This window comes from Emydura macquarii, unplaced genomic scaffold (genome assembly GCF_026122565.2).
Source record: "Emydura macquarii macquarii isolate MOO-44397 ecotype Brisbane River unplaced genomic scaffold, CSIRO-AGI_Emac_v2 contig_3128, whole genome shotgun sequence".
Classification (NCBI taxonomy): Eukaryota; Metazoa; Chordata; order Testudines; family Chelidae; genus Emydura; species Emydura macquarii.
Genome location: NW_027133265.1, coordinates 5,421,296 through 5,493,384, shown reverse-complemented (window position 1 = coordinate 5,493,384; position 72,089 = coordinate 5,421,296). Strand labels below are relative to the sequence as shown.

The 72,089-nt window shown below is 40.9% G+C and overlaps 1 protein-coding gene and 2 long non-coding RNA genes across 4 annotated transcripts; 2 read left to right on the top strand and 1 right to left on the bottom strand.

Moving 5' to 3' along the window:
• The first annotated feature begins 42,587 nt into the window (after positions 1-42,587).
• LOC137142062 (uncharacterized) lies at positions 42,588-48,230 on the top strand. Its single transcript, XR_010916844.1, has 3 exons — positions 42,588-42,717; positions 47,315-47,357; positions 48,198-48,230. It is a non-coding gene; the product is annotated as an uncharacterized lncRNA (long non-coding RNA).
• An 8,453-nt stretch (positions 48,231-56,683) lies between these two features.
• On the bottom strand, positions 56,684-57,451 carry LOC137142061 (uncharacterized). Its single transcript, XR_010916843.1, has 2 exons — positions 57,177-57,451; positions 56,684-57,037 (listed from the first exon to the last, which is right to left on the bottom strand). It is a non-coding gene; the product is annotated as an uncharacterized lncRNA (long non-coding RNA).
• A 1,132-nt stretch (positions 57,452-58,583) lies between these two features.
• Positions 58,584-71,677, top strand: TMEM33 (transmembrane protein 33). Of its 2 annotated transcripts, none has more exons than XM_067531282.1 (8): positions 58,584-58,601; positions 60,653-60,735; positions 62,146-62,240; positions 62,735-62,922; positions 65,117-65,184; positions 66,494-66,627; positions 68,677-68,760; positions 69,770-71,677. In XM_067531282.1, exons 2-8 carry the CDS (start codon positions 60,676-60,678, stop codon positions 69,897-69,899), a joined length of 759 nt encoding a protein of 252 aa, XP_067387383.1. In that variant the 5' UTR covers positions 58,584-58,601; positions 60,653-60,675; the 3' UTR covers positions 69,900-71,677. The 2 variants fall into 2 exon arrangements, with proteins under 2 accessions (XP_067387383.1, XP_067387382.1); XM_067531281.1 differs by lacking the exon at positions 58,584-58,601 and adding an exon at positions 60,328-60,484.
• Positions 71,678-72,089: the final 412 nt, after the last annotated feature.

The window sequence follows — 72,089 nt, the reverse complement described above, 5'->3', positions numbered from 1 at the left end:
TTTCAATGAAATTGTCTAGTTTGTCATCATGCTTAAATGCCACATGTTCAGATGCAATGATTTTCAGGGGTTTGTTAACTCTATGACCTTGTCTCGTGGTCATCCTGGGCCTTGTCTTAGATTTCCATACTGTTAAAATCAACATGTTGCCATGGAGACTCTATAAGCCATTATAAGGAGTCAAGTTATCCAGTAGCTCATGTACAGCTGTTTGTTTTGTATTTACATAAATAGCATAAAGATGTGAAAGTACACAGGGCCACGTTTTGCCATCCTTATTCCCACTGAATAGTAGTCCCACTTTCTTCAGTGCGAGCACTCATAGAATATATTACTATTCAACATGAAGGAAGGCAGACTCTGAATGAGAATTCCTGACATGATTATAGAGCTATCAGGCCAGAATATCTGGTGTAGTTCAACCAGTCTGCCCTCCACAGCTGCCAGAATCTGTCCCTAAAGCAGACTTAGCCATCCTCAGAAGACTCAGCCCAATGTAAGGTTGCTCTACCCCGGCATGGAGTCACTTCTATCACGCACCAGAGGGCCTGGCCTTGTACAGAGCTACAGCAGTGGAGGGGAGTGCAAAGGTCCACACACACAGACCTATGCTCTCTGTAGTTCAGCTGCTCTCAGAATATGTGTACAATTGTGTACAAGATTGTTATAATAATTCTGCTGAAACTTTTTGATAAAAATAGATGCTGAAAGTCCAGTATCTCAGCTCATTTTGAATGTATTTATTACATTGTGTGTGCACTTGTGAACTTAATGCTGTCAGCCCTGGATGCTGAAGTTCTCTATTTGCTGCTATGGCCTACTGCTAATTAACTGACACACACACTTGCTCGAATAACGGTTCACCTTTATTCAAACCGCACACAAGAGGATGAGTGGTGGGCAGCTCTCATCAATCAGTGTGTTTCCCAGCTACCGCAAGGCCCTCTGGCCCTGTTACAGGGAACCGCATTTCCTCAGAGCATCCAGGTCCTAGCTCATCAGGGTGGGCTCTTGCGTAATGGAAGAGCAGTGATGCTGCACCCCAAAAGCTGCTTGGGGTTGCTTGCAGTGGTGATGTCCAGTCATGGCCTGGCATTGCCTGTATGAGTATCTGAATTCAGCCAGGGTGCCAGCTGAGCCTTACCCCCAGATTTAACATTCTGCAGCCACCCAAATGCTGGTGCAGTTTTGGCAGTAGCTAGCATAAAATATTAGATGTTTCAAATGAAGTGTTCTTGGCAAGCCTCATCTGCTCACCTCTGGAGTTGCAAGAGCGTGTGATCATTTCTTTTAAAATGGCATATTGACCACTGTTGACTTCAGGTATGCAAACTGTACTTCTATACAACATAGGACAGTAAAATAAAGAAACACATACTCTATACCAGTGTTTCTCAACTGGTGTTCCGCGGAACCCTGTTAGGGTTCTGTGAGCAGCTGTTCGCCGCGCCGCCGAGAGCAGCTGTTCGCCGCGCTGCCAAAAAAGGGAAGATATCTCGGATTTTCCGGCGGAGGGTATCCAGTGTAAGTGTAATTTAAGTGAGAAATGCTGACCTTTGCTTATTTCGACATTTGAAGACTGCTAAGAGTTTGGGGCGTTCCGCAATTATTTGTGGAGTTCAAAAGGGTTCCGTGGCCAAATTTAATTGAGAAACGCTGCTCTATACACACACATACAAATAAGAGCATGGAGCACTTTGAGTTATATTGCTACCTCAGTGTACTTCAACCCAGTCTTGGGGAGTTATTCTCTAAGGCTGAGAAGTAATTTAGCTCCCATTCCCATCACTTCTTGGCCTCTGAGACGACCAACAACTGTTCAAATTGTGATGGGGGATGGGTGATATCATATGAATATATGTCCATTAGGAGCTAGGATGAGTTCATGGAAGAATTTTACAAAGGTCTTGTAACAGTCATAGGAACTTTTTGTCACTATGGACCTGAATTAGAATTGGCAGCCAAGAGTGAAAGGATGCCTATCCTGTTACCAATCCTCTGAGCCATCCAATCCCCCTGAAGGATATTTTTTATATTAACTGCAGTTATTTGACATTATAGTCTAGCTGCTCTACCTGCAAAAATTTAAATATAAAATGTAAATATAATTTTTAAAAATACATCAAAAGTAATGAATACATTTGAACTCTCAGCATCTGGTAGTTGACTGAGACATGTCAATCTGATTGAATATGTTGACACTATGTAAACTGTGTCCTTCCAAGCTGAAAGTCTGTCTACAAAATTTCTGTACTAATGAGAACTGCCATTGTAGCTCTGCTGTCTTTCTCCAGTAAATTCAATAGAGATACTGGTATAAAGAGTCACTTCATTTTAAGGCTCTTTTTAGTTTATATAGTATTTAGCTGATATCAAATATATTTAGCATTTGGCTTTATTTGAATTGATTTTTCTCTGTCTTGCTTTTTTCAAGAGACGGGAAATTCATGTTGCCATTAAAGTCAGTGGGACTACTGGCATGAGTAAGCACTACTCAGGTGAGTAAGGGCTGTAAGATTGGTACCTTGCTATATAGGAGATAAACATGCCACATATTTAGAATAAGGAGTGATGGAGCATAGTAGAGAACTCATTTGCATGTTCCTGCCTCCTCCAATATGGCTCTTCTTGCAACTTCTGTGATGGAGATTCTTTCATCTTCCATTCCATGCCATTCTGACCTCTCCTTTGAATAGGATTGCCTGCCAGTATCCAGGGCCTGAGAGAATTTGCACAGGCTCAGAAATTACTAAGCACTTTTTGTTGAATTTAGGTCTCCAAGTATTTCTTTAAAATTCAATATTTTAATCAAACATATACAATATCTATGTGGTGTGTGTAAATGTACCCTTCATGATATATGTGCATTAATGCAATTGTGTGTGTATATGAATTTAACATAAAAGAAAGTACATTAAAAGAACATTAAGCTTGCAAAAAGTGAGCACTCAAAAATCAGGAAATGCCAGAATTAAGGTTGCCTGTGCAACCTTAATTTGCCCCTGTGCACATACATCAAGATAGCCTTTAATTACTTATCACATACTATTTTTTCCCAAGGACCCCGTCTTCATTCAGTAAATGGGTAGTTACTTGATATTTCTTTTTATCCTATAGGTAAAGCTGGTAGCACCACCTACAGTTAAGGTTATCCAGCACTTTCCATGATAAAATCTCTGTGTCCAGTTGCTTATGACTTTAACTTGAACTGTTTGGGCTGGGGGTGGATTAGGGTTAGGGGTGAAATGGGACAGAGACAAGCAGGGGCACAGGGTCAGAACAGGCTATAACTTCTAGAGAATACTGCCCTTCAAAACCTAGTATCCTGAGCCTCTAGATCCTAGTATCCTGAGCCTCTAGATTCCTGTGCTATCAGCAAGTAGCTGTGACACCACTGGCAAAATGTGTTTCTCATGATAGTGGCTGGTCCACATAGAAGATAAGTCTCCTACTGCTACCAGTTGCTCCATTAGCTCATGTGTTAGAGGTCTATGCTGTAGTTCTAAAAGTCCAAATTGTTGGCCACTATGTGTGTTTTCCTTGTTTGATGGGTACTGTGAGACATCTGGGGACAGATTTGCAGAAGGGCTGAGTGCTAACAACTACAACTAAAGTCAATTGGAATTGTGCCGTAAGCAAGTGAAGTGTTATCAAAATGCTAAGTACTCTGAAAAATCAGGTCTGATGTGTCACAAGTTGGGCACTCAAAATTAGTTGACACTTTTTACAATGTTGGCTTTAATCTCTTTGTGTCTCAGTTCTCCAGCTGTAAAAGGAGATAATACCACCCCTTCACCACAGAGGGTTTTGTGAAGAGAAATTCATTAATGTTTGTGAAGCATTCAGATACTATGGTGAAAGCACAGTGCGGGTTTGGATACTATGTGGTAAATAAGGTTTGCAGCCATACCCTGGAAGGGAAGGTTAAAAAGAAATATTGAATAACTGTGATCTCTTTTACTGAAGGAGGCAGGGATCCTGCAGAGAAATAGTTGTGATCATGTAATTAAAGACTGTATCAAAATTCATATGCAGAAAGAGGGCACAAAAAGGTTGCACAAGCAAGCTTAATTCTGGTATTTTTGAACTTTTGTATGTTTGACTTTGTAACCTTAACATTCTTTTAATGGAGGGTTTTTTTTTTAAATGTAACATATCTGCTACTTCCCTATTATTTATTTAAGAAATCATTTGGATTGCTTTAGATGCCTTATGAGGTTAATTAAATTAAAATTAAGGCTAATTAAGTGTCGTAAAACATGGTATAAACTTGTTAATGTCAAAGGAGATATTTAAAAACAACTCTCAGGGTGTGTAAATTTGACATGTCAATGTTTTTTTCCTAAGTTTATGTAGTAAATAACTATTTTTTTAAATCCAAGCTTCTGTCAATGTGATCCAGGTTTTCCTCAAATTTGAAGTCTGATTATAGTAAATCTGTTTATTTTTAAGCTAAACAATATCTTCTAATCACTTAAGTGCAAATTTTCTAGTTAAGTATGATTTCATATTAACATCTTTTAAAATGTAAATGTTTGGGTTGTAAATGCAATTAAAATACATACTTGAAACTGTATTTTCCTGCAATTTTAAAAAACTTGATTACATTTTACATCTTCCCTGCTATTGTTACAGCCGTTTCACTACAAGTTGCTGTATACCAGCCTGTTGTCTATGTCTCTGCACGTTGACCTTTGTTGTAAGATCTGCTATAGACATCACAAACTCTCACATCAATTTACTACAATTGGATGTGGCATCTTCCAGCTAATTTGATTTAGGAAGAAATGCACCTGGCTCTGTTTTTCCCTATAGAATGTTGAGGGAGTTCTGAGCTCTCCCAGATGCCATCTATCTGAGTAGTCTATGTGTTTTTCAAGGTCTAAGCAGTTTGTCTTCATCTCCCAAAATATAACCCATTACAAAAGGAGAGTAACTGAATTATTTAATGTTAAAGATAAATTTGATTGTAGGTGCAAAAAAAAAAATTCATAAGATTCAGACAAATTTTAATGCTTTCATTTCCCCCCCTTCAGACTTAAAAATAAAATCTTTCATTATGTTGTTTAAATGAGGCAATATGGGGAGACCTTTTGTGGGGTGGTCTTCATGATGTTTTTCAGATTGTTAGGAACCAGCTATTCTGGTGGTAAGAAAATGGACAGGATGATCTAACAGTTTTTTCTATACTGTTATAGTTCCCGTTGTTAACATATGATTTTAAGTATATACATTTTTAAAAAGTCACTATTCTGAATCATACTTAAGTTTAGAGAAATTAAACAAATGAAATCACTGAGTACAAAACTAATGTCATTTTTAAAAAAAGCCACGTTATCTACCAGTGAAGTCTGGTTGACATCTATAGAGCAAATTCACCAGCAGAAAATTTGGCCCATGACATTATCACTCTAATATAGGTTTTTTAGTTGGTGGTGGTTAGTTTTTGTTTAAAGATAAATGCAGCTACAGACTACTTAAGTCAATAAACATGTGGACATAAAGTGTTTAACATAAAATGAAATAAGGTAAACATATTGTGAATGGATAACCTAGCTCTTATTGAGAGAGAGAATTTTGTGACTACCATTTATCTAATCTCTGTTTGGCTCAATGTTATAATTGTTGTGTTTACTTTTCAGTTGGTTGATGGTACTTAGAGGAGCAATCCAACTCTACAGAACTGAAAGGTCTGATTCGCCATTCTCCAAGCACCCAAAACTCTTGCTGACGTCAATGGGGGTCCAATTCTTATCCTGTAGGATACAAATAATTCTTGAGTCAATTGGAGTTACTCATAGTCTGCAAAGGAGGTGAGTGGGTGTCTGTTGGTGTTGACTCAGATGATATGGAATCATACTGGATTGTATCACTTCAAGAATAATAATGTTATTTTAAAAATATAAATGAGTCAGTGTCTAATAAAGATTTTTACACATATAATTAATTGCTAAGGTGACTGTGATAGTGGTATTTTGAGAGTCTTAAAATAACTTAAACCAGATTAATTTTACAAATGGATATGTTGCGGTACTTCATCATTAAAACTACTAAATCTTTTTATATACATGTAAAAAGAAATTCTGCATTAGAGATGGAATTGGAACATCTGAAATCCTTTGAATAATCTAGCCGATCCTTCTGTCCACATCTACAAATTCATGTACACAGAATATATTTCTTGATAATTATTTAGCATTTTTTTAAACATTTCTAATTCTGATCTAAAATGTTAGACCACATTCTCTACCCATTATGGAATCTTCTTCACTTTTACATCCACAACAAAATGCCTACATAATTTCTGGAAATATTTAGAATACTTTTGTTTTCATATCACTCAGAAGCCAGAGAAGTAAAAAATTCTGCTTTGTTTAGGAAAACAAATACTTTACTGCAAACTCTTAGGTATGGATAATGCACTGTTTCAGAACAATCTACAGTGGTCATCATTTTCTTTACAAATGTCTATACTTTTTTCTCATAGAATAATCTTCAATGGTAATGGTTTCTTTTTTAAAACCATTTGTCTATAATTTCCATTTATTGTAGTGACACCTAATGGTGGGAGAAGAAGAATTGATCTCCTGCAGCCTTGTTTGCTGCTGAACAAAGAGGTTTCTGCATTTTAAACTAATGGGGAATGTACGGATTGTTTCCCTTTTCCTCTAAGAGTAAACACTGACTCTGCTGTGATTTGGAAACCACCATTCAGCTGCAGGAACAAAGCACCTAATCCAGAGGTCTAAAACCAGGGTCTTTAAATCTATGTCTTTTGATTTCTATTTTTTTATAAGCTTGTAAGTGCCAAAGATCTGTTAGAAGTACAGAGGGACATAATCATCTATTGTAGATTATTAAAATTATTAATAATGTAAGTAACATAGTAACTGTTCACAGCAGATGGTCATAGAATCTGCATCTGGAAATCTTATGCTCTAGGGGCTAACATTTGTGATGGATATTTTTTAAATTAATCTGTTTCTAAAAGCTGCCAAAAAGTTAGATGTTCAGGTCAAGAATAAGTTGGCAAGTTATATGCCAAAGCTATTCAGAATTTATTTCTATATAACAGGCTTATAAAAGGCCTTTTTATGCAGCTAAGACCAGCTGGGTGAAAGTTAATCAGACAAATGCAATTATAGGAGGTGTAAGTCTTATTAATGTATTAGGAATTCTCAGGGTACCACTGGACCTTTCCAGATGTGCTGCTGCATAATGAGAACAGGATAACCTTGATCAGGAAGCCAATCTGCTTGATTTTTCCCTTTTTTCCCTCCTGGTAATCTATGTAATATTTACTTGATGTGGACCAAAAGAAGTAATAGATTTAGTAGGTTCCTGTTCAAATTCAGACAATACGGAGTTGATCTTATATTTTGTAATAGATGCAGCCCAGCCTAAGCTGAAATTACAAATTTCCAGTCAACTTTATTGGGAGCCTGACATATCTTTAGACACATAGAAAGCCCAAGTCAGGCCCTATTTGATTTTCAGGTATACTTTAGTGATGCAAAAGCTACTTGTATTCTGGGCCAGCCATGGCCCGCCCACCATCTTCTGTGCAGATTGTCTACTACCCACTGTAAGCATAATGTGTGAGACATAAGGTAGCCAGTTCAGAAAATGTATGTGTTTAGGCACATTGATTCTTGGACTCCAGGCCGCATCCTACACTGCCATCTCTGCAGATGGACTGAAAAAAATTGCACTGTGAACTCCATAGGGAAAATCCTAGCCCTCTGTGAGGCAATGTGAGTTTCTCATTAACTTCAGTGGATCCAAGATTTCACCCTGTGGGTTGAGGGAGCCTGTGGCAGGTCATGAGCTGTGCCCCACTCGGCCACCTCTTCTGCCAAATACATATTTGCATGGAGGGAGCCCTGAATTTGATCAGTCTACTTTTTAGTGCATACAGAAATGACTTTACATGATGTTTTAACCTCTTCTTTATTAAACTACTCTGGTTATAGGTGAGCTTTCTTTGCTGCAAGTGTGTTATTGATTCAGCAGCCATGGGATCAGACCTTACCCTCAGCGTTCCACTATGGATCAGTGATGTCTGAAATGATTTTCCATTAGAAGGGCTCCTGGTAGCCTCCATGTTAAACTGTTGCACTGTCAGAATCCCATTCTTTTATAACAAAATCATCCCCATTTGTAATGACACATTCCCCAAAAGAGGCATGGTTTGACTAAGGGGGCCTATTATCCTATTTTGCACATACACTCAGCTCCCATTAATCTAATTAATGAGAACTACATGCCCAAACTGGAAAATATTCCAGTCAGTACAGAAACAGTGATGCAATTTCTCTCCTCTTCCACCTGGAGATCCAAATGTCAAACCTAATGCTTGATGCCAACATGCAAATATCTGGTGATTCTTAGAAAAAGTGGCATATTTAAAATGACTGCATCACTCTTCACTGTGCATGCAGCGTTTTCATCTCTGATGGATAAAACCTATGTAATAGTCAACATTTTCATATTTTATTATAATCTTCAGGTAACAGCAAATCCAAATCTAAAGATCCTGATATGAATTTAAAATAGTCTTCATTCTACTTAACTCCTTCAGAACAAGATCTGTGAGTTACCTCCACTGAAAGGCAATTGCTTTTACTGGAAATAATGCAATACGTGCCGGTTAAGTACGTCATGTTTCATGTGCAGGTGAGTCAAATTGTGCCTGTGGGTTGCACAAATGGAGGTCAAGGTGGGAGGAGCTTTTCCTCTCCTGGGGCCCCCATGCAGAGGCATGTATTCCATAGCCTGGCCCTAATGCCTTCCCTTGCTCACTTAGCCTAGGAACATGGAGCATGATGCACCTTCCTAAGGATATTGTAGCTGGTGCATATCCCCTTGGAGCTACGAGAGATGCAATCTGGTCCTATGTTTGTGTCTTATAGACACACAGATGGAATATGTATGATGATTGCTCCTATGACTAACTATCTAAACTGTTTGAAATTTATAATTTCAGAAACAGAGTGGTCCTAATCCTGCCATCTATAGTCTCCCAAATAATTCTTGGAGCCAGTAGAGCTACTTGCTTACCAAAAAGGTTAAGCATCAGTGTTGTGCTGAGCTGTGTTATGTCCTATAAATGAGACCAACATTTTTAATCTTTGTGGCCTAACATTAGGGACCTATATTTGTATCTCAGAATAAATGTAGCTGCCTATTGTTAAGCACCCAGATTTTAAAATTTTGGTCTAGATCACAGGAAAGCCAATCTAGAATGGCGGCCTGTCAGAAACAGTGAGGGGATGGGTCAGGTCTAGTGGTTGGAGACATGGCAGTCAGGCCTAGTGGTCAAAGCCAGGCTCAGGAGTCCAGAGCAGGGTTGGCACATGGCTGATGCAAGAGCAAGCTAAGGTTTGTGGAGTTTGTTACCACTGTCAGGCAGGGGAGAGCTCCAGGCCATGAAGTGACACTGAACAGACTGAGGTGCTGTTTTCCTGTAAGTCTTCTGAATGTTTCCTGAGAGTCACCAGACCAACTCCTGACTTGTGGATTGGCAGGAACCTAGTACAAGAATGACTCATCAACACATGTGGCTTAATGAGGCTCTAGTTCAGGGATGACTCATCACCTTACACCCCCCAGAAAGAGTGACAGAAAAGCCATCCTCGAACAGCGAGAAGGGGGCACATAGACCCTGATTCAGGCCCTAAGTCCCAAGCACATGCTTAGCGTTAAGCACACACTTACGTGCTTTGCTGAATTTGGGCCACACAATGCTGAGGTTTAGACCCCTATGTGGATTGACGAGAGGAAGATGTAAAATATTGTTTTTGTAGAAAAACAAAGTCTCCACTAGTTTCTCCTCTTTGACTTTGCTCAGCGCCCTCCCCTCAAGGAGGAAATGTTACATTCTAAGCATTTGATCACCGTTCTAAGATGGTGGGCGACTCAGAGCTGCTTGGGCTTACAGAAACCAGAAGCTGCCAAAGAATGGAAGAGAGACTTGTACACACACAGTGCACTTTGTAGAGAAAATACAATTTACAAAATTGTACAACAGCCACAACATAATGAAATGTACACAATCACATCTACTGTACTCCTGTGCAAGAGGGTGTTTGACATGCTGCCATTTGTGCTTGCCTCCTGTTGATTGGTTGCTTGTAGATTACATATAGAAGAAGCTATCACTCCCATCTTTTGGCTGCTGCTTTCTGAGCCTCCCACCCCAGCCAATCTCTCTCACATCACCATGGGCAACTGTTTATTTCCCTACTGTACTGATATTGAATCTAAAACATATATATCATTCCTGTGATAGATTCATGGGGCTAGTCACAGTGGCTTGTTTATGACTTTTGCAGGAAGGTTGGGCCAGGAGACAATATTGTTCAGGCATGTGTGATTAGGGCGTCTGGTTTTTTTATTAATTTAATTTTGGGTGGCTTAATATTAGCAATTTTTGTGTTTAATGTAGATGTCCAAAAATTGATTTTCCATAGATTTCTCTTTGTATATACTGTAATGAGTAGTGTATATTACATATATTACTCATTATAGTTGTATATACTATAATGAGTAATCTCTTTGTAATGTTCCCTAGTGCACTTTAATATAGTACTGTTTCAAACAGAACGGGGGAACCTTAAGTGCACAGCAGTAGGGTCTACATACACTAATTAACACGCACTACGCTAGTGCACTTTAAAAAGAACACACCCTTAGTCCTCATTACTGATGAGCCCTGAGACACAAGTAACCATTTCTCATGTTTATTGGCTAAACACTGACTTCATTGTTTTATTTTATTTTGTATGAAGGTGTTGTATGGGTGTTTATCGATTAAAACTAAAAATCAAAAGACCTGTGTACAATAAACTGGATCAAATTCAGAGTGCTGCAGAAATCTTGTAGGAGTTATGCTTGACAACTTTGTTGAAGTGTATGTCTTAAGGAGGCATTTGAAGCATGAACTCCATAAAAGGAAGTAAAAGAACAAAATACAGTAAAATTCTGGGAGAGCTTCAACTAGGCAAATCTGCTAGGCTGCTGCCTGCTCTTTGTGGCTCTCCTGTGCACATATCCCATTAAAATCAATGGCCCATTAAAGTATTCTGCCCAGGCAGCTGTTATTGACTCACACTGGATCCTTCTTCATTGCTCACACCAAAAGCATCTAAAAGACCAAAAAAGGGGGAGGAGGGGATTAACATAAGATACCACTTAGAATTAGTTGAAATGAATGAGCCACTAATGTTCCCATTGAAAATAGTGATGAATGAACCTCAAAAGTTCAGAGAGAGTTTAGAGCACCAGTGGTTGACTAGGACTAAACCCAGGTCTCCAAAAATCGTACCAATGAGCCAATTAATAAAGGAAAGGAAGATTAAAATCTTTCCCCTTATTTCTAATATACAAGTTTTTTTTATCATTTAATCAAAGAACAGCACATTAATTTAAAAGCAATTTAGGAAACTATGAAACACCAGCCACTCTGTACTTTTTATGCAGCTGGAAGCTTGCTGTGGCACTGCAGGCCTCAGCAAAAGTCCAGGTGTTGCCTAGCAGCAAACAATGTGATAGCTTCAATATGGCTACCATTGGTCACATGAATGGATTCATAGGAACATCTTCCTTGGGTTGTGGCCAGGTTGGATGTGATATCCAAGAGATCACAAAAAGAGAGCCACTAGAATAGTGCAATGCTCAGTGTGTTAGGGCTGGGTTGGATGTATCATAGTCACTTTACTCTGAAACTAGAGTTCACTGTTAACACAACCAAGTTAACAGAAGAAAAATCAAGGAAGAAACCCATGTAGTTTTAAATCAAACCACTGAGTAAAAATGTGTGTAAAGTAAAGTATTTTCATCTTTTAAGAAAGAGTGTGGTGGGATGGGGAGGGGAGGGCCAGGCCTGGGCAGTACTGAGAAGTTTTGATGCATATCTGAACAGTCAGAGTCTCTTGAGTCTACAAAATTTAGCTGGAAATCTCATTACTAAATATTTTCTTATGAGTTGTCCTTACCTCGAGTTTCCAGCAGGATAACTTTGAAATGAGCCTTTCTTGTTGCATTTTGCCTCTGTCACTTGCAGGTTGACTGATAGCACTAGGAAGTGCAAATCTGAGAAATGTCATTGTTATCCAGATATTTCAGAACTTTCCAAAAGGTTCAGTTTGACTTTAGTTTGGGAAACGAGCAAAGGTTTGGAGGGGTTCCCGTCTTAACCAGTTCAAAAACATTGAACTGAGTCTACTCTAAGTAGCCGAAGCAGATTCTAATGGTGACTCTTTGATTTTGTTATCTGGAGCCATCCAGTTTCAAAGAGAGTGGAAATAGTCAGCTGCAAAGCAGCCACTGCTCCTGACTGGTGTGCCGCTGTAGCAGCAATAATAATAACTTATTCAAATTGAGGATAGTGTATTAGTGCAAAATAATTAATGTAAGGCTCAAATTCTTTCCTGAACCAAAATCGACTTGGCTTAGAAGGCAGGGGGACTCAAGAATGGCTCCCTAATTCTCAAGCTGCTCAATGGTCAAGATAAATTAGAGCAGTTTAGGGGCTGCTTTAATTTACACTGGCTTGCTGTGGTCCCCAAGGCATCACATGCCAGTTGAGAACTAGTGGAGCACAGGTGTTTTCAGTTAGGCTTCCTTAGGCATCCTGTCCCAGGACGGAGAGGGCAGTTGGTGTGGAATCCTTTTACACCATGTGAGAGCAGCCCCATGTGGGGGAAATCTCAGCTAGCCTCTTGGAACCAGTTACTGGCTACTTTGCACCACCTGGGCAGCACAAAGCAACTGGCTCTGGAGGAGGAAATGTAGCCTGAATCTTTGCACTCTTGTCCAGTGTTAAGGCAATTAGTTGAAACTGCAGGGGCTGAGATGGGAGCATTTTCAATACTTTCCACAAAACCATGTTTAAACAGACAAGGGCTTCCAGATGATTCCCATGACTCTCTCTATGTCTTGGAAAAATTCTAAAGAGTTTTTTTAATCTTTTGCATTTATAAGCAATGTTATTTGTTCTCAAAGCTCTAACTTTTTCATGTGAAATGATTTATGTGATCCAAATATAATGGGAACATTTTGGGAGAAACTGGGGGGGGGACCCTGTTTATTTTTAAATTCCAGTTTCTTCCCATTAAGGAAATTACTTATTCACTTTGCTCATGATATTGATACTCCAAAGAGCAAAACAGCCAAAATAAAAAGATCTTTTTTTGAAATTCCTATCAATACCAAAAATCCCTAAGAGCATTCACTCTTAGGCTGTATTTAAAAAGAATATGTGTAGCCTCTCTTTTCCCCTTAACTTTCTGAAAGTAAATGTAATGGTACAGGTCTGCTGGATACACAAAGTCACAGGAAAACTCCAGGAAAATGGCAAACTTGTTTAGGGAATGCTTTAGCACATTTTTTACTCTGCATTCTTCAAGACTCAAACAGTCAGTGCCGTATTTGTATTAGCTCTTCTTATTAGCAATTTGAGACCAAGCAGCTGCAAACATTTTCTTTTTTGGTGCGTGAGCTAAGAAGTTAGAGACAACTTCAAAAGATTATGCAAATGGTTAGAGATTTCTTATGACAAAGAAGAAATGAATGTTTCCTCTACTCTGAAAAAAAAGGAAAGATAAACCTGTAGTCTTCTTTTTGTTATCAAGCAAAAATACAGAGCAACTAGGGCCTGATCCAAAGCCCGTTGAAGTCAGTGGCTGATATTGTGCACAATATAAAAAATGTAAATACTCAAATCTCTAATGCTAACAAGTACAAATTCTATTATATTTCATAGAACATGAATATGAATACTCTTTTTCATTAACCACACTTAAATGTGTTATGCTTCTGTGTTATAAAAACTATTTAGCTAGTCAGTTTTGTGTGCTTTTAAATAATAATATATTTTCCCACCAGGATTCCCAATTAGGTATTTATTATGCTGTAAATATTTTTTTTTAATTATCACATATTTAAGGCTTTGTCGTTAATTTTATTTTAATTACATATATTATGTAGTGGAATAACAATTCCTGAAATCTCTTCACTGACCATTATTTCCAGTAAAACATATTTGTTTCTATTTCCTGCAATGTAATAGAGGCCTTTTTAGCTCACATGGCTTATAATTAGAAAACGTAAATAACAAAATGACATTCTCAAATTTGGACAAAGAAGGACTGATCCAAAGCCCTTTAAAGTTAATGGGTGTCTTGCTCTTGACTCCAGCTGGCTTTGGATCAGCCCCTGAGTCTTTAAAGCTTAGTTACACATTGGATATGTAATGAAGGATAGCAAAAAAATTAAGTTGTGTGTGTGCAAGGAGAGAGTAATTTGATTTTACTAGAAAAAAAGAGAAAATATCTATGTAAGATGGGCTGCATTTCTGAATTATTATTATCATTATTTATTTTACAAAAACATAGACATAAAAGATATCAGAAAAAATCCTGTCTTATGCTGTTCTGGAGAAACTCCAATAAATTACACAACACAAATACAATTGGAAAAAAATATGCAACATTTGTTATGCCCATCACATATGTTACATAGGACCTGATCCTGCAGACCTGTGTGACTGGTCAACTGCATTCAATGGGCTATTTGAGTGCAAATAGACTATTTCAGGTTTGCAGGATCAGGCCCATAGACAATGAGAACATTTCATAGTTAAATAGAGCTCATATTCCTATCCCCTTACCTAGGGCACTACAGACCTGATAATGCTTTGCATTGAACTTTGTTCTGTAGCTCACCACCAGTTTGCTTTCCTCAATTTCTCTTTATTGTGCATTTTTTTTTCTGAAAATCACGTAATCAGAATTATATATTGTAATTTTTTTTCAGAAAGATGCTTTGTGTTGGTCATCTGTGTTAATGAAAGAGAAATCTTCAAATGGGTAAATAATGACCCTTCAAAGTAATATGCATGTTAGCAAAAGATCATGTTTGATAATTTTCTTGAATTTTAGCAAACAACGGTTAGTCCTCTGATTTCAAGCCCTGTATCTGTATTAAAAATAACACAATTTCATGAAATTCCTTCTGTATTTTCTTCTAGCACAAGGGAAAAAACACAATCCCTAATATATTTTATGGGTACACTCTCTTTGTAATATTTTCTTTGCAAAGGTCCTGTTCATATTTGTATCTTATTACTTTTCTTATACTGGATTTATTGATGGTTTCTAACAAAAATATGATTTCAGTATATTTACTGAACAAAACTCGATATAACAGCCCCCAATTCAATTTTTTTCATCAAAATGGAGAACAATAAAGAACTTAAAGTCCTCGGTTCAGACACACAGCATCAAAAAACCCTATATTGTTAAACGAAATAACTCAATAACAGGGAAGTGATAGATATTACTTAAAGAACAACATTAGCTTTGTTTACTTTATCTGTGTTTCTAATAATCTAGACTATAACTTTGAGAATTACAAATATTCTGCTACTGAAACATGTATAAATACAATCATAGTCTGTAAATGGGTAAAAATAATGATCATACACTAAGAAATACTTATTGTCTGTTGTTACCATTAATTGTCATGCTATATATTCACAATGTGATTCCACTGGAAAAGAAATCTTATTACAATGGTTTTCAATAATACTTTGTTATTGTGCCAGTCTTTTTTGTAAGTTAATCTATTTGTGCTTTTGGATTTTTGCTAAGAGTTTATATTCTGGATTTGTAATGGCTTACTTTTGAAGAACTATTACAGAGGGATTTTGTTTGTTTGTTTCTTCCATTACCCGTTAGGTAAAGGGTTGATTAAATAACTTTGGTTAACAGTAGATTTTTAGTTTAATAGATGGATGTATTCATTATTTACCTGTTTTCATTCTCTCGTGTATTGCCTAGTGATGATTATAGTTGTTTTAAAGATGATCCTTATTTATGGCATATTGCATCATCCAAAGATATAGTAATGATTTTAGATTTTCCACCTAAATTACAGGGCACTTTCCACTGAAAATGGTAAACAATATTACAAACTAAAAAAAAAAACCGTAATCTGATTTCTGGGAAGAGGGAACCCAGTGAAAGATGTGTGCTTTTATAAGGATGGACAATGGAAAGCAAAATAATAACTCCTAACTTTGATTGTTCAAATATATTCTGCAATACAGAGAGCTGCATGCAAGCTGGAGCAGGCATGGGGCAGGAAGGTTAAGTAGAAGAGAAGGCACAATACTTCAGATTGGCAGTAGACTGCAGCAAGAATAATCTAATCAAAACTAAATTAAATTATCTAGTCCCAGGGCAGGCTCCTGGGACTGCTGCATTGAATGCTAGCAGAGCTCCTCCTAGACGTTTTTCCCCAGTCAAACTCATATGATGAATGCAGATGAAATTTGAAATATGAAAATCTGAAATAATTTATGGAAGTTGTCAGAAATTTGGCCTGCTTGTGGTGTAATTTCCTCTGAGACGAGGCAGGCTCGCTCATTGCTTCTAGTCTCAGAGCAGTTGCTGGTCTTCCAGTGGATGGATCAACCCTTTAAAATGCTCTTCCAGACAAATTACAGCTCATTACAGACAGCCTTGCACCATGCCATTATGTCAGAGGAAATCTTTTTTCATTTGCACAAATTTGCTTGGAATTCTCATATTTATTTGAGCATCCATTATCGAATCTGAACATTGAATTATCCACAATTATTATCTGGGTAGGCGGATGTTTGTGTATATGGAATAGATAGTGGCTGTTTAGTTATAAAAATATTACAGTGTTGCTGAAAATCCTACATATTTTAAACAACTACATTTATGTAAAGAATTGTTATATAAAAACAGGTTATTTCCTGTAGATATTCATTTATAAGATGTATTTACTTTCTGAGAATAATCTTATGGAAAACAATTCACTTTTCAGTGACTGATTCTCTGTTCTTTGTATTTATCACAATTAGAACTTCTGTCTGTGCATATGTAATTCGTGTATAGTCTGGCCCTGTATGAGACATCTCTGATTGTTATTTACTTTAAATTACATTTGGTAATGAACATGCTGTCTCCATTACTACAGCACTCACATCTTGTGCAGCCCTCATCTTTTCTTTGCTACACTTATATTAATGTATCTATTTTAAAAAGTAAACTCTAATATATGGGGGAAATGAGGGGGACGGGGAGAGGATGGACGACTAGCAATTGGCCTGATCCTGCAGTCCTTAGTTGATTTCAATAAGGAAGTATTTTAAAACTAACATATAATTGTCTCTATTGATTATACTTCCAGTAGTCTTGGCAAATATTTATGACTTACTTAACTACAGTATAATACTGTATTAATTTGTTTGCTGTTGAAGGGCCTGATTCTGAAGTACTTGCATACATGAATATCTTTGCTCATATGACTAGTCACATTGAAGTTAATGTGGATACTCACATGAGTAACACTGCTTGCGTGTCTGTAGGATTTAGGTCTTAGATTCAAAGATTAAAAATAAGGCTGTAGGCATGGTCCATAATGGATCAGACTAGTTCACCACCTACTCTACCCTTTCTGACAGTGGCTAGTACCAGACACTTCAGAGAAAAGTGTAACAAACTCCATAGCAGACAATTAAGAAATAATTTGCCCATAACTAGCCCGTGTCACTTAGTTGGCTTCGACTTGAAATATGAAGGTTTTATCCCTTCTTTAAAATAATTTTGTTTAAGCCTGTCTAACTCATTATCCATATAAATTTCTGACCCATTAAAGAACCCACAAAGCTCTTGGACTCAGTTATATCATGTGGCAATGAGTTCCACAAGCTAATGATGTGTTGCATTAAAAAAAATCCTTTCTATCAATTTTCCATGTATCAATTTTAAAAATACTTTCATAAATTTTATCTGCCTTTCATATTGGTTGCATGTCTCCTTGTTTTTGTATTAAGGGAAAGGGTAAACAGGAGCACCCAATTTACCTTCTCGTTACTATTCATTTTTTAATCTACTTCTATCATCTCCCAGTCCTTTCTGTGTCTCTTCATATGGAAATCTTTCAATATCTCTAATTGTTTTTAGAACCCCTTTTATTTTTGCTGTATCCTTGTTCAGATAAAGTAACCAGAACTGAACACAGCATTCAAAGTGAGGGCACAGCATTTATTTATACAATGGCATGATAATATTTTCAGTATTATTTCTTATTCCATTCCTTATGCATCCTAACATTTTTAATACTGCTGCTTAAGCATATTGAGCAAATGTTTTCACTGAGCTGTTCACAATCATGCCCACTTCTTTTCCTTCAGGTTATTTAGAATCCAGCTTTGTATCTGAGGAGTTCAAATTATTCCTTCCAATGTGCATTTCTTTACATCAGCACTGAACGTCACCCGCCGTTATACTGCTTGTTCACCAACTTTTGTTAGGTCCTTCTGAAGTTCCTCATAGTCTTCTCTTGTCTTGATTGAGCTAAATAATGTGGTGTCATCTGTAAATGTTGACAGCACATTGTTTGTCTCCTCCTTCAGATAATTGATAAATACTTTAAAGAATACCAATCCTAGTACAGAACCTTAGAAACTCCACTTTTGCCAGGAGGAGAATTGACCATTTAGTCCTACTTTTGACTTCTATCCTTTAGCCAGTTTCTAATCCATTGGCAGTACTTTAACAGTCTTCCCATGATTATTAATTTCCTATGAGCTTCTTATAAGAGTCCTTGTCAAAGCCTATATAAAAATCCAGATAAATTATCTGAGCTGGCTCTCCTTTATCCACTGTTTTATAGACATGTTCAAAGAATTCTAATAGATTAGAAAGGCAGGATTTTTCTTTGCAGAAGCCCTGTCATATCATGTGGATCCAGGTATTTTATATTTCTCTCTCTAATTATTCAACTGGTTTACCTGAAACAAAAGTAAGGCTCACTTCTCTGCAGTTCTCTGGATCATCCCTAGTGGCTTTTTTAAGGCCATGTGCAACATTTGCTACCTCTCAGACTTCCCTCACTCTGATTACTCCTTAAAATAACCTTTTTTTTCATGAAAGAGAATAGATTTGAAATACCAGTGCAGTGAATTCAATGATGCTGAGAACAGCAATACCTGTTGTTTTATTGTAATACCTTAAATTGAATTGTGAACCAAGAAGAAATCATTTTGCTGCAACCAGAGCTTTTTATGTTAAAGATACATAATGCTATTAGTTCTTCAAACCCTAGAAACACAAAATCACTGAACTGAGAAAGCTCTGAGCTATTTTATATATGTCCTATGTTTACATTTTACTCATCATAAATATAAATTGAAACAACTCCCTTTTTAAAAAAGGAAGTAATTCCTCAGTAGGAAAAGTAATGATATGAGAATCATGAAGTGATGTCTATTAGCCGCTCTACATCTTTTTGTGTTATAAGTTAAGAACTAATAGCAAAGTCACTTTTTTCTTTCATATCATTTACTAGGGTCATCATGATGGAAAACCAATGGCAAGAAAAACCGGTGATTTATTTAAATAGTCACATTGTTTCTTTCTTCTAGGCAGGCATTGCAGGGCTAGAGTAGGTTGTAGCCTCCTAGCTTCCCTTTGCTGCTGGAAATTTTGTAATAGCACTTAAATAAAGAAAGAAACTGGGTAGGAGATTATTGCTTTCATTGTGCTATTGAATATATGTATTATATAGTCATCCTATAGATTGACACAATTAGTTGAATGTGGGACAAGACAAATGTTGTATATGACAGTGGGGTAGTATTGAAAGATGACCCCATATCTAGAAGGCTAAGAGTTATGGATCCATTGATAGCTGCTACTAGCATTTTGAAGCGTGGTTGTTAAATTTTGCCTGCTGGCTTCTGGCTGCTGGCCTGCCTGCCCGGGCAACAGAGCATTTGAATGGAACTGCAGGCAGCTTTGGAACTTTGTTCTTCTTTTATAATAACTGACCACTGACAGGAGGAGTCTCTGAAACAAGCCCCACGGAACACTTCCCAGCTAATCTTTGTTGCTTATTTCATTGACTGCGCTTTTGTTATTAAAGCTATCTGACTAACTGAGAACCATTCAAACTACTGTGTATTATGACCCAGCTGGAGAAAAGTGTCTCTGTGCAATGAAAATATTGTAAACAAAACTGGGAGTTCTAGTAAAACATTCAGCACTCTCTATGGAGATAATACACTAAGATCAAAACTTGGGTGCCTTAAATTAGGCACCTTAATCCACATTTAGACATCTAACAGTGGCTGCTCTGCACCTCTGAAAATCAGGTCATTTTTATTTAGGTACTAAATTTGGATCTGGGTGACTAACTTTAGTACTGTGTCTGGAAGATGTTGGCATAGGTTTCCATTTCCTTTATGTTGCATCTGATTTTATATATATAATGGGTGTAGAGTAGCATTAAGTTTTATTGTCATTAATCTGGGATGACTACTTTATTCACACATTGCAAAGCCAACAGTGAGTTATGCCCATCATCACAGAGAAATTCCACATTTGGGGGATAGTAGGAAGTATTTTTTTAACTATAGGCTTTTTTTTTTTTTTTTTTTTTGAAGCTATCCTGTTTTGGAATATTAGCTGTTGTCCTGGTAGGGATGGATTGGTGGGCAGAGTGCGGGTTAAACAGTCAAGTGAATGATAAATGGAGTTTATCACATGGCTCTGCAGTTTATTACAGTGATATTGGCTCCACACACACGTGTTGGCATAGACAGTTATCTATATGATTTGAAAGAGACCTTGAACACTTATGGGGTCCTATACATAAACATTCTCCTTATCAATAGTTATTATAAATAATGGGTCCATTTGTTCCCTTATTCTAGAAAAATCCATGATGAAGAGAGGAAGCTTGTGTATTCCTCTGTGCAATTGCCACCATATTACTCTGTCAAGAAGGGATTGGCTTTCCAAAATGTGCATTTCCCCCCGCCAGAATCACATGGAACTGGCAGGTAATTCAGCCACTTTTTTGTGGCTCCTCTGAGATCCAGGCAGATAACAGAGATATCTGTGGAGTCCCTGTGCCCCTGCAGTTCCTTGTGCCCTTGGCCTCTGTGGCAATACCTTTCGCATGGAAGTTAAGCATGCATAAACTCCTCTGCCAGTCACGGGCCATAATTCCCTGAGTTATCCCTCACCCTTCCCTTCCCTTCCCCTCTTGCACATATGAAGGAGACAAACATTCAGCACAGAAAGCTGGCAAATAAGACAATGCAGTTAATTAAGTTCCTGAGTGATTCCACACAGGACCGGGGTTATAATACTGAAGAAAGCAGCCAAGCTCTTTGTATCACACCACCCACCCCCACTATTCACCCATTTCCTATTTGTGGAGCATCAGTGGAGGTTTTTCTGTGGGTGGGAGGGGAGACATGCTATGGAGCTGGCATTTCCCCCACCTATTTCCATGCCTTTTCCAGCAGGATCCACTAAATATGGGTCTTCACTGATTGCAGGAGGTGGGGGAGGAGGATGATCTGGTGCAATAGTTTTAACAGTAACAGGAGGAAACAATGTTAGAGCATTGGACTAGGAGATTTAGGTTCTGATCCCTGCTCTGAGACTTTTACTTGCTGTGTGATCTTAGCAAGTGAGAGTGTCATGGTGATGGTTAGTTCAAAAGTGGCTACTGATTTTGGGTGCCTCAGTTTGTGAGTATTTTACCTGAGAAACCATGAGCCAGAATTTCAGAAGTTTTCAGCACCTGCAACGCCAACTGAAAATTGGACCTCAGCTGTCTCAAGGTACATACCCCAAAACTATTAGCACCCAATATCAAAATGTTGGCCTTAGCCTCACTGTGCCTCGTTTTCCATATCTGTAAAATATGGCTAATAAATACTGACCATGCCTACCTCACAGGCTTGTTGTGAAACTTAATTGGCTAATGAGGTTCAATAAAGAAAAGTGCAGAGTCCTCCACTTAGGAAGGAAGAATCCCATGCACAGCTATAGACTGGGGACCGACGAGCTAGGCAGCAGTTCTGCAGAAAAGGACCTGGGGGTAACAGTGGATAAAAAGCTGGATATGAGTCAGCAGTGTGCCCTGGTTGTCAAGAAGGCTAATAGCATAATGGGCTGCATTAGAAGGCGCATTGCCAGCAGGTTGCGGGAAGTGATTATTCCCCTTTATTCGGCATTGGTGAGGAGTATTGTGTCCAGTTTTGGGCCCCCCACTACAAAAAGGATGTAGACAAGTTGGAGAGAGTACAGTGGAGGGCAACAAAAATGATTAGGGGGTTGGAGCACAGGACTTATGAGGAGAGGCTAAGGAAACTGGGCTTGTTTAGTCTGCAAAAGAGAAGAATGAGGGGGATTTGATAGCAGCCTTTAACTACCTGAAAGGGGATTCCAGGGAGGATGGGGCTAGGCTGTTCTCAGTGGTGGCAGATGACGGAACGAGGAGCAACGGTCTCAAGTTGCAGTTGGGGAGGTCTAGGTTGGACATTAGAAAAAAGTTTTTCACTAGGAGGGTGGTGAAGCACTGGAATGGGTTACCTAGGGAGGTGGTGGAATCTCCATCTTTAGAAGTTTTTAAGCTGAAGCTTGACAAAGCCCTGGCTGGGATGATATAGCTGAGGTTAGTCCTGCTTTGAGCAGGGGGTTGGACTAGATGACCTCTGAAGTCCCTTCCAACTCTAATATTCTATGATTCTAATGTTTGTGATGTGCTTTGAGATCCTTGGAAGGTGCTTGGTAAGTGCTAGATAAGATTGCTTTGCTACTGTTAAATTATTAATAAACTGTAAAATGCATTGAGATCCCAGGACATTATAGCAATGCAATAATGTTATCAATGCTAAAATAAAGAGAATGTAGAGATAAAAGCCGTTAGATAGATTAGACAGAGTTCCTTGTGGGAAAAAATAATACAGTATTTAAAAAGACAACTAACAGTTTAAAAGTTTCCCTTTTCAATGGGACATGGTCTCCTTTCCATTCATGAAATAAATTGCAAAGTACTAATAATTTCATTTAACTCACTGACTTCCTTTGCCACCTATTTTTGAAGTATTTCATTATTGCTTTGCCAGATAACAATGATCATGAGTCACCATTCATATTTCTTAATAAAGCTGTTCTATTATTTTTCCTAACTTCCTGGGATGCAGGAAATTTTGCATAGTATACAGTTCAATTATTCTTTTAAACTAAGACTTGACTTCCTATCATATGCAAACTATGGGCCCAACTCTGAAAAACTTATTGATGAGAGTAATCTCCAGGAATCCTGTAAGGGGCTGTTCATGTGACTAAGTGTTTGTAAGGTGATTTTAGTTAGACTCTGGGCTAAAACCTGCTCATTTTACTCATGAATATAGTCCCATTTAAGTCAATGGGGTTACTTAAGTGAGTAAGGTGGGTCAGACGTAGCCCACTGACTTCAGTGGAAATTTTACCTGTGTGAGGACTGCAGGATTGGTCCCGAAGTGGATAATCAAAGACAAAGTGATAGGAGCAAACTGTAAAAATGACTAGCCATCACTTTCTTACAAGTTGACACACTGTTTTGTCAAAGCCTAAGTCTGTATAATAATAAAAACATGTACATTCATTATGCATTTTTAAATAGTATTGAAGAAAACAGATACAGGCTTGGATATGTTTCCAAAATGTTCCTTCATTGAGAAATATAAAATGATACAATTATCTTATTTTTGCTCAGTGCTTTTCATCCGAAAAGATCGCAAAGCAGGTCTGCTGCTCTTGTCCTTGTGTACTCAAAATGGTGTTTGATTGTAAATGGCATGATGTACATAAGGACTACAAGATAAGTCCCTATATTGGGCAATTTCCTGCCATTGATTTTTACACACTTTCACCTTGATTTGACCATATAGAATTTCTGCTTCTATAGAAATCACTTTGCTCATTACTGAAATGCATACTTAAGGCTTAGTCTTACAAATACTACCCAGCATTGTGCTTCAACGGGCCTCCTCATGGGAGTAAACGCTATGCTCAGCAGGAAGTGTTTGTAGATCAGGCTTTAGATACCAAGGGCTGGTTTACACACAAGTTTTTTTTTTAACCAATGTAAGCAAAATTGAAAGTGATCATTCTTAACCCAAAATCCAACCCAGGAGTTTGCAATGATTTAAGTAAATCAGCTTCTACACTGTGTTATCAGAGCATGACCTACATGGCAGTTTTAAAACTACTTTAAGCCCTCAGTTTTACATTACAGCTGAAAGATGCATTTCCAGCTTACAGAACTCTAGTACCATGCTGACACATGACTTAAAAGGGAAGAGTGCCACTAACTGGTTCACCAACATCACATCATTTCCATAACCTCTGCAGTTTGCTTAGAATACTGACCAGGCCTAACCCTGCTTCGCTTGGGGGAGCTGAGGGGCTCTAAGCTTTCGTGTATAATATACACCCAAACACTTCTTCGATCATTGGGTATAACTGTTGCGCCACACCTTAAGTGGTTGTATATATTTACATCTGTCCTGTTGTAATCTCTGGAGAGACAGAGACCCACCCTTGATTTAGATGGGTGTTGTTTTAATTTCAGCACCAGAGGCTGTTGTGGCTATGCAATGGGTGTGGGTATGATTTTTAAAAGCACTCTTTTCCCGGCGAAATAACGATCTATTCTACCCCAGCGAGGGAACTGTCTGGCACCGCCAACACGTTACGCTGGTGAATTACCAACTGCACCAGCGCACACGTGTTGCGAGGGGAGGGGAAACCCAGCATTGTCCCGAACGCTCCGTTTGTACTTTCACTTTCTTCAGGCTCCTTTCTCTGGGCCCCGCTCTCAGCCGGGCCCCTGGAGCGAGGTCCCATGCTGAGTTCTCAGGCAGCTGGATCTCAGCCCTCCCTCCACCGGTGGCGGGCTGTGTGTGTCAGCTACGTCCCCTTTCACCCTCCTCACTTCCTCTCCAGCGCTCGCCTGCTTCAGGCGGCTGGTGGCTCAGTGCACAAACTGATTAGGTAACAACAGAGCACCTTCCCTCCCTGTTTTCTCTCAATGGGTTTGGGCCACGGCTTTTGAAGGAGCCCAGCCCTGCCACTATCCAGCCATTATGATGGGATGTATGGGGCTTTATCCGGAAAAAGCGCAGCCTTGCCCCTGGCTTCATCAATCATTTAGATCAGCTCAAATCCCCTTCACAGTGTTCCGCCTCATTAAACCCATGGCGGGGAAGCGAAGGGAGCTCGCCTGAGAGCTGCAGAATGCCTGCACACCCCTTCCCGCTAGCCCATGTTGCCGAGATGAAAAAAGGCCGCAGAAGAACATTCAGGGAAAGAATCCCGTAAAAGGAACGACGCGGCTGCCCCGACCGACTTCCCATCTTAGCCCTGGCCGGGAACCTTCCCCCGCTCACAGCTGGCGGAGCGAACCCAGGACAGCGTCACACGCCGCGTCCGGCTGGGGCTCCATGGGGGAGGATCCTCCCAGCGACTCTTCCGAGGGAAGTCTAGGCTCTGAGAAGTAGCGCCATGTCTTGGTTTGAAGGCGCGCCTTGACACACAAGCGCTTTGGGCTGTGATTGTCAGGGGACCTGCACTGCACACTGCAGCTCTCCCTTCCCTTCCTTCCCTTCCCTTCCACCAGCTGCAGACCTTGCACTTTGCTGTCGCAATACACTGTCTCGCCGGTATTAATGGACTGAGGGTTTGTTCCCTTACACTGCTAATGCAGATGAGCTCTGAATCCTAAAATTACGGTTAAAAGGAGAGAGAGATTCAAAATCCTGAATATATATATAAACAAATTGATTTTATATCTTATGATTTATATTCTTTTTATTATAGATTTAATTATAGATAATTGTAGATTATAGGGGCAACATTTAACTTCTTTACAGCTATTTGACAAGAAAAGGGAATACATGAACACACATTAGAGCGACAGAGATCTTCCCCATTCGCATTAGGTCCCTTGTCCATTTAAAACAAAATGTCTTATTTTGTGCATTTGGCAAGAAAAACAGAATAATAAATCAGTGCCGACAAATGATTTTTTTTTTTTGCAATAAAGTCTTCTGATATGACGGTTGCATCAACTCAAAAACTATTTTCTTAACATATAATTGCAGCCTGCTCTAATCACTTAGAATAGTACTAAATTAACCACACCGAAATGCCACCGAAGCCACAAAATACATCGGCAATGTGGAAGTCAGTCACTCAGCTGTAGAAATCCTAGAAAAAATACTTTCGATAAGCCTGATCAAACCCAATCACGTCGTTCTGCTGATAATATGGGCGGGGAAAGGAGTCACTCTCCTAAGTGAGGCTATTAATTCTAAAATGTTGACATTTACATTTAAAGCAAAGGGGCGTGAGATACATTATCATCGGTTCCCTTTGATATTCATAATAAAAAATTGAATTATTACGCAAAGAGAAAGTGTTAAATGTCAGGAACCTGGATACGATTTTAAAAGGCAACGCACTGAGTCCAAGTCTGTACTTTAACTTTTTTAATAATGATTTTTTTCCGTGCTGTAAACTTGCACCGAATCCTGGAGGAATTGCTAAATCAGATTAAGGTTATATTTTGCAACAGACTGGATGGAGCAATAAAGGAGAGAGCGCGGAAATGGGACTTCACCCATCAATTAGATCTCTATTAGCAGCCAATGCAGGCTTCACCACAGGAAATGTCACATCCCGGCATAAGCAGACCCTTTCACTTTCCCCTGAAATTAAACAATTCTTCATGCTCGCAGATTCAGCGCAAACAACCCTTTTGTTTATTAGTGTGCGTGTGTTTTAACAGCACCTGCTTGCTCACGAAACTAATCAAAGAAGAAGCACATGAGATCACAGTGTGAACAGGTTGCTTGAGACACCTGTGCAGGACACCCGTCAGCATAGACCTGAAGATGATGCTTTGGCTTTATTAATATTAAAAGGGTTATTATAGTCATAAACGGGCTTCAGTTAAAGGCGATTACCAACACAATGGACAATATTTTGAATAGCAGTTCGGCTCATCTGCCTCCATAGATCATATCTGCCAAAGTCCAACTGGTTTGCTGGCTCATATGGTTTTGTGTCATTCAAATGGGAAGGGGTGGGGGAGAGGGGTGTAAAATGTTCAGCTAAATATAAAAGTCAGCGGCTGGATGAATATATTTCATTTACTTGGAGGTTATTTCAGCGGCATCTCCGCTCCTGTGGAGGGTAAATAAATAAGCCAGTGCTCCTCTTTTGCCTGTATATGTGTGTGATCCTTAAAAGATAACAGCAGCAGTGGAATGGGATTAGTACACATTAAGGAAATAAATCACAATGGCACTAGGAATGCTTAAATATTGGCATGGTTTCTATGGGATGAAGAGGATGGCACTGCTCCTAATCCTACTGGGCCTAGGAGGAAGGCACCTTGCTCTCCATGCCAGGGGAAAGTGCTTATGCATAGGTGCCTCTGCACCCCGTGGCTTGAAGTGGTTTCCAATTCAGGGTTTCCAGTTTGGTTCCGAGGCTCTCAGCCTCCCCCACTACAGAAGTTGTTCCAGCGCCCCCGTGGTTATGGCGTTCGTGTTTGCCGAAGATGAACACGTTTAAAACGCAGGGCCCTTGGTGGCACCTGTGCGGAGCATAAACAGGAGTGTCTGTGCGCTCTCCCTCCAGGTCCCCGCCATGGGAACCCAGACTGGACACCAGCTGGGAGAGAGGATGGGAGAGACACGGGCCTTTGGCTCTTAGCTCGCTTCACTCCCAGCCCTCCAAACAGGAGACGAAAGGGAAAAAGAAAAAGGGAAAAAAAATGATCTCCGCGTTTGCCCATAAGCGAGAAAGGTGCAACATCAAGGGAATGCGCAAGCAGGGCCGGGGCTGGCTGGATAAAGGGAGCTCTGTTGCACCCCTCCTTGTTCTCGCGGCTGCTCCATTCAGGCTCCGAATTCAAATGGCTCTTTACAGCTCGGCCCAGCTGAACGTGGCTCAATGCCTGAAAGCGGCCGGGCCGCCTCCGCGGACATGCTCTGCGCCTGAGATGATAATTGTCATAATGCGCTTTTATGTAGCTCCAGCCTCCTCCGGTGAGGAGCCCGCGGCGCGGCTGAAAGAGGCTTTGAGAGATCGGGGAGCGAGGCTGCTGGGAGCGGCGAGCCCCCCGCCGGAGTGAGTGGCACCGCGTGCCCCGGCCGGGGCGCGTCTCCCGCCGCAGCCCCTTGTCTCCGCGCCCGTCCCCGGCGCCTGATTAACATGCACAGGGAGTGCGGAGCGCGGAGACCCAGCTCGTCCCGGCGCCGGCCTTTCCCCAGCCGCCGTGGCGCTCCAGGCCGCTGGGAGCCCTCGGTGGAGGGGCTCTGGCCGGGGGCGGCAAAGACTCGGCCCGAGAGCGATCTCCCCCCCCAGCCAGGCCGGCCAGCCTGGCCTCCCGCGTCCCACCCAACGCGCCCCGCTGCTGCACTTGGCCGGGTCTGGGAGGCGAGCCTCGGGCCTGCCGCAGACCGGCGGATACGGACCAGGCCAGTTGGGTGCGTTCACCAGCCACCTCCGGCCGGAGAGAGGCAGGCTGGAAAAGTGACTCTGCCCGGCAGACGCCCGTGCGATGGTCACTGATTTGTGTTAGGGCCGGGGATCCACCAGACGGAAGCATGACGGAGCCATACCAGCCCCTTACCTTACTTACCTACCACGGATCCATCTGTCCGGTCATACCTTGTTTCCCTTCAAAAGATCAGGGACTAGGGAGATATTTGACAGAGGGTAGGACCCCTTACACCTCGGAGCCAGGTTTGTGACAATGTTCCCACTAGATATTTACAGGACAATTTGTAATGATTGGGGTGAATTACTTACATTTAGAAAAAGACTCGTCTCGCTTGGGAAGCTCATGAATATTTACAGACTCAGGTAAAGAATCCGCATTTAAATAAGGTGCCTCTTAAAATGATTAATCGGATGGTTTTACTGGCCCGGAAAGACATTTGGAAGAAAAAAACCAAAAACCCGTGGATATTGTTTTTCTTCAAAGTACAACCAGCAAAGGAAAGACCTAAGCAATACCTAACACACCTTTGTGCAGAATAGCAGCTCTATAGCCCAGCAGTGTGATGTTAAATCACACGGATTTGTCTCCCTAAAATGCTAGAGAAATAATCTCATAACTCCCATTAAATGTCGATAGGGAATTATTTCTGTAGCACAGAATGGAAGAATAGACATTGTAAAAGGCATGGCTTTTGTAAAACCCTAACTAGGTATTTTTTGCAGCCTGAGAAAACAATTTTTGCTTTTAAAAATGTCCTTAAATATCTGTTTGTCCAACAGATGGAAGGAACCCAAGGAAAACAAAAAGAGCGACGAGGCGCCGATCCAAACACTCAAATACATTGAAAACTAAAGGTGAAAATCGAATTTGACACATTGACTCATAGACACATCCGGAGCCAAACTCTGCTCGATGATGCATGTGCTTAGCTCCCATTGACTTCTGTGGGAGCTACGCACACATCCGAGGGCAGAATCCGGTTCCTGGGTTTGCCTAGCTGTATTGTGAAGTCTCCTCTTGACAGTGCTTGGTCTTTCACCCTAGGAACCAGATTCTAGCCTTTGACTTTCTCTGCTTCTTCTTGCATATGCCAGTTATTTTGAGTGAATGGGAAATCAGCAGCTCAGTTGGAGATTAGAATCTGATGCTGCTATTATATGTTTATATTGCGGCGATGTCCAAAGGCCCCAGACCGGAGCATTGTGCTAGGCGCTGAACAAACACATAGGACACAATCTCTGCCCCAAGAGTTTACACTCTAAGATATGCTAATCACCAGATATTTAGACGCTACAGAAAGACTCAGGATAGAGAGTCAAAGGAGAGTTCTGTGTATCTGTTTATAGGAAGGCCTTTATAGTTTGATCATAACCAGAGGACCCTACAGAAAACAAGCTACTATTGCAAACTACCTATAACAAAATATCTTCACGTGTGACTTTTCCCAAAACACTGTCTAGCAGCTGCAATTTGTTTCTAGTGTCCCGCACTCTCCCGATTTATAAATTCAAGTTGGCAATACTTTTACAATGGCACCAAATAATAATATTCTAAAATCTGTATTTTCTTCCCGGTTTTTTGGTCAGACCACGTTGGATTTATGATGGAAATGACAGATAATGAGGGCACCGCCCTCAGAGTTCATCCTGTCTTTGAAAAGCAGTCGGAGTGGTCTCCTTTCACTGAGGTCATTTTTGGGTTTGTAAAAGAGGGGAGATTTTTTTTTACATGTTCACATTGGTGACCCATAAATCCAGCAGCTTCACCGTTACCTCTTCCCTTCTACATTAAAGGTGCTTAGTGCTTAGAGGATTGACACTTACAAAGAGAAAAACATTCAAGGTGTCTGGGATAGTAATACTTGTGTTCAAGCATGTATTTCTGTGAATATTGTTCGCTGGCCTTTTAATGCCTCTGAGGCCAAAATAATGCGATTGTATTTCAGTTCTGGAGGAGACCAGCTTCCAGACCAATCCTGTATTTTTCGTACAGGCCAAACTCCCATTGTCTTCAGCTGCCTGAGTAAAGACTGCAGGTTTTTACATTTTGTTTTGGTTCCACCTTGTTCATAGTTCCTGTGTCAAGTGGGGGCAGGAGGGGAGCCGCGGGGGAAAGCCCAGGAAAAACATAAACACAAATACCAACACCGAGTTATTTGGGTTTATTCAGGTCCATGCAAATCTCTAACACAGCCTTCCTGCTCATATAGGCAAAGGAGCTCAGCTGATCTTTTGATTCAGTTTACACCCTCCCTCCCCCCAAAAAAATATGGTTGGGATTTTAATTGTGCATTTAAGGACAAGAAAGAGCACAGTGACTGATAACACATTGAATAGAGGCCTGGTCTTGCTCAAGTTAAAGTCAGTAGCAAAACTCCCATTTACTTTAGGGAAATCAGTATCCTCGGCAAAGTGTGTGTACTTTGAATCTCTTATTCCAAGGGTGTTTACTTGAATGTTGTAGTCGTTATAATAAACCCAGCTGCCTTTATTTCCCCAGTTGGCAGATACATGTACATAAACTGTCACGTGCATGTATCCGTTTGTATCTGGGGCACCACACAATGCTTTGTTACACAGTCTGTCCTGCAGTGGAAAGCTTCCGATCATTTTAGTGGGAGCTTTTATTTGTCTCTTACCAGAAATAGCAGATTGGTTTTGCAGAGTGGCACATGCTTTTCAAACCCTTGGCTTTGTTGCTCTTACATCAATAGCAATTTGAAACATTTCATGAATACAACATTTTTAACCAACCACTTGCAAATAAAATGCAGATAAAGTATCTCTTAACTAGTGAAAAAGATCATTTTTGTCATGGTCAACGCAATTTTATCAAACTTTCAAAAAAAAAAAAAAAAAAGATTCGCCTGAGAAATGAGAATAATTCGAGACACCAGGAGTCACTTATTACTCAATTTAAGACGTAAGGGCCCCATATAAAGACGTCATGTCCATGAAAGCCCAGTGTGTGGAAGACCTGCTTAGCCCCATGGCAAACGCTGAGCACTGGTGAGTGGAATGGAGCATTTCATTTTTAATTCCAGTACCTTTAAAATATATCCCTGGCAAACAAAACGTTATGTTTCTAGTGCTGACAAGGGCCCCTAACAATTGTCTTGGATTTAACGAGACAGGGACACAGTAGAGAACCTGTGAGTGTTTAACCACAGTCTGGGTGATCTGGGGAGCAGAGTTTGAAGAGACGTGCAAGGCCCGCCGGTAGCATTAACCCTGCCATTTCTGAGGCCGGTTTTTTCAGGGTTGCTCTAATAGGAGCCCTCCCTGAGCTCATGTTACAAAATGTAATTAATAGTAAAAGCAGCTTTTACCAGATGCACGAGAGGAAGCTGTACACTGCAGGGCAGAGGCTGCATTATCCATTAACTGAGTGTTTAGCACTTAGCAGTGTTGTGGTGTTCATGGCTAGCCAGGAAAAGCTGAGAAAAATGCTCCCTTCTCTCTCCCTCACCGTATTTCTCCCTCTTTCATATGCATGTTGTATCTGACCTAGAGCTGGTGGGAGAAACGAGTGCTTTTCAGAGATCTACCCTAAAATTAACCAGTGGGTAGGAGAAGTTACAGTCCTGCATCGTTCCCAACCAATGAAAGTACATTGTTCCCCGCCCCCTCCCCGAGCTCATACTGGAATAATCTTCCAGTCCTTACTCCTACAAAACTCCCATTGACTTAAATAGGCTTCTCGGCTGCTGGAATAGGTCCATGTTATGCAATGTATATATTAGATTGAACTTTATTTTAAGACGTGTTATGTTTCTTGCAGCTGTTAGTGCACAAGAACAGTTTTCAGTAAATCACAGACTTATAGGAGTAAAAAGATGGGAAAGACTCATTAGATCCGTCTCCTGACCCCCAGCAGGAGAATTCCCTCTGTTTGTTAGTTGCAGGGGGAAAGTGGTATATAACTGGTTAAGTATAGAGGCTAGGTGGATGAACGTTCATGAGAATCACGTAGCTGAATGTATTTGATTAACTGAGGTTATATAGCTTGCTGCACTATATAGGACCTGGGACTTGGAGTCAAGAGACTTGGAGTCTCTTCCCTGCTCTGCCACTGACTCCCTGTCTAACCTTGGAAGGGTTACTTAACCGCTGTGTCTGGTTCCCCATCTGTATAATGAGATTAATTATGCCAAACATCCTTTGTAAAGCGCCTTAAGATCTATGGCTCTATGTGAGTGCTATTGTATTACTATAATTATTAAAGGTGTTTATGCATATTCATATACATCGCATAACTATGTAACGGCACATGTCTGTACACAATGCACACCTGTGTTTACTAATGGGCAAATCGGACTGCCCCAATCATACTACATTCCTATGCAAGATTGGTCCTTCCAGAAAAGTTCAGGCCAGGAATCTGGCTAAATACAATGAACTTGTTAAAACCAAACAGCAGTTTTGGGCAGCGGAAGCAAGAGCAGAAAGAGAATATGGGTTAAACAGAGCCTGAGCAATGTGACAGGCAGCATCTCAGCTAGCATTAGAATAATTTGTTTTACTGTGAGAAAAAACGGAAACATTTTTTGGTTTTGGTTTTTCACTCACAGATCGCTTTCAGTTAAGATTTCAAGCAGCCCCCGGGGGTGTGAGGCAGACTGGTAGGACCCGTTGAGGCGGCTTTATCCGATTTGATTTCTTTTATGGCGTCTCTTCATTCGCCTTATTCAAAAAGCCATTCGTCAAGTCCAAGAATAAGCTATGAGCGAGTCCCACAGGTCTGTGTGAAACCCGCTTGGACGGCCACATGTATCTAAAGTAGTACATGGCAAAACATCAGCAGAGTAGAACTTGATATGGGCTACCTACCATCTGTTTAGGATAGGAAGAAAAAATCTATTGATTTAGTCTCAAAAAGGGAAAAAAATCCTTTTCTGTACTTTGGGGGAAACAAACAAACAAACACACACACATACCACTTGGTAACTCAGTGGGGAAAAGGTCAAGTTACTATTGACAAGTATGTAAAGACATCTTCTAAACCATGGGAAAACATGTATAAATTGTTTCGACTCACTGCATTCAAAACCAATGGAAGTGAATTACAAAACTGCACTTCTTGTATTGTTGGACTGAAAGGATATCTATTTATCATCTCATAAGACAGCTCGAATGATCTTTATCTGCTTTGCCCACTTTCTGACCCAAATTCAGGGTTTTTATGGAAAATTGCAGTCACTTTGATTGATGAAATCCAAAGATGTCTAAAATGGCACCAAAGATCTCCAACTGTGCAGACTCCAACCGAGGGCTTCAATGTTGGCATTGTTCCTGCAAAAAAAGTTGAGAAAACGAGCAAAAGTTAGGGAATTTCTGTTTAAAAACTTCAAATTTCAATGAAGATCCCGAACCTATTATCCCTATTCACAGGGCGAACTGTGTGACCATAAAAGTGTTTCCCACACATTGTAATGACAACAACCACCTTAAGTTTAAACCATGCAATAAACCTTCTTTGTAAAATGCCGAATAACTCTGCCTGACAAAACAGCAGCTCGCGTCTAGAAATCGGATGAACAAGAATTGTGCAAGTTAAAGAGTTTCTAAGAAGCGAAAAAGAATATCTGCTGCGCTGAATCTCTGAAATAAAACACTTTGGACTCCTAATCGCGGCTCAGTTTCAAAACCAAACTACAGGTCCGAAATGTAACGAGCTACGTTTTAAAGTAGACCGTTCCTTCTAGAAAGCTGCACCCTAACCAGGCTCGACGTGCATTCCCCACAAAATACCCCCTTCTCATCTGAGCATTGTAAAACGAGGCCTGTCATAATTTAGTTGGTAATACATTTAACTCCAGGCTGCAAGCTGCCTGTATAAATGAGAGCTCAATGCCTCTTGGATCACGCTAAAAGCGAAGGGAAGCAGCTACAATGCAGAATCCCAGTATTCTTCAGTGACAGATCTGTTTGTCTGTGGCTCCCCTGTCTTGTTTGGGACTCTGCATTATTGTGGAATATTGTCACCTGCCTAATTGTTCTAAATGGCCACCTCCTATTATTAATAATAGCTGGAACGTGGCTCCTAGACATGTTACCAAGGCTGGGAAGCTGATGAATGAAACCCCCACTAGGGCAAAATCTTGGTAGCTGTCTTCTGTCCTATTACCCAAGGGGGCCGACTATAAATCTTCCTTCATTTTAACCACGTTTACCCTCATACTCCTCCAGGCTAGGGATGCTGTGTTAAGATTGCACTGATGTGCCAACGCTTTGGACCAGCTGCTCCTAAATACAGACAAGTCCTTGTCAATTAAGCCATTGAGGAGCAGGTCCTTGGAGCCCTGGGGCATTTTAGCAGCCAGCAGTGTGCAGCCCCAACAATTAGTATCCATTTTGAAGGGACCTCCAGGGCACAAATGCACAGGCAGGGAAGAATCAAAACACCAGGCAACTTCAATTCTGGAAATTGGTCACATAATGATACTGAACAGACCGGCCGCAAGATGTGAGCCAATCTTTTTTGGGAAGGACATTTATTCCTTTACATATTCTCTCCATCCGCCAAGCTGTATGGCCGAGGCATGCAGCAAAGTGTTGAATTAGGAGAGATAAATGAACACATTCATTTGCCCGTGTGAGCTGAGGTTTCCTTGGCGGGTCTTCTTTGTAACTCCGTGTCACCTCAAGCAGCTGGTGGCATGCAATGCTCCCATGATCCTGGCCTTTGGCCCAGGAGGAACAGGACAAGGCAACCCGCTCCAAGGAGAAGAGCTGCGATGTCTCAGGTCAGAAAGGCCAAGCTGCCAGTAGGACAGGCAGAGCATTAGGAGTGCAGCTAAACAAAAACCAAAAGGGATTAGGAAGCCTAGGGGATCATTAGGGAAGGTGTTTGTTTAAGTAATTAGGAAGTTGGTAGCTAGGGGGAAAAAAGCTTGTTGTACAAGGCACCTCATCAGAATAGCAAGGCTGGAAATGCAGAGAATATCACAGCACAAGACTATGTGACCCTACCAAGTTCAACAACAGAGCAAACAGCACATGCCATTAGGGACAGCAGTCAACTGGGAGGTAACAAAGAAGGGAGGGCACTGGAAAAAATGCTTCAGTATTAAATATGGAAAAGTATGGGGACAGGAGCAGAGGGTCAATGAAAGTCAACAAGAGAGCAGCCTTAATGAGAGAGAGAATTTAATATCAAAAATACATAAATCTGCGTGGGAGGGCAGCCTCAGAATAGACAGAAAAGAAGTCAGGGTTGGAGTCAACATTCACTTGATAATAGCGCCATAATAGATAGTACCAGGTTGTTAACATTTAACACAAAAGTTAACAGGAGAATAAAAGAATAAAGGGAAGCTCATTTAATTGTAGATCCGCAGAAAACTTTCCTTAGGCCACATTAAATGGATAATACCAAATCTGCTTTGCAAGTGCTCTGATGGGACTTTTCAGAGGAAGGTTCTTTTCTTCATCATGCTTTTCCTTCACTCTTGCTTCACCCCCCTCCCCTCCTATAGTTAGGTGCTGAGCTTTTCAAAAGATAGAAGCAAAGATCTTGTTTCAGGAATCATTGTGTGAAAAGAGTCAACTCAGTTCCCGTGTTTTTAGTAGGCAAAGGAACAGGGCTAAAAATAATAGCCAAATCGTATGACCCGCAATTGTAGCTGCGAGGAAACAGTTCAAAGTGGAAACTTATTAAAAGAAAATGGGCGCTTTTTCTTACTGAATGAAAAATGCAACGTTTCTTTATTTGGTGTCGCAACAGCTCACAACAGTGACACAATATTTCCCATTAAAATTCAGTGTCGTGGACCTTCCTCTGGTGTGCGTTAGGATTTGTTTACACATTTAAAAACGCTATATACAGAGATACAGGGAGATGATCTTGTGTGTGTTTCAGTAACACATTTTTCACTTTACAATGAAATGTAAGCAGTTGGTCTATAGCGTCAGCTAACCTATTTGTTTGCCTTTTTCCCTTTCACAACTATTTCATTTCAAAGTTGACTACCGAGCATGTGCAGGAAACGGTTCACAAACATGGCTCCATGTTGTGATAGCGAAGCCATTGTACTATTGTCACGCAGATGACAGCATTCAGATGTGTTGCGAGATATTTGGTGTAAGGAAGCCAAACTCGCTCAGGTTAAGCCCCACGCTTTCAGAAACGACACGAACAAGAGGGACCTGCTTTTTACGGGACAGTGTGAGGATCCCAGCTTCTCCCTTCTCTGGCCTACAGTTCTTCTACAGCTCTTACACGGCATCAAGTTAATACAATGAGTTTTGAGAAATTGTTCAATATCTGCTTGCACACACACATAATCGACAGTGATCTCAAACCCTGCTAGTAAAGGGACTCTTCAAATGGAACAAATGCTCCACTGAAGTCAGGGCATTCAAAGGTTAAGTTGTCCAGCTGCTTTTTCAGATGTGGGGTTCTCAACAGGGGCCGCGTCCTGCAGTCCTTATTCCGTCAGGGCCATATTTGTAGGTCCTTATTCCCATCTACCCTTCAGAGCAGCACTTCCATGTCATTCACTGGGCAGTTGCTGGAGTAGGGACTGTAGGAACGGACACGCACGAGGTGATGGGCTTGATTCCACTGAAGCGAATGAAAAATCTCTCGTGGCTTCGGATCAGCCGCTCTCTCCCCTATGTGCAGCTAAAGCCAAGGGGGTGAGTTGAAGCTATTACTTCAGGCCGAGCTCTATGGTAATCTCTCGGAATACTCAGCTGGCTTTGGCCAGTTTAGTGTCTGAGCGCCCGGTTTGTTGTATTTCAGTGTGTGGGAGTTTAATCGTCTGTATCAATCCATCTCAGTCTATTTATCCCATCTGCCTGGGGTGCTCTGAGGCCCTTATTCTGCAATCCTGTTTAAAAATATCGGCTTTTGGCCGCTTTAAATCGAAGTTCCTGTTTTAAATATTCAGCCCAGGCTTTCGGCCTTTCTCAGCGTAGCTGTGGTGTTCATGCAACGTGAAGGAGAAAGGAAGAGAGAGGACAGAATTAGGAAAGTGGTGGTTACAAAATAAACCCACAGCAATAAAAGCTCCCGTCCTCTCGGGCACGGATGAAATAAAGAGACTGTAACACCATCTTCGGACCGAAATGGCCTGGAAAGTGGCTCAAAATTTGTTTATATTTTAATAGCTTACAAAAATGTCCCCTGGATCAATACGGCAGTGTTTTCGCACCAGTTCAGGAGGTCACGCAGGCGTAGCCACAGCATGGGAGTTATTTATGTCAAGTCGGGTTATTGTAAACTAAATCCAGCAAATTGCAGATAAACTCATCAGGGCCGCCAGTGGGCCAGTGCGCCGAGGTCAGTGGCAGTCAGTCTGTCCACCCGCTTGGAGACAGTAATTGTCCCTGGTCTGACACGATGTCGGGGGCCGGGAGCAGCTCCATTCATCTCCATCCAGTTAGCAGCCCCGTGGCTCCCTGCAGCACGCGGACTGAACCGGGCTTTACCTCCTGGGGCGAGGGGTCTCTGCTCCTGGCATTGCCCTTCATTGCTGGGCGGCGCTATCACACTCGGCCGGAGAATTCAGAGACCCCTTTGGGCCCTGCTTAGGGACACAGGGGAGAATTTACTGTCGCTAAAAAAGCGTTTGAAATGCATGTGTGTCCGTCCCTTCCCACAGCACCCCTCCAAAAACGGGGCGGGTGGGAGAGAAATCCTTCTTGAAAAATCATGTTGCCAGAGGAAGCTGTTGCACTAAAATTATGTCTGTCTTCCCAGATTAATTCCTTTTATTTTACTAAATAATAATTTACACAGGCGGCGACTTCCCTTCCCCAGCAGTTTTATTTTTACGAGCTTATCTTCCCCCCCTCTTTAGGTTTTTCCTTATTAGTCTCCGATCTGTCTCCTCCTGAACCAAACTCTATAATTCCCCATAAACCCTTATTATTAGGGAAATTCTTCCTTTCTGACAATTTAATAGTCCAAAGTAATCATCTGCGTGACATTGCCCATCCATCTTCTCAAAAGGAAAAACAAAGAGGATGGTTTTTTCTCTGGGCCTCTCCAAATCCTTTTCTATTTTGAGAAGGGCTCCCCACAATGGGATCCTTATGAACCATAATGGTTATGTTTATGAAGCCAGCGATACCAGTGTATGAAGACAATTTTATGCCTAATTAGAAAATGATGTAACCAAGAGGGAGACAAAGCGGAGTTGTTCCCCATTGCTAGGTCCCGGGCCATCACTCCTGGGCTAATATATCGCCTCTTCTGTGCCTTACGTCCACTATTTTTATAACATCCCGTCCATTCGATCCTCAAACTGTTTGTGATGTTGTGGACAGTTCGTGAAACAGCTCAATTTAGCGGTGGATTAAAGCCATTTCGAAACACGTTCTGAAGGGAATCGCATGGAAAGGCGAGGAAGGAGCCCTCCCCGCCTCTATCCAAGGGGACCTCACCTCTGGGAAGACTCCAATAACTGCAACCCCAGCCCTACTCGATTAAGGGATAATTTTTAATATATATGCAATAAATGTTCACTTTGTTAGACTGAATGACAGACAATAATATCGGCCAATCTTCATATCCATCCATTACCGGCAAATGAGCCGCACACAGGACGCATTCGCTTTTGATTAATTTATTTGCAGACTCTGTTTGATAAAGCAATAACTATTTGGTTAAACTTGACATTTGGTCTTCGGGGGGTTATCTGACAAATTCCCCCTAGTTCTGGGGAGATAATAAAGCCGTTTAAATTGGATTAATTATTAATTGGTTGCAATTAATTTCCTCTCTTCTCTGCGATGACAAACAATGAGTACCACTCCTTCCCAAACAAAAGAGTGCCCTAGGAGTCCCCCATCCATTACAATCTTTTCAGTTATTCTGTAGTTAAAGTTTAGGTCGGATTAAGGCGATCTGTCTGTCTGTCTGTCCACCCCCACATAAGGAGTCTCCAGGAATCTCTGCTCTTCCCTTATAAAAGCGATACAAATGTTTATATGGCGTCATTTACGTTCCTATCGGCTTTCCCAGACGCAATTGGAGAAGACTTTAACTTGGGCATGCCCTGGCCGAGCTGCGAGCCCCGGTCTCTCTGCGTGTCACTGCACCGGGTGGAACGGCCCGATCACCTTCCTAAAGAAAACGGTATTGTGTAATGATGGAGACAGCAGATTCGAGCCCTTTCTCCTGGTTTGTGGCTCTCTCCTTCAGATCCTTTGTCCTGCTGCGCAGGGAGCCCAGAGATGGGAATGTGAAATGAGCCCAGAGGTGCTGCCGCGAGGCTCCTAGCAAAGGTCCGAGGATGGAGAATTTAGCTGAAGACAAAACTCCCAATTCAATTCTAGTGATGAATGGCTTTGGAGAAGGGAACAGGGAGAAAGTTTCTCTCTCTTTCTCTGTCTTTGCCCCTGATGAATGGGCCTTGGAGGATGGATGGTCCAGAGTGTGTTATATCTTCATCAAACTGTGAAACCCCTCCCTTTACTAATAATCTGTCACAACTTTACAGAACACACACTGAGACCAAAGGGAAGTCTCTGCCCTGGAGCCTTGTCAGGAAGGGCTTTATCCGGGCAGGAGGCTATGGAAAGGACGGGGGAGGGGGACAAGCCAAACCAAAGGCTGCCGCTGTGTCAAACTTTCCCCGATCGCTGGAGACTTCAGCCCCCTAGGGAAGAGGAGCCTGAAACAGAGAAATCCTGCGCCCACTTAAATCACTGCAAATAGGAGCAGGATCGGGGTGGCGGACTCTGCATAGAGTAACCCGCTTAGCCACTCTTTGATCTCCAGCCTGGTAGCTTTTTCTGGCTTCAAAAGCAAGAAAGTCGCTGGGTTTGCGTAGCAATGTTGAATACGTATCATTCCATGTCAATTAGCCTTTGAATGTGTGTCAAACATTGCGCGCAGAATTATTCTCATTCTGCAGAAGGAAGGCGCCTGATTACGAGTTGGGAATGTGTCTGTTGTGTAGCGTTTAAAAGGCTGCACAAAGAGACTCCTAAAAATATCCAATTCAAGGAACAAAATCACCCGAGACAATCTTTCGTAAGGAATATTTGGGGTTTTTTTTTGGGGGGGGGAGGGGAGGAGAAGAGAACAAGGAATGACATGAGTTACCCCCATGCACAAGGGGGAAGCAGAATTTGCACTCTTTCGTTTTTTAAATAATACTTTCAACCAGTTTTACATTACCGAATTAGATGCATCTTCCCTCCATCTCCATAACTACACACACGCACGCACCTGGTGCAGACCGAAATTCTAGCGGATGTAATGGATGCGTGTTTGTTGTGTATACCTTTTACAATTTCAGGACTTGTTTATTTAAAAAATTGAGTCACTCTGAAACGCTGTGAGTATATCAATATATAAGTTATATTTCAGGACTGGGGGTTTAAAATGGATTACTATGAAATACTATAAAACATCATGATTCATAGTATTTCATAATGATCCATTTTAAAACTCCAGTTCTGAAATATAACCTATATCTGTAGCCATAGATGGAGCTACATAGATGAGTCGATGGATAGATCTATCTATTTATCTAGAGAGAGGGTTGTTTCTCTCATATTACTCTAGCTTCATACCTAATAACCAGTGCTTTACCCGGGAATAGTTTAAGGCGCAAATCTGATGCAGTGAAAGACATTCATCTAATGAGGTTTGTCTTGTGGAAGCTGTTGATATTATGTTTTCATTCACCTCATTTAAAGTCCAAGGAAATGCATTCATAAGATTGTTTCTTTATTTTTCCTTCTTCCCTTTTCTTGCTGTTTTAAAAAAAAATCGCTTTCTTTGGCTGTTTGCTTTAGGGCTTTTCATCCGTGTGTTTCAGATAAGAAAAGAAATCAGGTTCTTTTATTTTTCGATTGGATCCGAATTCCTATTTTGGGAGCCTTTTGATGTCCCTATTTAGTGCCTTTGACTTCTCCTGTGAATGGCAGCCTTTTGTTTCCGTCCCACATGCCCTTTAAGAAATTCTCCCTTAAACGCCTGGTACCCGCTGATGGATCCGTTTTCAAATGGACCAGAAGGAAAAGGCAATGCGAGAGAGGCCCGTTTCCTTAGTAATTGCTCTCGTTTGGGTGAAAATGCAGATATTTTGGCTGATGTGGGAGGATTTGGAGCAACAACATCAGCAGGGGTTTAAAACAAAGATTGTCAGCTGCGATCTCTCTGCACAAGTCGAGGAGCTCGTGTGACAGGGTTTGGTGCTAGAGAGTTGGGGCGCTGGAGGTGTTACCGAGACTGGGGCAACTTTGATTTAAAAAAAAAAACAACAACCCGCAGACTCCTCCAGTGATTACTTCTATTTCCACAAGCGCTGTCTAATATTGAAGACAACGTATTTTCATTGAGAAACTGCTTGATCGGTTGAAAACTATTGAAGCGCCAGAGATTCTGACCTGCGCCCAGAGCTCTGGAACTGAGTTTTCTTCTCCATTCATTGTCTGTGGCGTTATTTTCAGTAATATTTATTCCCCCCGCTAAATAAATAATAAATAAACGTGTCTTCCAAAGGGCATGTCGGAGGAAGCTGCTATTACCAGACCTTCAGATTCTTACCGACAGCAGAAAGAGAGGTTTAAGCTAAGTATATATCACACGGAGCCCAGGTTACTAAAAATAACATGTTACAATTCACAATCTTTTTTTAGTTAATAAATGTTCCCCGATTTCCCGGACTCACGCTTCAGTTGTGACACTGGACAGTATTCCAGTGAAACAAGACATCTTTCTATTGTTTTGTCTATTGTCATTCTTGGGGCTTCAGAGCAGAGTTTTAAGTAAACGATTTTACATCTTCAGAGTAGGAAAAGTACCATTTCCAGTGAAGATCCATTTACTAACCCACAGCGAGAGCCAAGCCACCGATTTTCTATATAAAATAATGCCACAATTTTTGCTGGTTGCCTATTAAAGGCTGCAAAAATCGAAGCCGCGACTTTCGTTGCTTTCACTCACTTTTCTAAACCCTTGTATATGGTAACTTTCAGGACTCGGGATATTGACGGATAATTAAATAGCAAGAGAAAGAGAAAAGGCTGGAATGAGGATTTAAAATGATTTACTTCCTTCTCTCCAGCAGCGCGCAGGACTTCGGGTGTTAAGGGAAGAATGATGGTTGGCGCTTGGAAGAAATAGAGCCAGGTGCCTGCTACCTGGCTGAGGCTGCCTTTGCTGGATGCCCGGGGAGCGGTGGAAAGGAGCGAAAAGCTAAATCCTCCTCGTTCTCTTTCTTTTTGGCAGGACATCTGCAGTGGCCGGAGTGAAATAATCCCCTTTTCTTGGGGGGGAGGGGAGGGCTCGTCAATACAGACACCATCTCCCCAAAGTACAAGACCTCTCAGGAGTCCTCCGAGGGACCTATTCTCCAAGGTAAAGAGGCTCGCGCTGCAGAGGGGAAAAAAAAGATCAAGCCAGAGTTCCTCTAGAATACAGATGGGGGGAAAATGTTGCGGGTATTTGGAAAGAAATCTGTAGCCAGATATAACATTCACATTCTGCGTCTGCAATGGCCATACGAGCCGAAGGAAAGGTGCCTACTTACGTTTGAGGTGACCGCTTTCCCTTCCGCACTGACCCGCCTGCCGCGCTGTAGATTATTTTATACATTTCTCCGAGATACACTTATAAACAAGTGGAAATTTTGCATCCTCCTGCACCATTTTATACATGATGAGCCATCAGTAATAGGATTATTAAACAAAACCCATCTGAGGCGCTGGCGTTAACCTTTTTTAAAATGGCTAATTAGGTTTTGCACAGAAAAATTAGATTTAACATTGCTTACATTGCCTACATTTTCAGTTGATGCTACAATAATTTGGGGGGTAGGATGGGTAAAACAATTCGAAGGGATAATAAAAAATTAACTATTTTAACATATATTACAGGTTCCCTTTGCTAGGATAAGGCAAAGAATATTTTCATGATCAAATATTATATACATAAAACTAATTATCTTTCGCTTCTGCCTCTGTCAATTACGGAAGAAAAGAGAGGCCCAAGGTGCCCTCTGGTGGTTGAACGAGGAAACGAACTTACCCGGTCTAAAATGGACAATGTCTTTATTTATTATTAATAATAATCATTATTATTTTGTCTTATTTTATTATTTTATTTAATGTATTTAATAATTCGAAAAAATTCTGTTCTGCCAATGAGTCTACAGATAGATTCATATAGAACAGAAAATTGGCGAGAGGGCGTGAGGACGCTGGTTACTGGGGACCATGATCTGGAAAGCTCTCCGCAAAAATAATCACAGACATCGCAGGGAGTAGTTCCTCAAGTAAGACAAAGAGAAGTGGTTAACTTCTCTCTTTCAACACACACTCGTGTAGGGTTCCCTCACAGTTTCGATCCTACTAAGCCTTTAACATCAGGAATCTCACATAGAAATTTATACGCTCACTCATAAATGCAAGATACAGAGGCGGACAGACAGAACCGAGATAGAACCCAAGGTGGCTGCGATATTGAAGTCAGAGAAATGTGTTGGTGTCGAAGAGAGTTATCCTTGCAGTGGCCATGAAATCGCAAACATCAGACTTCTCTAGCTGATGCTTATGACAAATTCTGGTTACGATGTTTGAAAAGGAACTGCTTTCGGAGACCAATCTTTCATTTCTGATCCGAATACAACAGCGTCCCCCAAACAGACGCTCAAACAAAAATATTTCTAATCAATTGCTCCCTTTATACCTCCCCATTTCCCCTGCCGGAACACATCAGTGGGTGATCTTTCTCGTGGAAGGAAGATTAGGGAACATTGGGGGAAAATAGTGTTAGTGAGGAAGAGAAAAGCAATAACAAGGGGGTTCTATCTTATTGAATTCTAGTTATGTGTATATACAAAATATCTGAGAAATAGTGTCAAAACAGCTCCATTAAGGATAAATGTCTTTAAAAAGATTGCATCAGAGGCCAGAAGAATGGAATTTGATGTATGTGAGGAAGTTCAGATAAAGAAAAAAAGATGAAACATCAGTGTCAGAATTCTGCTAAATCAAAATGTGCCTTTAGCCAAATCTGCATAAAATCCCTTGAAATAAATGCAATTTTACTTAACCAAGGTGTCTATTAACTCAGCTCAACACTGAATGTTATATTTTAGATTCATTTTGAAATAGAAAGGGACACAGAATATGATGATTTGGGGCTCTTAAAAGAGTTTAGACCCTTTTTAACAAATCTGCAACAAGCTAGAAGAGCTCTAGGGATTTTTATTTATTTGCATTTAAATGAACAGCCCACTGGCCCTGATCCTTTTTCTATCATGACTCAGAAAGCTACTATTGATTTCAATTGGAGTTCAGTTTGTGAAAAGGAGAGAACACCAGACTCATTTACCTTCATATTTAAAGACCCAAATTTCTTTAGCACAGTGGAAATATATATTTGCTTAGAATATACAGAATGTAGATAGAGTGGGCTAAAACCATAGTCTGTCTGATTATTCTACCTATAACTATTAAATAAATAAATCACATTAAGTGGAAAGACAATTTCAGAAGGTAGGGCTGTCAAGAGATAATCACACCCCTGGGGAGGATTTGGTTGTGTCTAGTGTAATCTCACCCTAGGGCTGTGATTTTCTCATGGTATCCATACCCACACATGTCATGCTTTATTTCTTAGCTAATACATCATTACAAATGGTACAGCACACGCTTGGGGCAGTACACCCAAGAAAGACAGCATATGGAAACCAGTGAAACAGAGGAAGTATAGGAGCCACTAGCTACTTCACTTTCAAAGGCTGGAATCTGAATTAGATCAGTCTGCAAGGACACCTTTCACTTCCGAGGTCTGGCTTTGTATGTACAGGGGTTGGCTGTCTGTCATAACCGACGGTGATGTCACAGCATCTCCTGTGTTCTCTTGTAGTTGCATAGTCCAATCTGTGATGAACAATGTCATGAACAGATGTCACATCGGAATGTGTAGACTTGATGCTTGGATCATTTTGCAACCAGTTTTTCGCATCTGTCTTTCTTCAAGTGTTTACAACCTTTAATTGACAGTTGCTCTCCATTCAGGTCTGTCCTTGACCGTGTCTTCAAAATTATCAATATTTTATGCTGCATGAGTTGAGATTCTGATTAAGAAGTTGTCTTTGAAGTATTGACATTGACTGTCCTTGCTTTTTCCGAAATTCAGGAGGAATTTTTTGGGAGTCTACCATCATAACATGACCTGTCCATCTAAGCAGAGTTTTGATAATCATTGTCTCGATTATTGTAGTTTATGCTCTTTCATGGATGTTAGTATTTGATATTTTGTCTTGCTAGAGTGAGATTCTTTTGTTTTGTAACATCAAAGGTTTGGCTTTGAGATGTTTGGCTCAGTGGTAGTGGTTGATGAGGCTGATTGGAAGAAGACTTATTTTTTTCCAAGCTGATGGTGACTTCAAACTGTTTAGTTGTCTCTGAGAATCTGTCAAGGATAACCTGTAGGTCATTTTCACTACGACTACATACAGCATAATCACAGAACTTCATATATGAGTTCCTCAAGAACTTCTGTCTGTGCAGTAAGACTTCAAAGACTGGAGAGTTTTCCATCAGTTCTGTACCTTATGTAGATGACCCTTTGAAGGTATGAGAAACAAGGTGGGTGAGGTAATATCATAGGCGTGCGCAGCACATTTCATTAGGGTGTGCACCCACGGAATTTCATTCCACCGGCGGGCCACGTTTGAATTACCTGCCGGCAGAATTCTCACCACGTCCTGGTCTCCAGATTGCAGCAAAGTCTCGCAGCTCCTTATTCCTCCTATCTTGCCATCCACCGACGAATCATGCGCCCTCCACTCTTTCAGCGGCAGATGGCATCATATTTTTATTGGACCAACTTCTACTGGTGAAAGACACACAGGACCTCTTCTTCAGGGTTTGAAGGCTGTCACTTGCGTAATTCAGAATGGCTACAAAGAAGAGACCAAAGAGGACCAGCGAAAGCATGAAGCCTTGTTTCACCACATTAGACATGGGGAATAGTCTGTGACAGGAAGGCTGTGACAGTCTGCACCCCTATGTTCGCCCCTTTTCCAAGATTATGATAAATTTTTGTTCCAAGTATGCCTTGCGAGGTATCATTTGGTACCTCATGGTTTGCTGATCTTTATTGGTCTGGTAAAATATGTGCGCCAACATTGTATGTAAAGTTATAATATTCTACTGTATGATGTTACTAAGACACATTCCAAAATCTGGGGAAGCAGCCACAAACCAGTTCCTCAGAGACAAAAGGCAAACTGATGCCTCAGCCATGTCAATAAAATCAAATGGACCACCACCTGGTTGAATGGCCATTCTATGGCAGGAAAAAGGGTGTGAGTGAGAAATTCACTTCTTGGCAAAGGAACTGCTGAGATTCCAGTTCCCACAGACTTCCTTTCTCCTGAACCCCAGCTGGAGATGATTTTGTCTCAAAAACAAAGTTCATGCCTGTGGTGCTACAACCTGTTCTAAATACACATTGGGTTTCTGGCAGAATCTTCTTTGAGATTGTTTTGACAAGCCAACTGAACAAAGCATGAGCAAAGATTTTACTATCAACAGATAGCAGGGAGATATCCCAGTAGTGGCCACCATCAGATTTGTTGCCTTTATTTTTGTATAGTGTATAGTGTATTTATAGCTAACAGTTTTGGAGCCAGCAAGATAGCTTTTTGCACTTCCTCAGCAGTAGCTAATTGGGCAATTTCTTCATTTGTGGGATGCTGGATTAGTTCCTCTAGCATTTGTGGGTTGACAGAAGAGGGCTGAGTCACTCATTAAGGTGCTACACCCATCTTTCAGAGATGCCTCTTTTGTTCTTAATTAAGGTAGATCCATCTGAAGTCTTTAATGGAGCTGGTCCTGATTTTGATGGGCCATAAATGGAGTAATTCAGGGATTAATAAAACAACTTTGTGTTGTTTGTATTGACATAATGCTGTATTTCTTCTGCTTTCTTTTCCCACCAGTTATCCTGTAGAACACAAAACTGTCTTGAACCTTGGCTTGCAGGTACTTGAATTTGTCTTTCTTTGATGTTGATTCTTTATCATTTTGCCAAGACATAAATACATTGTTCTTTTCCTTCAGGATCTTTTTGATTTCCTCATCATTTTAATCAAATCAATCCTCCTCCTGCCTTTGATTTTTGCCTAGAGTTTCTTCTAAGGCTTGAAGGATGGCTGAATTGAACATATTCCACTTTTCAAATGTGTTATTGGGTGATGATGTAATGTTACCAATTTTTCCCCCTCAGTATTTCTTGTTGAAATGGATATTTCAATTTTACTATGTTCAATTTTGGTTTAATCTGTTCAGCATTGTTTCATTGAGAGGCAACAATGTATAAATTGAAAATGGCTCTAATCATCCTTTTGTCAATTCAACGGTTTGTGCCTCACATTGCTGTAGTGATCTTTATGTCCCTGATGTCTCTTTGCTGTATAATGACATAATCAATCAGGTGCCAGCACTTTGATCTTGGATGCATCCACAAAATTTTATATTTGTTAGTTGATAATAATGAGCCCATGCTCAGCACACTTGCTGTAGTGTATTACTCTAGCAGTACGCAATCTGTTTCTGGCATCTGTGTGGTGGGATGTGCACATGTACTTAAAAGGTTCATGTACAATTAATGCTCTTTCCATTGTATTTGTACTCCTGAGCCCTCTTTTTTCTTCTTTTTTCTCTCTGTGCTTATCTCCTTTAGCAACCGATCCCTGCTGTATAATGTGGTTTTATGGCCATGTACAATGCAACATCTTAAGAAAGTTGACACCATCACATTCTTATCTGCCTCTTGTAAAGGAAGCTTGTGGATAGTATTAAAATGTTTGTTTTAATTTACAGATTACATCAAGCAGTGAGACAAGTAGAAACCTACAGGTTCTTTGGATGCTGTCCTGAAACCAGGGAGGGAAATGGAAAAGAAGAACGGTAAGAAAGACAGTGGGAGGAAGAGGTCTGTTATAAAGTAGGGGATGAGAACAGAATAACAGTGAGAGAACCTGACATGAAATGGCCATGAATAGGAGCAACAGCGACTGGGCCAGCCTTCTTATCGGTACAGTGAGGAAGGAGTAGGGTCTTGTTCAACTTTGAATAGGTCTTTGCAAACTTATTTGGCCAAAGCCAAATATCAGAATTTTGCCTAAAATTCAACCAAATACCTATCAGAAACCAAATTGCAGTATAAAGTTTAAAGTATGAACTGGATTTCCTTAGGCTATAGATACTGCTGGAGAACAAAGTACAAAGGAGCTCTCGTCCTGATTGGGGCTTTTGGTTGTTCCCGTAGCATCAATGATTAATAAGAATAATAATGTATCCTGGATCTGGTTCTTGGAGCGTTTATGCTGGTGAAAATTCTATTGAAAACAACAGAAGTTTAATCTTCATAAAGATTAAAATTGAACCCCCCCCCACAAGTAGTAATCGATACAAATATTGGAGAGACTAGGTGGGTGTGGTCAGATCTTCTTCTTGGACCAAATTCTGTTGGTTAAAGAGACAAACTTCTAAGCCGTATAGAACTGTCTTTGACCTGAAGAAGAGCTCTGTGTAGCTAGAAATCTTGTGTCTTTCATCAACAGAAATTGATCCAATAAAAGATATTGCCTCACCCACTTTGTGTTTCTAACATCCTGGGACCAACATAGCTACAACAAAGCTGCAAATAAAAATAATGAATTATAAGCATTTATATAGAGTCCTCTTATTAAAATGGCTAAATTATGCTCAGTATAAGACTTGAGGTGCGGGAGTCAAACGATTGCTTTATCCTACCTTTGCAACTCCTTAATCCTAGTGCTGGTCAAGGGCCAGTTTGGCTCTAGCATAAATAACAGCCCATAAATACTCAGATGCCCACAGCCTCAGGCAGCCCAGAATAAACGGAATACAGAGGCTTCCTGACAACACTTTCTGTGGTTCTATAAGGAGTGGTGATATGGAGTCATTACTTCAGTTCTATGACATATCTGACTTTATGCTATCTATTCTGATTAAGCTGGTTTTACAGCCCCTTTATATTGCCAGAATGGCACAAAGGACTAATGTGTCTAGGACACAAAGGACTAATTGCCCTCAGTGTCTTCAATCTGAGAATCTCATAGAACTTTACAAAGGTTTGCTTTATTATCCCCATGTTTATTCGGAAAAACTGAGACATGGACTAGTTGTGACTTTGGCCCAGGTCATTCTGCAAGACAGCAGCATAGCAGGGAATAAAATCGATGTTACTTAACTTCAAGTCCCTTTTTCTAAATTAAAATGCAATTTTATTAATTTTATTAATCTAGATTAAACTGCAAGATCCAATCTTATTCTAGCTACAAAACATCCTATTGCTCTTTCTAGTAGTTTTAATTTTTTTAGATTGACAAACATGACAAATTGTGTGGCAGCTTGTGGCTTGGACAAATATCTAAAGGGAAAAAGGATGAGAACAGTACATTGATTTTTCACTTGTATCCTAAAACAAGATTTTTAGGCCTACATCTCCAGAGGTGAGAGTTTATGGGGGATTAATCCTGCAGTACCAGGCTTTCTTCTAATACTCATAAGAATTTTATTCTTACCTAAAAAGACACATTTTGATGATGTGGTAAATAATTTTACTCATAGTGATCTCAATTGATAGCATTACTGAAAAAAGTTTTAGCAACCAATGAAATGGAAGAGCTAACTCCATTCTTACACAACACACATTTTACATCAGTGTAAAATCAATTTTTCAAATCAGAGGGCTCGATGAGATTATGATACAACTAACATATATAACCAATTATAGAATAGGAAAAAACTTAATTTTTTACTCACACTGATCAACACAGTGGGAAGAAATCAGATTTCTGATGACTAGGAATATGCTAGGTTTCATGAAAACAACCTTTGAAAATTATGATTTGAGTATAAAGAACACCAGAGCAGATCAAATCCAAAATGCGATAACTATTTCTATTCACTGTGTATCAATGTGCCTCTTTTATTGGTGTTTCAGAATCCTAGGAAGTCATGATTACATGGCATGTCCTTTTCATTTTCAAAAGAATAGATAAAAAGCATGAAAGTCCTCTTAACTGTTTTGGAAAAAAGTATTTCTGGTAAACTCTGCTGTTCTTTGAGAAATACCACAAAATTCCTTCAAGCTATCATGCAATTACAGCACTGCAAATGCCAGAAAAATTATAATGTCAATAACACTGAAAAAGCCCTGCAAAATATTACATGCTTTTACTAACCACTATTTTTGTCACAAATAATGTTCATTATTCATTTTTAGTGATATTCATTTTTGTTTCTGTGTTAGACATCCATGATTGCTTTGTACTTTAAAATGAGAATGTTCTTAATACAGTAGTTACCAGTGAAATGTTTTGAGGTAACTAATCAATAAATGGTGCTTGAATTTAGGTAGCCCTACTATTATGCAAGTCGTTCTTTTTTATTGTCCTTTCCTTTACTGATATTATTTTTATTGTGCCCACAGGCTTTAGCTGGGACATCATTGTCCTGGGTGCTGTACCAACACAAATTAAAAGACAGTCTTTTCCCTAGAACATTTATAATCTAATGTCCCACCTGCAGTCAATGGGACTACTTGCATACTTAAAGTTAAGCACATGCATAAGTGTTTGCCGGAAACAAGGAAAAATCCCTTTCAGCCTACTGACATGGCAGCAGTACATAGTTAAATATATAGATCTTCAGGAGTTCAGTTCCTGGGTCACTTGGAGACCTGGCACATCATGAAATAACTTACTTGGTTCCCACTGGAAGCCTCACAACAGCCCCACATCAGTGGCTAACCCAAGGAATGAGATTAGTTCCTGTCTCAGAAAAAATATTTAATTTTGTCTCCCTGATTGGAGGAAAAAGCAACACTGTGGATGTGGAAGAGAGGGGAGACGGGCTAGGGCGACCAACTTGGCCAGCTCTGGGTGGGGGTAATATGCTCACCCTCAGAGGGAAGAGGAGGAGCAGGGCAGTGGGGCCCCAGGGAGAGAGGAGGAGGGGACGGGGCCCCACTGCCCTGCTCATGTGGGGTGCCCAAATTGGTCAGGACTCTGGGCACAGGCATGTTGGCCCGTGTGGTAATCTGCCACTGTTTAGGTGCCTAGAATACCAGCACCCTTCAGCATGTGCCTACTGTGCCTAATTGGAAATCTGGCTCTGATGAACCTGAACTTCTACACTTTCATTTTTAGTCCTGTAGTGCAAGCCCCATGTGCCCAAAGTCAGTTGACCTGGACTCTGAGACTCGCTGCCGCTAGTCTTTTTTTTTTTTTTTAATGGTAGTGTAGATGTTCCTTCAGTTAACACAGATATTAAAATATCCCCGACTCAAACAGCTAAATTTACAAGAAGATAGGAATATAGCTACCATACAGGTAGATGGCTGGTTACCTGCCCCTGTGTTGAGGTATCTGAATTATTGTATGTATGCTCAAAGATATAACAAACCCACTAGGATTATCAGTTTAGGATATATGTATCTGAAAACTTTTTTCACATAAGACAAACCATAAAATGTATCAAGCTTGTCTCTATACATTCATATGGCTCAGTGATTAGAACATGTGTGTGTGACAGGAGCCCCAATCTTACCCAAGTTCACACAGTGAGTAAGTTGTACGTCGCTTAACCTCTGTGTGCATTAGTTTCTCAATCTGTAAAAATTATAAAATGCTGTCAGATCTTTGGAGGAGAGGCACTAAGTGCGAAGTTGCACCATTATTTCTTTATAAGTATAAATTGAAAGACCCTACATTAAAAGTATTTTACACTTTTGCAATGACACTGTGGGGAAGACATTATTTACAGATATTTGGAATAAAAATTACCACTATATTATGTTCAAAATCCCAGTGTTCCTTAAACAAATACTGGAAAATACCCTTTCCCCCCACCCGCAATTGACAATTCGATAATTGTCAGAAAATTCATCCAGATTACTTGATATTAAAATAATTGAATATAATAAATCTACAATAAAGACTCTAAAAATCTCTTTTAAAAATTGATTACTAGGGATTATCTATATTGTCACCAATGGTGCACTCCAAAAAATGGTCATCCACTGTGATGGAGGCAGATGAAGACATGAACTGCATCTGATTTCATCTTGCTATCATAAAGGAATATTTTATTCTTTTATTCAGCACTTGCACAGATATGATGATGAGAATTCAGCTTTAAGATACAGTAAGTCTTGCTTGTGCAGCTGAAATGGCTGCAGGCTTAAGTGGGCCTGAAGCAAGGAACTTCCTAATTTTTTTTTCAGCATAACAAAGCGTATTTAATCACTGGCCAAACAATTTAATAACTGTGCTTGGATCATCCTCTCCATTTACATGAATGGATGCTGAGCAGACTCTCCCTAGCTGCATAGAAGAGATGTACTATCTCTGTCACATTGTTTCCACTACCTGTGACTTCATGAATGATTCTCTACACATGTGGATTTTGGGGGGCAGTGTCAGGGGCTTGAGATACAATTGGTGGCTCTGCTATGGCATAAGGTAGTAAAAATAGTTTGGTTGCATTTGATCTTTATATCTTTACAGTGCCATTTTGGGTGTGTAATATCATCAGCTCTAATTAAAAAAAAAAAGCCAATATGTGCACTCCGCCTTCCTCAGTTTAAAAGAAGAAAATAAAATATCTGAACTCTGTGAAAGGAGATACCTTTTCTGGTGGAAGAACTTATTGAAGAAATGGATTTTGTGTATAGAGCTGAACACAAGCTTAGTCTACATCTAATGTGCTGTGATAAGGTTTTCCACTACCGAGAATGCTCTGACCCCTGCACCCAGGATAAGAGACTTAATTTGGGCATGACAAATTGTAACATTCCCATGGAGGGTTGCCTTCTTGGCTAGTTGTGGATGGGTAGGTAATCCCTGAGTCAGCCCAGTCCTAGACATTAAGGGCCTTGAGTGTAAGGTTCTTGTCCTAATCTACAAGACAAATAAATAGAGAGCACAATGAGGTCAGAAAGCATTAGCGTGATATGCTCATGCCATTCTTTGTTCCTTGACAAGCAGGTAGCTGCCTGCTCTACAATTTGTAGTTTCCCTGTGGCATTTACCTTCAGTCCTAGGTAGAGTGAGTTGCAGAAGTTTGAAGAAGACAAAGGCATTGTCACACACCCGAGTGTAGGCAGTATGACCTAGTGGTTGGAACAGGAGTCTGGCCTAGTGATTGGAGCAGAATCAGAGGGCAGAACCAGAGTAGGTTCAGGAGACAAGCCAGTGGTTCAGAACCAAGAGTTCTGAGGAAGGAAGGGATTAGGGCCAGGGCAGCAACAGGCATAGGCTGGAGCAAGAGCCAGTACAGGAAGCAGGTCTGGTGTAGCTGTGGAAGTGGAATGCATGGGGCAGCTGCTGTGCTGCTGTTGCTACAAGGCTTAAACGGTGAGCTGTTGTTCCTTCTGTCTAATCAGGGAGCACAGTCACTTAGCCAGGGCTTACTGGGTCCAGCCAGCTCATTGAGTTGCTAGGCAACCACACCCAGAGCCCGCTGAGTTCCTGAGAGGCATGGAACATAGTGGCAAGGTTCTTTGCTTAGAAAAAGGAGGGGGTTAAATAATGGTATACACAATAAATATCTGTTATTGTGGACGTGTAAGATTAATTAGTCTAATAATAATGGATGTATAAAATGTTTCTACAATGTTTGTAATGCTCCTCTCATGGTAAAAATATGTATTTTTAAAAAGTAAACAAACCATAAAAGGAGCTGTTTTCTCTGGGTCTCAAAGGGTGTGTCTACACAGCAATGTAAGCCAGGCTTGAGCCCAGGCTCAAGCCTAACCCCCCTTGCATCCATACACCAATTGTGCTAACCTAGGGCTCAGAACTAGGATCCCAGGATGCTGCAAGGCTGGAGGGTCTGAGCCTGTGTTAAGCTGGGATCTAGGGTCCAAGCCCTATTGCTTTCCTGAGTGCATGCAGCCCCAGCTTGACTGGGGTCCTAGAAGTCCTCCAGATGTATCCCAGAGTTCCTGGTGGCAGAGGAGCACTGCTACAGGCACCCAGCAAAGCTGTCAGAAGCACCATTACTGCCTGGCTGAGCCCCCTCCTCCCTGCTGCTGCATGGAGTTTGCCCAGAACAGGAAACAAAGCTGACAGGCAGTAAGTGGTTCCCAGCATATTGGGGGTCATCTGACTCCAGCCCACTGGTGTACAGAGGAGGGAGGTGGGAGGGATCAGCCCCCAGGCACTGGTGCTAGGCTGTGGGTTGGGGCTGGAGCGGGAAAGGGCACTGTGTGGTGGGTACATGGGGATGAGGGGGCCCATGCTCCGCCGTAGCAATGAGCACCAGAAAGTCTCCCAAGCAGGAGGAGGTAAGCGGCGTGTTCCCCTTCCCACTGCAGATACAGACCGCTCCACCATTGGGGCAGCTGGGGGGTGGCACCATCTGGTGGGAGCTGGGAAACCCTCCTGCCCTGTGTGTGGGGGGGTGCGCATGAGGTGGAGGGGGGCACAAATGCAGGCTTGGCTCCTGGGCGCCGCAGACCCATGGTACGCCACTGCCCCAGCCATGCTGAGCTGGCAGCTCTGCTACTTACCCTTACTGCAGAGCAGCTGCTTAGTCCCTGCTCTGCTCTTTGCTCCTGGGCCCTCCCTAGGGCTGCGTATGCAGGGGCGCCTGGGTTGTGTGCACTGTGAGGGCAGTGAGTGAGAGCCAACCCCAAAAACATCCCCATAGATTCCTGCAGTGGCAGCTCTGGCTCCTCCTTGCTGCTGAGCAGAGGTGACAGGCAAGAGATGGTTCCCTGCTGTCAGGATGTTGGGGGTCATCCCTCCCCCCAGCCCTGCTGAGAACTCTGTTACTCACCCTCCCTCCAAAGCAGCTGCTTGGTCCTGTCCTGCTCCTTGGTTCTTGCTCCTGCCCTCCCCGGGACCCTGGAAATGTGTGTGCAGAGGTGCCCTGGCAGCGTGTGCTGTGAAGGCAGGGAGTGGGAGCCAGTCCCAAAACTTCCCCACAGCTTCCCGGTGGTTCCTTATCCCTGCCTCATGGAGTGCAGCAGGGGGGACAGGGACAAAAGATCCCCAGAAGGTGCAGGAGCACACTGCGCCCCATCCCCTGGGGATGCACTTCATTGCTCTGCAGCCAGGCTGGGGTGTGTGTGTGTGTTTTTCCTCTGAACCCTAAATTTTATGTCACACTTCAAAACAAACAGACAAAAATAAAAACCTAACCAAACAAGACCACCTTTGTTGAACATCCCATGGTAAAAATTAAGAATGACAAAGTTTCATTTTAATAGTTTGACAGCCCTGGAGCATGATGTCTTAATTATCCTCAGAGGGGCATTTTCTGGCCAATTTGACTCCGCCTAGAGGTGGTAAGCCCAACTCTCAGATCAGATGGTAGTTCAGTATAAAGCCTTCTGAACTGCAATCATTCTACTGAGACAGCCACCCAAGGAACAAATTATGCATTTTATATACTCATGTGCTCCTTATGGGCCCTGGAGTCCTATCAATAGCACCGCCACAGTATGGTAACAGGGTGGGCAGTAGAGTTTTCCCAGAGTGCAACATATTTGTAGGGCTAAACCAGTATTTGTCAACCTGGGGGTTGTGGAATGAGTTTGTGGGGGGTTACAAGCACGACTGGTGTTAGGGTGTAGGAAGCAGGGCAATTGCCTGGGGGCCCATGCCACAGAGGCCCCCACAAAGCTAATTTACATGTTTCAGCCCCAAGCTGTGTGGGGTTGAAGCCCGAGCTGTGAGCTTAAGATAGAGAGTCACATTTTTTTCTAGTAGGAGGGGAATCACTATTTTTTTTTTTACGTTCAAAGGGAGTTGCCAGCAAAAAATAAAGGCTGAGAAACACTGGACTAGAGTTTCAACACTAGTGGAGGGGCATTCGGCATTCTGGACTAGGGTTACTTTGACTTGAGTCTTTGCACTACAGTATAGATGCCAGAGTCCTGTTTGAGCACAGGTCAGAAAATCCTTAATCTAGGATTAAAATGCAGTGTAGACACTCAAGTCCAGGGTTCCCTAACACAGGTCAACTGACTCGAGTTCTACTAACCCTAGGCTTACATTGCTGTGTAGGCATACCCAAAGTGGCTTCTAAATTTGCATATGCAATTTTGCAGATGACTCTGCATGAACGCGATAGTGATTATGGGTTAAAGCAGAAAACTGGGAGTCAGGAATCCTAGGTTATATTCCCAGCCCTGCCACTGACTTGTATGTCCATGGGCAAATCACTAACTTTTCTGATCAGCCATCTCCAGTCTGTACCTAACTCTCAGCATTGTTGTGAACCTTAATTAATTAATGCTTGAAAGTGCCATGAGAACCTCCGATTAAAGAGGCTAAATCAATGCAAAGTGGTATTATTTCATTATATGTGTGAGCTAAACCCACATTTATGCACATGCAGAGGTTTTTGTAAGTGCAAATTGGGTTGCTGGAAATGGGTGTATGCATTTTTACAATTGAAAAACTAGACACCAGAGCTGAAAATTTAGCCCTTGTATCCACATTTTTATAACATAAGAGAAAGTGTGAAGGAGTCAACTCATCACTAGCACCACTTCATGGCCAGGCATGGTGTAGCAGCACTCTCTTTGCTGGGGTCTACTGCCAGTGGCTGCACTGCCTCTTCTTGTGACTTGACCCTCTGGCCTGGTCATTTCAAAGTCTCTCCCCTTCCAGGGTAGTCTATAAACAAAAAGCAAGGAGAATACCACAAATAAATGGAGTTAGTAAGAGATAGTAGAGAATGACTTCCTCTCAGGATCTGATCCTCCCTTCTCCCAGGGAGGGGCCTTCAGGCATTGATTGTCTGGGAAACACCTGCCTTCAGTCAGTCCTTTTCTCAGGAACTGAGGTTTGAAGGTCTGTTCTCTTCTCTAGTCTGCCTACATGTGAATTGTTCTGCTCCCTTTTTAAACCTCTTTTTCTGCCTATGCATGCCTTGAAGGTGTGGTAGGGAGGATGCTGGCTGAACCCAGTGCAGTTCTTGACCCCTTGTTGTCCAGTGTGGAGTTTGTATGCCCCACCACAGAAGGATGACCAGGTGTTCTTATTCTCACTGCTTTCTCCTAGCCTGATAGTCTTATAATCACACCACATCATGAGGGGAAACAAAGCAAAATGTGTTAGGTAAAATTTCAAGTGAAATATGCCATCTCTGTAGAACTTACTGTGCTGAGGGTGTCCTGCTACCACCAAGTAGAAATAGGAATGGATTCTTAATGAGATAAATAACTCCTCATTTAGCAATTATAATGAGATCCTACCAAACAACTGAGTAATCAATCATGGATAGAGGCGGAAGTGAGAACATTGATAGCTTGATGGTATAGTAGAATCCCCTTCTAACTGTCAAGAACTGAATCACTAATAACATAGGAATCAATTCCTGCTCCTCCTCCTCTGTTGCTCAGTCTATGATACTATAGCAGAGAGGAAACAGGAAAGGGGGAAAACCAATAGTTGAAGCAGCTTGGTTACTTAAGCTACCACTTTGTTTCTTTTCTCAGATTAAAATGGACAGTATTGTGGCCTAGAAAGCGCAAGAAAAGAGACTTATCAAATGAGAAGCAATGACTGATATAAATATAAACTTATGGAAGAACAAAGAAAAAAGGGAAAACAACATAGAAAAACTAAAATGAACACAAGACAAGAGAAACACCACTTGAGAATTTCTCTCAACTTGTCACGGCCCAAATGTGTGATATTTTGAAGTTATGTGGGATTCATTTCTTTGACAAATATAAAGTTGCGCTTATGCTCACTCTGCACTTACTTTATCCAGGAGTAAGTGATTATACAAGGTACAAATAAGTGAAGAATCAGGTCCTACATTTTCAATTTGTTTGTTTATCAGCTCAAGATCTTACCTGTAACTGTTATTAGCTGCCAACGTTCTTTTACTCCTTGCCTATCTAGATATTTCATTGCACATTCTCTTGGTTTTCTGAATCTTTTCCAATCAATCCTCAGAGTTAATTATCATAAATCAGAAATTACTCTGATTTGCTGATGCTGATTCCAATATATTTGGTTACCTAAATCCACCTTAACTGGACCATGGAAGGTTTCAGATTTGTGCCATATACATGATTTTAAAAATAATTAATTAATTATCTAACAACTGAACTGATATAATTGATGATAAATCTCAAGTGAACCCAGATTTTAGTTTAAGAACTCTTGTACCTTAGGCCAGCTGCCTATCCCCTTCGTCATCTAGGAAGTTGGGCCCAGATCCTCAAAGGTATGTAGGTACCTAACTCACATTGGATTTTAAAATGTGTAAACGAGGACTGACATTTCTGAGAATTGATTCAATAATGCAAACTTGGCACTACCACTTTGCAAAATTTGCATCAACATGCTGTGAGATGATATGATGTCATCTTGCTGAATCTGGATGGTCATGGGCAGGTCTGACTTTAGCTCAGTTACTCCAGTCCCGTTCTCTCAGGAGCAATGATAGGGTTACCCAGTGACCAGCCAGACTGTACTATTTATTCAGAACAAAAGCATTACAGAAAAAACATATAGTAAAAACAATAAACAATTTATATGCAGGTGTAGCTTAGCAAGCAATCATACCATTAAATTACTTCAGGATCTTTCCACGGGTCCTGTGTCTCTTGGCTGCCACAGTTTTATGTCAACTCCTGGATTGAGTGAGTGTCCCTTTTCCCAAATCAGGGCTGTTACTTTATACAGTTTGCAGTTCTTTGTTTGCCATATCTCTTGAACTAGATCAATTCAGTATATGCTATTTCCCCAGGGGGAGAAAATTCCTCAGACTTGTTACCTGCATTAGGGATTTACATATTCTGCGTGTGACTTTAGTTTCTAAAGGAAACACCTTTTAACTCTCTCGTTGAGTCAGGAGTAATATAATTACTAGCCAGTCCATAAAGATACAGATAACATTATAAAGTTGATGCAATAGTATTTGCATATTCCATGCTTCCAAAGCATCGCATCTGTCACATCTATGAGGTATTGTCACTGCACCACAGTCATGAAATGATGCATTAATGCCACCATGTCAAGCTGGCATAGCAAAGGGCTGTCATACTGTATCTGTGTAAAATTTTATGTTACCATTACACTGTTTTGGTTTGAGAATGTATAATGTCACTGCATTGCATCAGCATGAGGTTACATGTCATTCTTCTATGGTGGTATAAGGTGTTGATATGGGTTTACATGACGTCACTCTATCACCAGATCAGTGCAAGGAGATGTAAATGTTGCCAGGTTGTGTTGGTATATAATCATGCAGTTACCCTGCCCTATGAGGTGATGTGATGTCACCACATTGAGGTGAGGTGATCGATGTGATATGACTGAGTGGAGGTGATTGATATAATAACACTGGGACAGAGGTGAGGCAATCACTGTGATGTTAGGTCAGGTGATTTGGGGTGGAGAGGTGATTGAGGAGATGTCACTGGGAAAAAGTGATCAATGTGATAGCACTAGAGTGGAGGAGAAGCAATCGCAGTGATATCATGTGGTGGAGGTGAAGTGATTGATGTGATATCACTGGAGTGGGGTGATTGCTGCCTGTGATGACCTCAGGTGGAGGTGAAGTGTTAACTTTGATGTGATGTCACTGGGGCCAGGCAATTGCTATGATGCTATAGGGTAAGGCCCTTAATGTGATGTCACTGTGGTGAGGCGAGTATTGTGATGTCATGGGGTAGAGGTGAGGCTATCAATGCGATGTCAGTGGATCTAGGTGATCGCTGCGAGGTCACAGAGGGGAAGCGAGGCCACCAGTGTGATGTCACTGGCTGTAATGGGGCGAGGATACATCCTGGGCCCCTAGGTGTCCCGCACGCGGGACGGGGGGAGGAGTCACGAAGACACTAGAGCCCGCCGAACCCCGGGTAGCGCGGCCCGCGAGCGACTCAGCCAGCTCCGCACATCAATAAAGGGGGGGTTGGGGTGAAAACTAGCCCTCCCCTCCCCGCCCCGCCTACGTTACCCAGCATGCCCCAGCGCCGGACCCGGAACTGACTCGCTACTGTATCCGGGTCGGGGCTGCCGCCTCCGGCCTTTTCCTCCTGTTAGGCTGTCGCCCCGTGCCGTGTCCCGGCTCCCTGCCTGTGCTTTCGGTGTCGAGCCAGTCTGGTAGGTGCCCCCTGTTCCGGGGCGCGCCGCGGCTCCTACCCGGGCCCAGACCGCTGGGGCCTCATCCGGCGCGGGGCTGGGCTGGGCCCGGCCCGGCGCCGCTCCCTCGTTCGGCCGGTGAGGCCCCGCGGCGCCAGCCCGGCTCATGCCCTTTTCTCTCCCTCGCAGAGCGTGTCCCGAGTGGGCCGGCCATGGCGGATACGGCGCAGAACGGGCCCATGCAGGGCGGTGGCGGCGGCGGCGGAGCGGTGGTAAGGAGAATCCTGGGGACGGGGCCGCCGGGACCGTCTGCTCCCTTCCCTGGCGGCCGCTCTCTGCCCTGGCGGCGGGGCTCAGCCCGTGTGCCTCGCCGTGAGCCGCCCCGACCCTTCCTGATCTCTCTCGCCCTCTCCCGAGTTCTCCCCATCCCGCCCCCGGCAATGCCATGCTGAATTTTCTCTTCCGAGACGTTACCCGCGCTGGCAACGTCATGCTGAATTCCTCCTCTCCATCCCCCCATCTGCCCCGCCGCTTGGGGTACTGCGCCCGGCGCTGTACGGAGAAGAAGACACCTCTCTGCTTTCAAGCTTGACTCTCTGTGGGCTGCTGGGCCTATTATTCCTTAACCTCTCTTAGCACTTTCCTCTCTGTTTCGCGCATCCTCTGACTTCAGGCGGTTCTGCCTCTGTTTCTTGCTCTCACCAGCTGTTGCTTTCATTGCTTCCGAGCTTTCCAGAACCATGACATTGCGATGTACCAGAATCCCGGAGGCCTCAGTCTGACAGTGAGGCTTTGTCCATGCTAGGAAACGACTAGGGATGTGTTTAAAATGTGTTCGTTAATGTGTTTGAAAATCCTGTGGTAGACTGGGCAGGTTGTAGTTTTGAACAAGTGGTAGTTGGTCAAAGTTCAGATTCTCTCCAAGAGTTCACCTTAATTAGCTAATGTGTTCAAAACTACAACTTGCCCTGTTTTCACAATGTAGGGAGATGGGAACTTATCTCCAAACTTCTGCACAGATGTTCAGACTAGATCTTTGCCCTGCTTTTCCAACTGGCAGGCTGCCCTGATAGGACATTGGGAATTCCCATGATGTATAGGAATCCCTGACTGACATAAAGTCAGCTTCACACAACCTGTTTACAGTGCCCTTGGCACACTGAGCACATCTAGGATGAGAAGGTGTGCAAATAGAGCACAAGGTGGCAATGATCTAGCCATGCCTGTTCAGTCAAATGCTTCTTAAGAGACTTATTCCTGCTGGTATAATTTAGACCAGCCCCAACTCGCCCCCAGAATAGAAAGGTTCTTCCCCTTGTTTTCACCTTCAGAGTCTTGTGTGGAGCAGCTGGCCCTAGAGATGGGAAGTGTGGATATCATTCCTTCAGTCAATCCAAGAAAGTGGACACTTGCATCCATGCAGAGACCTGGGAGAGTCAATTGGGCTAAGGAATTCATATGATCAGATTTTATTGCAAGACTGGCTGTATAGTGAGTTACAATATAAGTAGCAAAATAAACTGTCTAGGCTAATAACAGTTCATTTGGTCTTGGCATATAAAGGAAATCTCCTGACAAACTATGTATTACTGAACATATGAGAGAATGTCATACTTGGATATAGCTAAATGTTTAGACACCAACTTTTGGGGTTTTTTGTTTGTTTTTTCTTTTAAATATAGCAATTTCTTATGACTAACAAGTTGGACACAGCAATGTGGCTTTCCCGTTTGTTTACAGTCTACTGTTCGGCTTTATTTGTTCTGCCCCTTCTAGGGTATGTATTATACTATTTTCAGTTGTTTGAATGTTACAAAATAACTGTTTTATCTTATGCTTATGCAAACTTTCAATTTCCCAAAGATTACGTAAGTAGTAAAGGAACGAGTGCAGCTTGTTTAGCGTGTCTAGGTTTTAACTTTCACTCTCATTTCACCAGAAGAGTTTGAGAATATAAGATGTTAAAAATAATTTAAATAGAATATCTCATTTTTTCCCCAAAAAATCTTTAATTTTGTTTCCTTGGAACTGACTTGGAAAACTGCCTTTTATTGTATTGCTATGAAATAATATTTTCAATAGTTCTGTAATGTTGAGTGTTGGTCACAGCATCAATTTTTAAAAAACGTTTTTTGTATTTACATAGCATTGCTGATAACCTTTGTCTTGGCTGTGGTAGTAGAAATAAAAAGCTTCAAGTATTGTGCAGTTATGATGCAATCCTCAAGAGAGGATGGTTTGTATGGTAACCTCTCCTCTGATAATTTACAGGTTGCATGAAGCAGCTAGCTTTTATCAACGTGCCTTGCTAGCAAATGCGCTTACCAGTGCTCTTCGACTACACCAAAGGTTACCACATTTCCAGCTAAGCAGGGCATTCCTGGCCCAGGCTTTGTTGGAGGACAGCTGCCACTACCTTTTGTATTCTCTCATCTTTGTTAATTCTTATCCTGTTACAAGTATCCTTTATCTAAGTGCTCTTTCACATATTATTACCTTGAACAATACTCCATGTATGAAGATTATGACACTTAATTCTCTTCCTCAGCAGTCTTCATTGTAATTTGAGAAATTTAAAACCGAAGTGCAGCTGCTATCCATAGAACGTACAGAATAGTCAACATGGCATGTGACCCTTACCTGGAGGGACCACTTTTACAGTGAAAGTACATTTCAGTCTCTTGCTTCCAGGCAGTCTTTTTTTTTTTTTTCTACTAAGACTCTCAAGAACCATGGTAGTGACACAACAAACTCCATTTAATGTAATCCATTGAACAGCCATCGGATGGTAATCTCTGTCACTAGAAGCCTGGGCTACATGTGAATTATATCTAGAAGTGGGGCACCAAATCAAACTCCTAATTTGAGCTATCGAGGCTTCTCCTTAGACAAGGTTATTTTCACTGTATTAATGTGAATTTTAGCTATTGAAATAGTAGCTTTCAGCTTGATTACAAACAACAGGAATTTAGTGACTCTCTTCTTCAGGTATTCCAGTTCTGTTTATTGTTTCACTGTACCAAGACATGCCTGGCAGCAGAGACATCTGACTCTGGGGTCTTGGACTCTGAGCCAGTGGAAGCTGTCTGTGCTGTGGTGGGGAACTGTGAAGTATAGTACGTTAGGAGGAAGTGTGATGCCATTCTTTGTCTAAAATAGCACTGTAAATCGTTCTCTAAAGAGATTTCATGCTTTCACTGTTGACAATTAATGCTGTAGTGTTTCTTAGAGTCAGGTATGTACTGAAATAAACTTTTTCTATGGGGGGGGGGGGAATTCCTGACCAGTACCTTAGGATTGTGGTACTTTAACAGTACAGACTATCTTTTGAATAACTATATTTAATACCTTGTTTAATCTGTGTGCACTCTGCCCATTGTCTGTTAATACTTCAGACTCTTCAGTTTGAGCAATGAGTTCATGCTAAGATCAGTTCCCATTCCTTCACTTTAGTACCAGACACTTGGTCAGTTACACAGGGGACTTTAATTTGCAGCACTGTGACCTTGGCTTCAGAATGAAGTTCTGAATGCACACTGTGACTTAGTAGTATCAGGAAGTAGGTCTGGAATGTATTTTGCTCTACTTCTACATTTCAGTGGACTTCTAGAGAGTGAAGATGCCAGGCAGTAGTATTCTGTCTCAAATATTAGGAACAAGAGGGCTTTGTGGAAATAGTTTATGCCCCTTAAACCTGTTACATTTCAATATTGTTGTAAAAGTTGATCATAAAAAGCTTCTTGTAGTGATGACAATGCACTAAATATCTTCCCAGATTCATTCCATTCACTCGTCTCAGGAAGAAAAATGTAAACTCCATTTCCTGACTTTGTTTAGTTGATAACTTTTTTTTATATTACAGTAGTGCCTAGAAGTCTCAGCTGAGACCAGCGTTATGCTAGATAGAGTTTACAATCTAAATAGACAAGACAGGATAGAAGAAACGAAGGACTATTATTCCCGCTTTAAAGATAGAGAACCAAGGTTGACGAGATTAAGTGACTTGCCCAAAGTTCTACAGGAAGTCAATGATGGAGCTTCGGAATCAAACTCAGATCTTCTGAGTCCCATTTCAGTATTTTTGCCACAAGATCATGTTCCATATTAGGTAAGGAAGAAGTGAAAGTAGGCAAAAACACGAAAGATGCCATGTCATTTCTGTTCTTATTTCATTATGAATAAACCTACATAATCATAAGAAAAGGATGAGTTATGATGGCCAAGTAAATTTCACATGTCTAGAGCAGGAAACTGCCCGTTTTGTAGGTAACTTTTAAAGTTTTGTTGGAAACAAAATGCAGCAAGAAATGCCTGGTTCACCAGTAATTCAGTGAAGTCTGTCTCTCACTGTTAAAACTAGTTATATTAAGTCTTTTCAGAACACCACAAAAGAGGCTGCTAGTTGATTATGCACCCCTCCTCCTTAAAGCTATATTTCCTTTTTAAAAAATAGCAATAGAGAGAACTGCTATAGCTATATATATATATGAGCTCGGCACAACTGTCAGTGATTTTGAAAACTTCTTGCTAAGGATAATGCTTTACTTCATGCTATAACCATATTCTTTAGATATATTGGCATGATATTCATCATACAGAATAAATGTATTGAAACACTTTCTGGTCCATAGTTTTCCTTATTGCTTGCTTCAGTGAGTATTTTCCCAGTTCTGCTGTTCTCGTTGCTTCATGCTGCCACATATACCAAGAAGGTTCTTGATGTAAGTGTGATTATAATATATTGCTCAGTACTTTTTGGTATTAAATAAGTTGTACCTACAGGTTATAAATACATTTCAGAGGGTTGGATTATCTTCTCTTTCTTTATGGCTAGATGGGAGGGGGTCTTGAAATGCTTTTGTGTTCCAATGAGTGGTTCTCAACTTTACCATATTGTGACCCCCACAACTTAATTTTTGCATAATAAATATAGTTGGGTGGTCTAACCTCTTGACACACAAACACAGTGTTTGTAGACCAGGCTGTTTTTATCCAAGGTGCTCATTTTGCTAACCAGCTTTTGATGATTCAATACCAGTAATTTAGTAGAATGTTAATTCCACTTAAACTTTGTGCCCCCCCCCTCCCCCCTCCAATCACTAGCTGTATGGAAGCAAATGACTTCCACATTTGCCTCCTATGCAGAAATACTTGTGAGTTAACTGACTGCATTGCAATAGATTATGGGGGGGGAGGGTGCCTCTGGACCCCCTTCCAGGTGTATTTAGACAAGTGCTGTTTCAGTAGGTGAAACAGTGAAGTATTTGAAATGAAGCTGGAAAGCAAAACAATATTTGAAGCTGCTTCTCAGCCCCAAAATTCTCACTAGGTGGTTTTATTTACATAATATGCACCTTTTACATTTAAAAAAAAAAAATCCAATTTTCCATATGCTACTGGTAGGAATTTCATCTTAGTGAACAAAATAAGGCTATTGGCCATCCCTATGGCAGCCGGAACTAAAGTGAAAAGGGTAAAACTGGATTTTTACTTTTTCCCAAAATCACACCTGTGTCTTGTGGAAAATTCTGGAAAGTGGAAGATGCTTACTTGCCTGTCTCAGAGGGTAGTAGGATTAATTGTTTGGAAAGTGTGTAAATGTTGGATATTTTTCTGCAATGCTCCTTTCTACAAGAACCCTATATTAGAAGTATCCTTTAGAGCAGCATTTCTCAATTAAATTTCCCTGTGGAACCCTTTAGGCTCCGCAGGGAAATTACACTCATACTCGATACCCTCCGCCGAAAAATCCGGGACATCTTCCCTTTTTCGGCGGCGTGGAGAACAGCTGCTCTCAGCGGCATGATGTCACTTTCCCACGGAACCCTAACAGTGTTCCCGCGGAACCCCAATTGAGAAACACTGCTTTAGAGGATCCTAGAATCTTACTAGTTTTCAAGTAACTAGTGGGGTCTGAAAAGTTGCTGAAATTAGTATGGCGGACAGTCATTCCAGTGTTTGACTTAAAATTAGAGCAAGAATAGAACTGTACAACCTAAGTGACTCTTTCTATTTTTTCCCTTTCTAAAGGCAAGAGGTTCGAATAGTCTGCCTTTCCTGAAAAGTCTTTTAGAGAAACTAAATGCTAATCAACAGAATATTCTAAAATTCATTGCTTGCAATGAAATTTTCCTGATGCCAGCTACAGTTTTTATGCTTCTTAGGTAAGAATTACAGAAAACGTTTTCTAATATATTGACTTCCATACTTGAACATTTTCTACCCAAAGCCTCAATCTTACTGTGAATTCTGCATGGGTACAGGTGTAGAGCCTGTGTGAAGCACTGTCCCTTAGCTTGTGCATAGAGACAAGATACATTTAATTTCTTCTACATAAAAATATGACAAAGTTAGATTATTCGGTTTCATACATTCTGCCAAATCAAAATGAATTTTTGCTGTTTTATCATTGAGCACAGAATATACTTTAAATGCAGTGTGGGTGTGGTTTGAGTACCAGAAACTGAGATTTGGCCTTACACTAATTTATTGGGTAGAGTTGATGAACTTTGGTCAGTGTAATGGAACATGTGGCAGTGGTAAGGTAGTTGGGATTTTGGCTTTTAAAAGAAACAAATAACTGATGCTTTTATTTAAGTAGAGAACTCAGAAATCTAAACAGGGCCGGGACCCCACTGTGCTAGCAAATGTATGACCAGAAGCAGTCGTGGTCCCAGCTCTGAAGAATTTATGATCGAAGGCCGTGATCCTTCAGTTATCCATGTGGTCCTGATCCTTCACTGATCTTTCTGTATCTCTGTGGAGCCCCATTGACTTCAGTATAGTGGCTACAAGCATATCCATTAAAGTTGACTTCAGTGGGGCTCCATGCAGGCATGGAGGTCTATCTGCACAAAGGTCATTGTGAGACTAGTGCCCTAGGCTCTGTCTTAACTTCTTTTGCTAGCAAGGAATATCCTTTATTCCTTGTTTGTACAGTTGCTAACACAATGGATGCCCTTATCTGAGTATGGCCTGAAGGTACTGCTGTAATACAAATAGTAATGATCTGTGTTGTTTTGGCTCTGGAGTTTATAGCATGCAATTCATTTTAATGGAGACATTATTTGTGATAAACTGGGATACATTAATCAGTGCATAGCATGTGGGTGCACAATATTAGGCAATGGATTGTAACCACTCCCCCAAACCTCTTGTTTTTTCCCAAATGCAGTGTTTTTTCCCCCACTGTAGCTTGCATATAGTTCACTATTTGTAACAATACATGAGCAAGCTCTGCACAAATCAGACTAAATTGATATGTTACACATGTGGTAGATTCTTTTCCAGCCAATGAAATTCAGTCAGTTTTTATTACCACTACATAAAACTCTGTGGGTTTGTCTATACAGCAGTAAAACACCCATGGCTGCCCTGGGCCTGTAAAATAGCTGTCTAGTGGTCCAGGCCCAGACAGCTACACAGCAGTTTCACAGCCCTGAGCCCTGCAAGCACAAGTCAGCTGATATGTGCTAGCCAGGGGTGTTTTATTGCAATGTAGACATGTAGCACATCTTGAATGAAGTAGCAAAGAATTTAGTGATGAACAAGTTGATGCAGCTTGTAAAGTGTAATAACTTGTGTTCCAGAACAACCACTGCCAAAACCGATTGAGCATATTTATTATCTTGTATATAGTATTGACTATTAAACCTTTAATATGCATTTTGACAGTTGCAGGCGTGTTGTGAAGAATAGCTTCTGTGGAAAGGACTCAAAAATGCCATGCTTAATGTCTCAAGTAATTACCATAATCGGACATGCAAATCATGTATTTATGCATGTACTTGGTCAGTTGAATACCAGTTTGTAAGCACATACATGGAATTTCCGGTTCAAACTGGACAGGCATTTGCATTCACTTCTGTTTGTGTCACATCTTGAAAACTGAGCACATAACACACTTTATAAATGCTAAATTTAATGTGAGAACAGTAATGCTGCATTTCCTTCTTTGTGTGTTTAAAATGTCAATTATGGTGTAGCACGCAGTTGTTGCTTTTTATCTTATAACTTTCAGCCTTAGTGGATTATGAATATGCTGGTAGTTCTAGATATCTTATTGCTTTTTGAAGTCAAATGTGGATTTTCTGAACAAATATGATCTGACGATTCTCAAAATATAAAATATATGGCGTTTCCTTATTTCTAATTGCAGAACAGATTGAATTTGTATTGACAAAACTCAGAACAATTTTTTTTTTCCCTTTCAGTGGGCAGGGGAGTTTGCTTCAGCCTTTCATTTACTATAGATTTCTTACATTGCGCTATTCCTCCCGTAGAAATCCATATTGCCGGTAAGCAGTAAATTGATTTGAGAATTAATAATGTATTAAAACTTCTGCACAGTGGTATGCTAAACAGTTACCTGTTAGAAATGTAATTCATGTGTAACTGGGTTTAAACATCATTCTTCCCCCCCCCCCCCCCTCCCAGTTCAAAATTACATTTTCCAAACAGCACCATAAATGCGAGGTTACTCTCCTCCCCTCCCCCCACCACTACAAATTGTACTTGTATAAGTAATATATTGTGAAAAGTTTTCTCATGGGTGTTTTATATACTTTTTTTTGTGAAGTGAAACTCCTAAATTCCAGGAAGGGTTTTGAGGCCTCAGACTAGTCTGAAAACCAAAAACTCAAAAGTATGTTTTCTATAGTATACCAATCAGTGTATTTTTACCATTGAGTCTTTCAGCAGAAATCCAGGAAAGCATTTCAATCCTTGACATCTTAAAAAATCCTTTAAAGCAGAGCAGCATTATATTTGAATCATTTGCTTAATTATGTGTGTCCCTGAAGAGATGAATTGAGTTTTCTTTGGTACTAGTGGGATATTTTGAGTTGTTTCTGTTGTGAGAGTGTTGCCATGCAGTTTTTCTTTCGGGGGAGGGGAAGTGGTTCTAGAACATGGGCTTTTGTCTCCCTTCCATATTTGGTGTGTCTTTTCTCTGTTGATTGCACATTTTACCACCACTACCTCTCTCCCTTGCAAAAAAAATCACCTTTTTTTCATGGTGCTCCCTTTTTGTCTGAGGCTACCTTATACATTTGAAGTAACTTGCAAAAGTGATTCAAAACCTGAAGAATTTCAGGGGCAAGAATTCTCAGGTCCACACTGTATATTAAGCTCTCCCATAAAAATACTACACTAAGTTGTCCTAAGATGCTTTCTAATTACTTTTGGGATCTAATATGAGATTCTTGAATAAATTAATTGAAGGCTGTTTTCAGATTTCATAACTGCTGATCAATACAGCATTGATGTGTATATGTATTTCTGAAAAAAAAATCTTATTATTTTCAGGACTCTTTTCACAGAACTGAGGATCGTTGTCGAACACCTAATAATGAAACCTTCATGCCCTCTTTTTTTAAGAAGACTGTGCCTCAGTAGCATTTCCTTTATAAGCAGACTGGCACCAACAGTTGCATAATTAACTTTCAGAAATGTGCATGTGTATGTATATATTGTGAACATTATGAGCAGCTGGCATTTCTGCTAATGGTTATAAATTCCAGTTTTTACACTGATGTCACTCTAGTTTATATAAAATTGTGTGTACACTTTCCTCTGAGATATTCAGTGCATCATTTCACAAGTAAGTCCTAAATTTCCAAGAAAATATTACTATTCTGTATTGCTAATTGGTAAAAGTATGTTTCTCACTTAGCCAAAATTATTTCAAGGAAAAGATATCCAGTTACACAGAAGGTTAAAAACAAATGGTTAACAGAGAATTGTACCTGTTTTTCCCATAAAATAGACCTACTGACAGCAGATAATTATTTAAGAATTTTAGTCAATCCTACTGAATCTATAGCTACTGTAAGATGTTACCACAGCATAACTTGTAGTCTGTTACGAATAGCCATTGCCACAGAGACATATGCAGTACATTTTGGACAGTATTCTTTTCCACACCCTAAATATACCCAGTACACTTAATTTGTTTAAATTCATGTAGTCAGCTCGTGAATGCAAACATGGCCCATTTAGAAGGTAATCAGATGGATTAAAAATCTCATGAATTGTGATGGTTGATGTGACAACTTTCTGGGGGAGAGTCTGTTTTTTAATGATGTCATTTAAAAGTGAACACTCCAATGAATCACCTGATGCCCTCATTGTTCCATATCTTTCATTTGGGAGAATTCTTAAAGCTCTGACCAGTTCAAACTCTCTGAACAGATAGAGCTTGTATTTCTACATGATGAATGTAGCTTTGCCACTAAAGTGAAGTCACTGGCTTCTGTATAAAACGAAGATGCAGTGTTTATATCCTGCCCACCTCAAGTGAATTAATCATTGCGTAATGTAATAGTGCAAAAAATTATCATTGCAAATACAAGTACTTTTGTGTCTAATAATGTGAGACTGCAGCAATTTGGACCCTGCTGCTTTTTGGAAAATATAGGTTAATCTGTCACTAGTCCTGTATAAATTCTTTTCCCAGTTTCTCAGAACCTCGCTGAGGTGGAGAATTTACATAAAGGATAGCATCTGTTCAGATATCTATTGAAACAAATTACTGTACAGAAAATTTGGCATATGTCAATTTATTCCTGCAACCCTACTAAATATCTTGACTTCAGAAATGCATGTAAAATTGAGTGTTGATTACATGTTCACCCAGCATACCTCATTATTGAAAGGGTATTCTTTTTTCCAGGAATTACGTCTGTCTGAATTTAGCCTCTTTCCTTAAAATTTAGGTAAGATGTTTGGTGGATTAGACACAATATACAACTGATACTTTAGTTGTAGAGAAGTTAAATTTTATTCATTGAGCTGCTGCTTTATAATTCAGTGTCCTTGCATGATCTGATCAGACCTTATACTAAATATTTGGAAAATTGTTGCTCCTTAAGTCAAAATATTTCCTTGTAATTATCTAGTTTCCTTATATATGTTGTGGATGTAACTTAGACTTGTCAGTCATTAGTTTCAGTCAGGAGCCATGCATTGTTCATTTTTGCTCAACCTCCAGGTACTGACAAAAATAATGTGAATAATTTTTCTTGATTGCTCTCATCTTGGCTTTTTGAGCATAATTAGCTATTTATGGAACTGGTACACACTTCAGAAGCAACTGTATGCTATACTCTGGTACAGTTGCAGAGACTTGCAACTAGCCTCACTATCTATATATCCTGTGATCTGTTTTTATAAAAACTAAAATTTCTACAGCAATAAAGTGATTGTTAAAAAATATTTTACTAGTAAGTGGCTTTCAAGTTTGTTTCCTCTGTGTAAGGTAACTGGAATAGTCTGAGACGAGTCCTGAAGTTGAGCAGAGTGTGCAATTTTTTGTGTATGCAGGCTTTTCTTTACCTATTCCCATTGCCACACTTGACTATAACCTAAATGCTATACAGATCTGAATCCCGAGACATCCCTACACTCGCCTTTATTCTGGAACCACCTTTTTCCTTAACCTTTAAAATCTTGCTTTCTTAGGATAGCGTTGGTGTTCACAACCCCAGAGAGCAGCTTTCAAGAAAAATGTTAACTTTTCTTTTAAATTTAAATTGCAATGCTTAAGCTTCATGCATCTTTTGGATCCAAGGACTTCAAGCCAGAAGAACAGAAACTTAAATCTGCTTTTGAGCCTAGCTGTCTTTTT

Coding starts and splice junctions, on each gene's coding strand:
- TMEM33 (XM_067531282.1), top strand. CDS start 60,676: ATGGCGGATACGGCGCAGAACGGGCCCATGCAGGGCGGTGGCGGCGGC. Junction 60,736..62,145: donor GCGGCGGCGGCGGAGCGGTG/GTAAGGAGAATC, acceptor TTTTAAATATAG/CAATTTCTTATGACTAACAA. Junction 62,923..65,116: donor TAATTCTTATCCTGTTACAA/GTATCCTTTATC, acceptor TGCTTGCTTCAG/TGAGTATTTTCCCAGTTCTG.